At 48.9% G+C, this 72,089-nt stretch overlaps 2 protein-coding genes across 2 annotated transcripts; one reads left to right on the forward strand and one right to left on the reverse strand.

Moving 5' to 3' along the window:
- Positions 1-320: 320 nt before the first annotated feature.
- Positions 321-3,199, reverse strand: LOC119967446 (zona pellucida sperm-binding protein 3-like). Its single transcript, XM_038799998.1, has 9 exons — positions 2,901-3,199; positions 1,793-1,908; positions 1,602-1,705; positions 1,341-1,518; positions 1,127-1,253; positions 963-1,051; positions 771-889; positions 564-692; positions 321-485 (listed from the first exon to the last, which is right to left on the reverse strand). Exons 1-9 carry the CDS (start codon positions 3,084-3,086, stop codon positions 355-357), a joined length of 1,179 nt encoding a protein of 392 aa, XP_038655926.1. The 5' UTR covers positions 3,087-3,199; the 3' UTR covers positions 321-354.
- An 11,300-nt stretch (positions 3,200-14,499) lies between these two features.
- LOC119967448 (transcription factor Sox-7-like) lies at positions 14,500-22,514 on the forward strand. The gene is made up of 2 exons (XM_038799999.1): positions 14,500-14,840; positions 21,210-22,514. The coding sequence occupies exons 1-2, from the start codon at positions 14,612-14,614 to the stop codon at positions 22,073-22,075; spliced, it is 1,095 nt and encodes a 364-aa protein (XP_038655927.1). The 5' UTR covers positions 14,500-14,611; the 3' UTR covers positions 22,076-22,514.
- Positions 22,515-72,089: the final 49,575 nt, after the last annotated feature.

Raw genomic sequence — 72,089 nt, forward strand, 5'->3', positions numbered from 1 at the left:
AGAGAAGACAGCCCCACCAGCCAGGCTCAGCTCCTTAAACAGGTCCTAGACCTACTCACATCCCCTCCCCCACCAGCCCGGCTCAGCTCCTTTAAACAGGTCCTAGACCTACTCACATCCCCTCCCCCACACTGTGGCCAAACAGGGGTGGGAAGAGAAAGAGGGGGCCTGAAATAGACAGAAAATTAACAGCCCTCACAGAAACAACCCTTTCAAGTAAGAACCATTCAAAGAGATGTGGTTCTTGCAGCTTTTGGGTGCATAAACCCCAGTCATTATTTCCATGGACTCAGACTAATGAAATACAGAGACCAATTAGCTCCCAGACACAAGGAATCACTGCTTTATTGATAATTAATTTGATGACTGGGTGAACAGAGTTTGATTGCGTTTCCTGTACAGGAACAAGGTGATCAATGAAGCAGAGATCAGAGAGACAGCTGTCACAGTTAGGGTCACGATCAGGATCACCTCAGACTCCACACCTACAAACCAATGAGAAGCCAATGGTTAGTGAAGGAAACACTGAGTGGGAAATGGAAACCAGCAGTCAGCCAACTCACCACCTGGAGACCTCTCCTGCATCCTTCCCTCATTCACAGAGTCTGTTGCCAGGTTGGTCACATCAGTATCCAGAATGATCAGGGGTCCAAGTGAGGCCTCAGCCTCCCACTTCAATCCAACTTCACTCTCTGCAATATCAAAACATTCCAATCAGAGGTGGGGGAAAAAGAGGAAACCCCCAACATCCAAGATGATCAATGTCCTACCAGCTTCAGCTACAAGATCTCTCCTTCCTCTGGATCCAAATCGCAACTCCCTTGTGGCACAGTTACCCACATGGCAACAGGCACAAATGTCAATGCTCGATTCCTCCAATGGGGTCCAGCTAAGCAAGACAAAAATCAGTCAACCAACTGTATTGTGCATCACAACAAAAGCCCATTTGAGAGAGAGCTTACATATTCTGCATCTTCTGTAAAGTACAAGCTTTGTTCCTGGAATCTCTCCGATCCACTGGAGCTACTTTCAGGTGACAGGTGATGAAGATCTGAGGGAAACATCAACACGCCGTTATTTAATGACTCCCTCCCAACACAGACCCCAATGATCAGTTTCCTCTTACCAAGGAACGGTCATCTCCAAAGAAACGGAATGCATCCAGGTCAAACCGGAGCTTGTCCATCTCCCGATCGCCACTTGGCAACACAAAGGTTGAAAAGGAGTCCTCAGCTTGGCTGTCCAGGAGGCAACTGAAGATAGATTAAAAAGGGACATGAAGTGAATCAAGAGGAAGCCAGAGAGATGGGAGCAGCTGGAGAAAGCAGAGAGCTCCTTACCCATTGTAGTCAATGATGCTGTATCTCGGGGTGGAGTCCTTGTCTGGGCTCAATGTAGCTACACAGCGGTCCATGTAGAGCTTCAGGGGCATGTGGTTGCTCATTGAAACAGAGGCCTCAATGTGAATGAGGTCACCCAGGTAGTAGACAGTGGAAGTGCGCTCTGTAAGCCAGTCACCTGAAGAACAAGAGAACAAGGGTTGGAGACAGTGGGTGTCACTCCCAGTGAGTGAAGACAGGAAATCACTCCCCATCACATACCATTCATTAGGCGCAGAGAGAATGAAAGATGTCCTTCTCCAGACCTGGTGGAGCTGAATGGGATCCAGGTAGGCCTGATGGGGTTACTGCTCACATTGCCCTTCCTGGAAAGACAGCAGAGTCATTTTAGGACAACTTCAGAGAACATCAACAGCTGTGGATCTTATTGGGCATCCAATAAAGATTCTTACCTAAAGTAACGACACTCAATGGGAACGACAGCTCCATTTGTTCTCACAATGACAGATCCATGATACTCTGGGCTGTGGGTCAGGTGGGTGGTGTAGATCAGGAAATCTCCAGACATCTGAAAGACACCAGGTTAAGGAATGAAAAACTGATCTGAAATGAGAAAGTTCTACACAGGGGTTAACAATGAACTCACCCCATCCAATTGAAACAATTCACAGGGATTGGCAGGGTCAGCACAAAGAGGCTGCTGGGCCCCAGCTGGAATGGGGGGGGGGGTTATCTCAGGTCATGGGTCTTAATTTAGGATAAACATAGCAATGATTTTCTTCATTGAGTAGCTCATGAATCTTAGGAATTCTCTATCCCAGAGAGCTGGGAACACTGTCAGTGGATATTCAGGACAGATGGATTTTTGGACATCAAGGGAATCAAGTTGAGGACAAGGACATGAGGGGTTGTGGAAAGTCCAGCCCTGATCTTAATTAATGGGGTCCAGCCCTTATCTTAATGATCAGGGAAAAGGCTGGAGGGTCTCTGTGGCCTCATCTTCAAAGAGATTAGCACAAGACCAGGATCAATTAATAGGGAATTGATTCAATAAAAGGACAGCTTCAGTTAACAGGAAAAGGAGCCACAAGTTAACAATAATATAGAGCCCGGAAATAGAAGTTTTGGTCCAGGGCCCCATTGATTCCAATGACTGGGAAAGTGAAAGTGTGGAGTTCCTCTTTTTTCCAATCCATATGAATTCCCATTTCATCCTGTTCATTAACACCCAACCCAATTGGATTAAACTGGACTGAAACTGAACCCTCAGTTCAATTGATCTGAATGAGGGGGAAATAGAGCTGAAAATCAACAAGAGGAAAAGCTCAGAGGAACCAAAGAGAAGCTTCCAGACCAATGTGGTTGATGTCACAACAGTGAAGAGACTCAGACCAGTGGAAGCAAAGTACAATCCAGAAAAAAAAAGCTAGTATGGGGGGGTTGATGAATCAGACCACCAGTATTTCCTCTATATCAATGACATCTCACCAAGTGTTGGAATAAAGAGTGTGGAACAATCTCCAGCCTAAGCTTAGAGCCAGAGTTGAGGATTGACATTACCTGCAATTTGCTGCCACACTCATGGAGCCCATAGTCAAAGAGGACAGTGTGGTTCCGAGAGTAGATCCTGGTTGGCCGACAGCCTGCTGCCCCCAGGGTCAGGTCAGCAGCTTTAATCAGGTGCCTGGTTCCAAATAAATCCAGCTGGACCCTGACCAACAGCTTGTCCTCTGCACACTGCACCATCACAGTCCTCAGTGGAGACACACTTTGACCCTCAGACACACGGAAATGGGAACCAAAGGGAGGAAGAGGGACTCTCTGAGGCACAGAGGTGGCTTTGACTCTGCTCCATGGAAACCTCTGGCCTCGAAACTGTTGCCAAGTATCAGAGGAACAAACAGTTCCAACTAACATCAGCACTGGGAACAAAGCCCTCACTCCAAAATCCCCCATGATACCAAACAACTGAACCATCCTGTCCACCAGGGAGCAGCACCTTTTATACTCACAACCTGTACTCACCTGAATTCCTTTGCGGTCAATCAGCTAATTATACAAAAAGAAACAAACTCAGGGACAAATTAAAAGGGGCCGCTCCTGATAGGGGCACTGTCCAAATAATAATAATATTAATCTGTCTTATTTTCACAAGTAGGCTTACAGTAACCTACTTAATGTAAGTTAATGATGTCACCATGAAATCGCCACGCTCCGGTGCCTTTTTAGGTACACGGAGGAGGCGATTCAGAATGTCCAAAATACCTAACCGTACGTCTTTCAGGATATGTGGGGGGAAACCGGAGCACCCGGAGGAAACCCACGCAGGCATAGGGAGAACGTGCAGACTCCTAACAGACAGTGACCCAAGCCGGGAATCGAACCTGGGAACATGGTGCTGTGAAGCAACAGTGCTAACCATTGTGTTACCGTGCCGCTCCGAGACAAGACAATAGCTTACAATTACCCCTTAAACAATGATAATTAATATAGTGACATAATAACCCTTTACTGCTATCTTTATTTCCACTCAAACAACAAAATCATCTCAGGTCACAATCCATTTTTATATACAGTTAGCACTCAGGAATGCTTGCTATATAAAGTTGGCTTGGATATTCCATGATGTGGAAATGCCGGTGTTGGACTGGGGTGAGCACAGTAAGAAGTCTTACAACACCAGGTTAAAGTCCAACTAGCTTTCGGAGCGCGGCTTCTTCTCCTGACTTTAACCTGGTGTTGTAAGACTTCTTACTTGGATATCCCACTTTGTGAAAGAGAGATCTTTTGAGACTGTTTGAAAGAAAGAGACACGATATCCTGTCAGAGTAATGCAGAATCTCTGACTGTATTTCTTCAGAAGCCTTCTCAGCTCAACCTCCAGCCAAAAGCTAACACTGAAAACCTTAACAGCTGACTGCTTCAATTCCTGGCTCCCATTAACTACATCATCTCACTAAGCTGAACACAATGTCTCTTATTATCATAGAAGTTACAGTGCTGAAGGAGGCCATTCGGCCCATCGAGTCTGCACCGGCTCTTGGAAAGAGCACCCTACCTAAGCCCACACCTCATCACCCAGTAACCCCACCCAACACTAAGGGCAATTTTGGACACTAAGGGCAATTTAGCATGGCCAGTCCACCTAACCTGCACATCGTTGGACTGTGGGAGGAAACCGGAGCACCCGGAGGAAACCCACGCACACACGGGGAGAACATGCAGACTCCCCACAGTGTCCCAAGCCAGGAATCGAACCTGGGATCCTGGAGTTGTGAAGCAATTGTGCTAACCACTATGCTACCGTGGTGCCCCCACTATGCTACCGTGTTGCCCCCACTATGCTTCGTGCTTCCCAGGGAATTATCTACGCTCCAGGGAACCCTCTGAATATAAAATAACAGTCCATTAACCCAAACCTTTATGATGCTTTAATTGCACCTCTGGTTCTAAAAGCCCTAGCTGACTTTCAAATGGGGATTCTTAAAAACATAACTGCAGCAGTCACACACGATCCCAGGCTTTTAACCCTTACTGCACCAAACAGATATATCTGAAATTCCTACCTTCTTCACACTCCACACAACTGAGGTCCCCTATGTTCCTAAGTAGGGACAAAATGTATGTTAGCTAACTTTACTGATGGCACATCAGTAGGTATCATCCTGGTAAACTTACCAATGTCTTCATATCTGTCCAAACATGTGGTGACCACTGTGGTGACCAGAATTGCTTACAATACTCTTGAGGCCTAACCGGTAAATTGTGAAGGTTGAGCATGATTGCCTTGTTTTTGTACTCAATGCCCCTGTTTACAAAGTTCAGTATGTTTTCGGAGTCTTGTTGGGCTGGGATTGTTTTTCTTAGAGCAGAGAAGGCTGAGGGGGGACTTGGTTGATGCCTGCAATCCTGCAGCAATCTTGATGCCTTCCTTCAGCAGCAGGTCACTTAGACATCTGCATTTGAACTGCCACAACAAAGTCAGGGGTTACTGGGCAATGAGGACAACCGATGACTGATGACTCTACGGTGCAACCCATACATTTGTATGCAACATGCATGCAATGAAAACTATGCACCCACAAGAAGTGTAATAAAGAAAGCCAAACATGCTGAGACACGGAGTCTGCACATCCTCCCCGTGTGTGCGTGGGTTTCCTCCGGGTGCTCCGGTTTCCTCCCACAGTCCAAAGATGTGCGGGTTAGGTGGATTGGCCATGCTAAATTGCCCGTAGTGTCCTAAAAAGTAAGGTTAAGGGGGGGGGGGGGGTTGTTGGGTTACGGGTATAGGGTGGATACGTGGGTTTGAGTAGGGTGATCATTGCTCGGCACAACATCGAGGACTGAAGGGCCTGTTCTGTGCTGTACTGTTCTATATGTTCTATCCCGAATCTCTTGAGGAGTTTTCGAGTATTTAGTCAAGCATGTTTCAAGACTTTTGGTGGTTTGCTTTATGCTGGACAACTCCTCATCATGAGCCATCAGCCTTCGTAGCCAGTCGTAGGGCAAGCAGCTAAGAAGCTGAAGGAAGACGAGAGCAGGCAATCCAGAGAAACCCTTTCTGGGTTGTCTGTGAAAAACCTATTCAAGTGTCAGACCAATAATTGTGACCCCAAGGTCCCATACTTTACCTCCCATCTGTTACTGACAATCACCTTAGCCACAATGCAAAAATAAAAGCCATCTCAAAATAATTCCATATACAGATGTCATCATCCTTAAGCATTCCCTTAACTGCCTGTCTTCTGTGTGCTGCAGAATGGCTGTTGGAAGGCGCTGACTTTCAGTAAGAGAAGGTCTTGGAGGAGAACCTCAAGCAACTCCGGCTTAGAACATTTGGCTGCAGGCTTCAGCATGGCAGAGGCAGTCTGGACTGGTTAAATCCTGGGCAAAACAAGCACAGTGGCAGGACAAATGCTGACATCCTGAGGAACCTGCTCCATGCCATTCCCTGGGGCAGAGCCTCAGCAATCCTTGCAATCTGTTGGAGGAAAGATTGCTGTGGGACCCTGCAGGTCCTTTTGCAAGCTGTAATTCACAGCCATGGTGGCAGCAATCTGCATGTCGGCGAGGCTGCCATGTGCAATTGCAGTCGGAGCTGCTACTGCAGCACTGAGACTTTGGGGGGAATCTGATCAAGGATCAGATGCTGTGCTTAGATCCGCAAGGCTGATGGAGTTGGTCACAACTTCCATGCTAAAAAGGATGGGCTCTAAGCTCTTGTGCAAAGCTTGGTGCCAATTTGGTGCTGTACTCTTCCATTCTCCCTGAAATTGACCACAGGTGTTCTGGCAGAATTCCCTACAGTCCACTGCAGCAATCCACGTCTCACTGCAGAAAGACCTGGACAATATCCAGGCTCGGGCTGACAAGTGGCACTTCACATTTGCGCAGCACAAGTACCAGGCAATGACCATCACCTACAAAAGTCAATCTAACCACCTTCCCTTAACATTCAATGGCATTACCATTACTGAATTCCCCACTACCGACATCCTGGGAGTTACCACTGGCCAGAAACTGAACTAGCCTTATAAATACTGTGACTCCAAGAGCAGGTAAGGTGCTACGAATCCTGCACCAAGTATCTCACCTCCTGACTCCCCAAAGTCTGTCCACCATCTACAAGGCGCAAGCCAAGAGTCTGATGGAATACTCTCCACTTGCCTGAATGAGTGCAGCTCCAAAAACACTGAAGAAGCTCAAACCATCTCGGACAAAGCAGCCCGCTTGATTGTTACCCCTTCCACAAGCATGCACTCTCTCCACCACCGACGTGCAGTACCAGCAGCGTGCACCACCTAAAAGATGCACAGCAGAAGGCAGCTCACCATCACCTTCTCAAGGGCAATTAGTAGAAATCTTCTTATTAAAGATATTTATACATAGAAATATCAGAAAATCACACATACAGAAACATAAGCCACTGATGCCAAGCCCCACAAATCTCCCCGCCCCTTAGAGTTCCCCCCTTATCTCCCACCTCCCCCACCGAAGCAAAGAAAAGACAAATAAAATTCTAACCACCCTCCCCCTCAATTCACTGTAAATAGCTTCCACCTCTGGGTATACACAGTGGAAGACACAAATAACATGCCAGCGACTGATAGAAATGAGGCTATGACAGGTGAGGACCTTGAGAGGATTGTTATCACTAAGGAGGGAGTGATGGGCAAGCTAATGGGGCTAAAGGTAGACAAGTCTCCTGGCCCTGATGGAATGCATCCCAGAGTGCTAAAAGAGATGGCTAGGGAAATTGCAGATGCACTAGTGATAATTTACCGAAATTCACTAGACTCTGGGGTGGTCCCGGTGGATTGGAAATTAGCAAACGTGACGCCACTGTTTAAAAAAGGAGGTAGGCAGAAAGCAGGAAATTATAGGCCAGTGAGTTTAACTTCGGTAATAGGGAAGATGCTGGAATCTATCATCAAGGAAGAAATTGCGAGGCATCTGGATAGAAATTGTCCCATTGGGCAGACGCAGCATGGGTTCGTTAAAGGCAGGTCATGCCTAACTAATTTAGTGGAATTTTTTGAGGACATTACCAGTGCAGTAGATAACGGGGAGCCGATGGATGTGGTATATCTGGATTTCCAGAAAGCCTTTGACAAGGTGCCACACAAAAGGTTGCTGCATAAGATAAAGATGCATGGCATTAAGGGTAAAGTAGTAGCATGGATAGAGGATTGGTTAATTAATAGAAAGCAAAGAGTTGGGATAAATGGGTGTTTCTCTGGTTGGCAATCAGTAGCTAGTGGTGTCCCTCAGGGATCCGTGTTGGGCCCACAATTGTTCACAATTTACATTGATGATTTGGAGTTGGGGACCAAGGGCAATGTGTCCAAGTTTGCAGATGACACTAAGATGAGTGGTAAAGCGAAAAGTGCAGAGGATACTGGAAGTCTGCAGAGGGATTTGGATAGGTTAAGTGAATGGGCTCGGGTCTGGCAGATGGAATACAATGTTGACAAATGTGAGGTTATCCATTTTGGTAGGAATAACAGCAAACGGGATTATTATTTAAACAATAAAATATTAAAGCATGCCGCTGTTCAGAGAGACTTGGGTGTGCTAGTGCATGAGTCACAGAAGGTTCGTTTACAAGTGCAACAGGTGATTAAGAAGGCAAATGGAATTTTGTCCTTCATTGCTAGAGGGATGGAGTTTAAGACTAGGGAGGTTATGTTGCAATTGTATAAGGTGTTAGTGCGGCCACACCTGGAGTATTGTGTTCAGTTTTGGTCTCCTTACTTGAGAAAGGACGTACTGGCACTGGAGGGTGTGCAGAGGAGATTCACTAGGTTAATCCCAGAGCTGAAGGGGTTGGATTATGAGGAGAGGTTGAGTAGACTGGGACTGTACTCGTTGGAATTTAGAAGGATGAGGGGGGATCTTATAGAAACATTTAAAATTATGAAGGGAATAGATAGGATAGATGCGGGCAGGTTGTTTCCACTGGCGGGTGACAGCAGAACTAGGGGGCATAGCCTCAAAATAAGGGGAAGTAGATTTAGGACTGAGTTTAGGAGGAACTTCTTCACCCAAAGGGTTGTGAATCTATGGAATTCCTTGCCCAGTGAAGCAGTTGAGGCTCCTTCATTACATGTTTTTAAGGTAAAGATAGATAGTTTTTTGAAGAATAAAGGGATTAAGGGTTATGGTGTTCGGGCCGGAAAGTGGAGCTGAGTCCACAAAAGATCAGCCATGATCTAATTGAATGGCGGAGCAGGCTCGAGGGGCCAGATGGCCTACTCCTGCTCCTAGTTCTTATGTTCTTATGTTCTTATGTTCTTATACCCCCCCCTCCGCCACCCCCACCCCACCCCGATAAATGGCTTTGACATCTGGGTGAACACCTCCTCCGTGCCCCCCCCCCCCTTCCCCCCACCCCCGGTAAGGCAAACTTAACCTTCTCCAAGTGCAGCAATTCTGCCAAGTTGCTCACCCACACCCGTCCTCCCCTTTGGCGGCTCCGTGTGCCGCCAGGTCAACAGACACAGTCTCCGGGCTATCAGGGAGGCAAAGGCCAGGACACCAGCCTATCTCCCCACCTGACTCTCGGCTCTCCCGAATCTCCAAATATCCCCACCTCCGGACTTGGGGCCACCCCTACACCCAGAATGTCAGACATATTTTCCGAGAACCCCTGTCAGAACCCTTCAGCTTTGGACATGTCCAGAACATGCGAATGTGATTTGCGGGCAGCCCCTCACAAACTACCTACACCTATCCTCCACCCTTGCAAAGGACTGGTTCATCCTCACAACCGTCATGTGGGCCCCAAGCACCACTGTAAACTGGATGAGGCTTAACCTCGCATACGATGAGGATGCGTTCACCTTCCGCAGGGCTTCCTTCCACATCCCAGCCCTCTCCTCCCACCCAACCCCTCCCATTTATGCCTGATATCCTCTATGGGTGTGCCTCGCTCTCCTAAATATCTGCCAATCGCCCCTCCCCAATGTCATCCTCAGACAGCAACTTATCTTGTAGCACCGGAGGTGACAGCCCCGGGAAGAATGGCAGCTCTCTTCTCACAAAGACCCTCATCTGCAGGTACCCTAAACCATTCCCCTTAGGCAACAGTTATGTTTCCTGAAGTTCTTCCAGACCAACACGCTTATCCCCTACAAACAAGTCCCTGGAGTACTTTATCCCCCAGAACCTCGCATTCTGCCCTACGCATATCGGAGTCCACAGAGACATGACTTCCAACCTGAAATGTTGCCTGCACTGGTTCCAAACTGGCAATGCTGAGACTGGGCTCACGGAATACCGGGCTAGTGAGAACGGGAGGGACACCAACATCAGTGTCTTCAGACTCGACCCTCTCCATGATACTGCCTCCATCCACCCCTAAACTGACCCATCTTTCGCTGCCCATTTTGTGTCCATTGCGATGTTCGCAGTACAGTAGTAAGTCAGCAAGCTTGGCAATGCCAGCCCCTGCCCCCTTGCCCCCTCTCCAAAAACACCCTCCTCAACCGCAGGGTCTTCCTGCCCACGCAAACCTCAAAGTGATCCCATTCACCTTCCTAAAAAAGGACTTGGGAACAAAGGTGGGGGGGGGGGGGGTTCAGGAACACAACAGGAACTTGGGCAGCACCATCATTTTAATCATCTGCACGTGCCCAGAGAGTGACAGTGGCAACTCATCCCACCTCCACCAGTAGCACCAAATTCCATTTTGCAGCTGGACCCAGCTCTGCACCACCTGTATCCCGAGATATCGAAAACTCACGCCATCACTCGGAACGGCAGCTTCCCTAGCCTCCTCTCTTGTCCTCTGGCATTAATTGGGAACACCTCACTACATCTCACTTTTCCCCATGTTCAATTTATACCCTGAAAAATGACCAAATTCCTCAGGATCTCCATAATCCTATCAAAACTCCCTACCAGGTCCGAGATATATAACAAAAGATCACCTGCACACAATGAGACTGTATGCTCAAACCCTCCCCCCTCCATCCCTCTCCATCCCTCTCCAACACCTCGACACCCTGAGCGCCATTGCCAATGGCTCTATCGCTAGAGCAAAAAGCAATGGGGAGAGTGGGCAGCCCTGCCTTGTCCCCTGACTCAGCCCAAAATACCCCAAGCTCATCCTGTTCATCTGGACACTAGCCAGCAACACCCTATACAACAGCCAAACCCAATCCATGAGAGCCTGGCCGAATCCAAACCTGCCCAACACCTCCAACAAATAAACCCACTCAACCCTACTAAAAGCCTTCTCCTCATCCATTACCACCACAATTTCTACCTCCTGCCCCTCTGAACAACCTGCGCACATTTGCCGACAGCTGCTGCCCCTTCACAAACCCCATCTGGTCCTCTCCCATCATCCCCGGCACACAGTTCTCTATCTGCGACACAACACCTTCGCTAGCACCTTCGCATCCATATTTAACAGTGAAATCGGGCGGTACAACCCACACTGCTCTGGGAACTTAACCTTCTTTAAAATCAATGGAACAGGCATCTGCGACAGTGTGGGGGGAGCTCCCCCCCCCCCCCCTACCGCTCACCTCATTATAAATCCCCACAAGCGAGGGCCCCAGCTCCGCACCAAACCTCTTGTAAAACTCAGCTGGGAAACCATCCGACCCCGGGGCCACCCCCGCGCCTATACAATCCATCACCTCCCTCAGCCTAATAGGGGCCCACAACCCTTGAACCTTCTCCTCTTCCACTCTTCACAGCTCCAGACCATCTAAGAACTGCCTCATGCTTTCCTCCTGAGGCAGAGGCTCTAACTTCTGTAAAAAGGCTCAAATACTCCATTCATGCCTTCTGGGTCCAACACCACCTTGCCTCTCTCATCCCTCACCCTTCTGATCTCCCTCATCGCTGCCTGCTTCCTCAGTTCGTGTGCCAACACCCTGCTCAATTTTTCCTCATACTGGAAACCAACACAAACTCCATCGGGAGCCTCTGCCTCTCCTTTAATGGCCCCCTCCTCTGGCGCAACCGAGTACCTCCAGTCTAACCTCAAAATCTCATCCTCAAGCCTTGTTCTTTCCTCTCCTTCCACCCTCTCCCTATGCGCCCAAATCAAAATAAATTCACCCCTTAAGTGCCTCCCACAACATGGAAGCCAAGACCTCCCCAGTGTCATTCTGCTCCACACGCTGGTTTAGCACAGTGGGCCAAACAGCTGGCTTGTAATGAGGAACAAGGCGAGCAGCGCAGGTTCAATTCCCATACTGGCCTCCCCGAAAAGATGCCGGAATGTGGCGACTAGGGGCTTTTCACAGTAACTTTATTGAAGCCTGCTTGTGACAATAAGCTATTTTTATTATTATACGGTCCATAAACTCCCTCGCCATCGCCGAAACCTTCAACAACCTGGAACAATTTATTAAAATGGAATCTATATTTCACCATTCACCATGGTGGGATTTGAACCTGGGCCCCCAGAGCATTACCCTGGGTTTCTGGAATACTAGTCCAGCAACAACACCATGGGCATTGCCTCTCCATTAGCGTTTGCATCGGTGTTGGTGGCTGCAAGTGTAAAATTGCATGACGGTATAGCTTTCTCATTATTGCTTTCTTACTATTCCTCCAATACCTGGTCACATTGCAGTTCATAAGATATAGGAGCAGAATTAGGGCATTTGGCCCATCGAGTCTGCTTGGATATCTTAAAGACAAAAGGCACATGGGTAGAGTTAAGGTGCAGGAAGGTGGTGGAGGAAGGATAGTGGAAAGTAAGAGGTGCAAATAATATCTACAGCTTATAAATCAGCAGCATGTTAGACGAGAGGAAACTGGGATGTGAGAATGATTATGTATGAGGATACAATCATCATTGGTGGTTTCAGCCCCTCTGCTGGCGACGGCAATAGGTATCTGAATAATTATAGAATCATGGAATCCCCTACAGTGCAGAAGGAGACCATTAGGCTCATTGAGTCTGCTCCCACCCTCTGAAACAGCACCCCATCTAGGTTCATTCCCCTGCCCTATCTCCGTGACCCCACCTCACCTGGCAACTTTGGACATTCAGGGGCAATTATTTTTTAGAATGACCAATCCACCCAACCTGCAGTCTTTGTGGGGGTGGTTACTGGAGCAGCCGGAGGAAACCCACAGGAGACATGGGGAGAATGTTCAAACTCCACACAGTTTTTAAACCTGGGTCTCTGGGTGCTAATGACTGTGCCACCGAACCACTCCAGCTCGCACCGTCTTCTCAATGGGAGACATGAGGTACATGTGTGCCTGTTCCCTTCTGGTTAATTCCTTCTGTCTGTGTTTGTGTATTACCGTGTATTACCGGAGAGGGAAATATGTCAATGAGTATTAGACAATCCATTTATGTAATATATCTGTCATGGTTTAATGGCTGGCAGTTATTTACAAATTGTAATGTGGGAGTGAGTCTTGCAGCAGTGCTAAGTGTGTGAGGGTGCGGTAGAATCCTGATTGATGGAGATTGTTGGTATGTGAGTAATGAGGGTGTGGTGAATTAAGCTAGTGTTGCAGTTGCTAGGATATGGCATTCGAAGATACATTCACTGCTCGTGGCTTATATGAGGTAATTGAACTTGTTGCCGTACTGCATCCAAGTCCTTGGGATTTGACTCCTCTCATTCACCTCTACAGCTTTCTGCTCCTATTGCCATCAGAGCGTGTGTCTGGAGGACTTCCTGTACTCCTGTGGATATAGGGTATCTCTCTTCCTTTCCACCTCCACAACCAAAGCCTCCAGTGCAGTGCCCAAAAATCTTGAAGCCTGGGCCCTGCAGTGTTTGGCCCATTATTCAATCCTTTCCAGGTCAAATGTATGTCTTGCATGATTGTCAGGACTTGTTCCAGCCCCAGTGTACCTTCCCGTTAAGAATTGCAGGCAATTTTAAACCGTGCAGCTAGCTTTAACTGTTGCTAGCCATTCATGGTGTTGGCCCCTCTGCTGAGGCATTCAGCCAAGCAACAGCATAGTTGGTGCTACTTGGACACAGAAATCATTTAGAACAGAAGGAGGAGGCAATGGCATAGTGGTATTGTTGCTGGACTAGTAATTCAGTGACCAGGGTAATGGTCTGGGGGCCAAGGTACGAATCTCACCATAGTGCAATTTGAATTCAATAAAAACATTTGATGATAATGAATCCATTGTCAATTGTCATAAAGACCCATTTGGTTCACTTTAGGGAAGGAAATCTGTCGTCCTTACCTGGTCTGGCCTACATGTGACACCAGGTCTACAGCAATGTCCACATCCTGTTAATGAATTTTTGAAAAGATTGCAGTACGCACCACAATCCTCTCATATGTTTTTTGGAGGTGAATTTAGCCCTAAAGGTGTTCAGTTTGACAGTTATTTCTTCCTATTTCACTCAATGCAACAAGAGCAAATGCAGTTATTAGAAAATACAATGACAATATCCTATGATAATTCACATTTAATCAATCATACTCCAGTGTACGGTAGTTGAAACAACTTGATTTGTATAGGTGTTGAGAGATTTAAATGCAACACTCTTCATTGCTGCTCTGTTGTTTTAAGTTTTTTGCTTCAAGTCTGAGCTGTTTGATTGCAGAACCAGTCAAAGGGAGGAGCTTCTATTGAAAACAGACTCATGGTCATTGGTTAAAATTGCCATCAACTGACACTGAGGGAATAAATGAATCTGGGACTCTCTTCCTGATCTGGGAGTTGATCTCACCAGCTTTAAGCATCAACACCACTGTGATTTAATCCGACTGACTTTTATATACATTTCCAAAAGTTGTACGGATTATTTTGATCCACAGTGATGGCTACACTGATGAGCCCATACACATGGACAGAGGGTTTGGACTCTCCTGCTGGGGAAGGAAAGCCGAGGGCTGGGCTCCCAGCTCACGAATCTTCAGGCAGAAACAAAGCTGAGCCACGAATCCGGAGACCCATGAATGCCTTCATGGTCTGGGCTAAGGACGAGAGGAAACAACTAGCAATCCAAAACCCTGATCTACACAATGCAGAGCTCAGCAAAATGCTGGGTAAGTATGCACAAAGCATTTTTACAATATATTGTCAAAACATAATTTTAACAGAAGCATATTAGTCACAAGAGATACATGGATAGACTCAGGCTATATCTAAGACTTGCACCAATCTTAACCGGAAAACTGATTTTCCATAAGTACAGTGGTTTTTAAAAATCTATATTTAAAGTTATTTTGAAGATGGTTTCACAGTTTAATTTTTCTACTTTTTGGAAATGCGTAAATGAATATATTTAATCTATATAGAAGATGCAAATTACTGTAATTATTTATCTGGATCGAACATTACTTTAATTGAAAAGAACATTTGATAAGTACAACACACACATACAAACAGTCATTACACAAAGTTTTAATTATTATTGCTTCTTTCTAGTTTGTATTGGTTGCCGATTGTGAACAGTGAGCTGTAATTATCTGTTCTTTAAAGTTTACATGTAGTTTATGTAAAGTAATATTTTTCATTGTCTAGAAAAAAGTGGTAAACATATGAAAGGATCTGTATTTGTTCCAGAACCAAGATATGTCCCTTTAATGAAGTGTTTTCTGCTGGACTTTACTAAATTCTAGACCATATAATGGATTATATAAGTTTACCAATGTGCTTTGCCTGAAATTACACTTGTGACCAAAGCTCGCTTCTTCTCACAAGGGCTTAATTAGGACCAATTAAGTTTTTAATTATTGAATTTCTCTAAAATTATGCTGTTAATACATTTGCTTCCCCTTTGGAAAAAACATATTGGCATATTATGGTACATGAATAGTTTTAAATCTCAATGAACACAACTTAAAATATTAATTTCTTGTGTTAAATAAACTGTCCATTGATGTATGATTGTCTACCGTATTCAACCTTTGGGGATTATATTAAATTTTACCTTTGTCCTAACTACATAGGTACACAGATACTGAAATAATTCCATTGAATTGTTCCACCAATTGCGTTCAAACTGAAAAGCTGTGCTTTGCGTGTTTTTCTCAATTAGCAACAGCTAAGTTGGTAGCTGAGATACATGCCATAGTTTTACAATGGGTTTGAACAATTTTACTGTTCATTTATCATAAACTCCTTATTGTTCCTTCACATTGAACCAAATTCATCTCTTAGAATCCCTACAATGCAGAAGGAGACCATTCAGACCATCAAATCTGCACAGATCCCTTGAAAGAGCACCCTACCTATGCCCAGTGTCCCACCCTAACCCCGTAACCCCATCTAACCGTTGGACACTAAAAGGCAATTTAACATGGCCAATCCACCTAACCCGCATATCTTTGGACTGTGGGAGGAAACCGGAGCACCCGGAGGAAGTGCACGCAGACACGGGGAGAAAGTGCAAACTCCACAGAGACAGTTACCCGATGTCGGAATCGAACCCGGGTCCCTGACACTGAGGTAGCTTTGCTAGCCACCATGCTGCCCATCTCATGGCGTGAAAAAGTAAAAAAAAAAACAAGAGGCTTTGAATGCACCTGAGAATTAAATAGGTCCTGCTCCTCCAAGAGATTAATCCCATAAACTGAAATAAGACTGGGCTGGAGCTGATCAATTTTTAAATTTGAGACAATCAATTTCGAGACAAACTTGATGAAAAGAAAAAGATGTGATGCCTTCAGTTTTCACCAATCCTGAAATTGTTTTAAAATAATTTTAACATTCCATTTACAGTGTAGGATTTTGGTGTTTATGTCTGGATTTGATTTAAACTGGGTCTAATGTGTTAGTTTATAGAGGCCTCCCCATAAAACAATATAATCATCTAAGTGGGAAAGTTAAAATACATTTGAATAGAATACTGTTTGGCATAATTTTACTTGCACAGCATGTTAATCTCTTAGAGGAGCAGAACCTATTTAACATGTTTCTGCATTGATAACTTTCTAATGTATAAATTATTTTTTAATTCAGTATGCAATGTGATGACAAGATTTGATTTCAAATTATGCTTTAGGGTCATGCTATTTATTTGCGTGGATAAAAAGCCCACTAGGTGGCACCTGAACATCTCCTTCCACAAGGTCCAACATTTAATACATTCCTTGTAAAGGACAACATAATGAGAGGCTTGGACTGGATAGGATGTCTGGAGCTTATCTAAGGAATTACACCTAAAATGTCGTGGGAAAAGGAGGAAACAAGGGAGCTTGAGAAACAACTGAAAATAAAAATACACGAGAAAGCACTGAAAATCCATTTTCTCAATTTACTAGAATGCAGTGCCCCAGGATATATGGCCATTTCTAATTTACAAGTGAGGCTCAACTTCAATGCAAATTGGTCAAATTTGTATATTCTACTAATTTGGGGAATGGGTTGTGGATGATTCTTTCATCCAATAAGAGGGCGGCAGGGGCCCATAAAAGGTAAATAACCATTATATGCCTTCCGCACGGGCGGAACAGTGGCTCGCACTGCTGCCTCACAGTGCCAGGGACCCGGGTTCATTTCCAGCCTTGGGTGACTGTCTGTGTGGAGTTTCTCCCTGTGTCTGCATCGGTTTCCTCCGGATGCCCAAGTTTCCTCCCATAGTCCAAAGAAGTGCAGGTTAGATGGATTGGCCATGCTAAATTGCCCCTTAGTATCCAAAATGTTTGGTCGGGTTACTGGGTTTCCGAGGATAGGGTGGAGACGTGGACTTAAGTAGGGTGCTCTTTCCAAGGGTTGGTGCAGATTCGATGGGCCGAATGGCCTCCTTCTGCAGTGTAGGTTCTAAGATTAAAATGTGGACAGAATTATGGCAGATAAAATTATGAAGACATAATTGTGGGATAATGCACATTGGAAGGAAATAAAAGTGTTTTGCATTCCTACTTTGAGAATTGCATCAGCCTTTCTACTAGTAAAATTGAAATAAATCTAGGGCTTGATATTTAACAGCCAAGATTTTCCAATTGGTGTTTTTTAACCACTTGACCCACTTATTTTATACAGGTTAAAACCAGCGCAAAAATAAAGGTGATCAGAACATCTAGGCTAATGCATCCAGCCCTTGTGAAACAGCAACCAACAAAGCAAAAGAAAGTTGAGCTGTATTGTCAAATTAGCAGATAATAAGTTGAGCATGGTGTGATGAAATGGTATACGTCTGTGGTCTTTCTGAGAAACCGAACCTTGAAAGGAAGAACCAAGTATTTAAAGAAATGTAAGAAAATATTAAACAGTAGAGATGAGGTAAATCTAAAGTACGATCTCAAACTAAACTGGAAAAATAGGGCATGCATTCCAAATTAACAAAATACAAATATGGGACTGATGTCGAACATCAGTACCTGCAGTAGACTCCAAAGCAGGTAGAATCATTGGATAGAATGCTATTTGGACTGTTGGTTATTCAGGATAGATGAGTCAAGATCATCTTCAATATCTGCATTTACCATCTGACCTTCTAAATTAATAAATGTTTGAATTAGCGGTGGAGCAGAATTTTCCAACTTAAAATCTATATTATAGACAGGATAACGAACCATTCTAGTTTGAAAAGTAACAAAGTGCCACAACTCCAAACAGTTAGCAGAGGTATTAGTATTTTCATAAAATCTGGGCTGTGATTAACAATATGAAATGAATAATGAAATGAAAATCGCTTATTGTCACAAGTAGGCTTCAAATGAAATTACTGTGAAAAGCCCCTAGTCGCCACATTCCGGCTCCTGTTCGGGGAGGCTGGAACGGGAATTGAACCGTGCTGCTGGCCTGCCATGGTCTGCTTTCAAAGCAATTTCACCCAGTGTGCTAAACCAGCCCCTTTATATGCGGGGCAGCACGGTGAAGCAATGGTTAGCATTGCTGCCTCATGGCGCCAAGATCCAAGGTTCGATCCCGGCCCTGGTCACTGTCCGTGTGGAGTTTGCACATTCTCCCCGTGTTTGCGTGGGTTTCGCCCCCACAACCCAAAAATGTGCATGGTAGGTGGATTGGCCACGCTAAATTGCCCCTTAATTGGAAAAAATTAATTGGGCACTCTAAATTTATATATTAAAAAACCCAATATATTTGCTATCTTTCTGAACATTTATATATGACCAAATAGAGTCCATTAGAAGATTAATTAAGTTACCTCTTCCCTGGCATTACACTTGGAAAGAGAAAACATGAGAGCACACTCTCAGAAATCAAAAATATTTTTGTCCTGACTCACTTATACATAAAATAATTGTCAAAGCTAAATCGCCTACCTCAGACTTTTAAGTGGTCATGCAAAAGTGCTGCCCCTCTTACTGAAAATGTACACGATAAAATGTGAAGAGTCGTTACAAGATTCTGACTGCAAGTTATATATCTACCATCTCCTTCAACGCGGCTTCAGAATTTGACCCAAATATTAATCAACTGAGACGGTTCAGCTATTTTCTATTCACTTGAACTTTACAATAATTCCAGTTCTTGCAGATTTAGCATGTAGCCTGGATTCCAAACAGTTGCCTTGGATCTATTTTGGGCGCAAAAGTAACTTGATACAGACTTTTATTTGCCAAAGACTTCTACAATAGGAAAATAAAGTCAATCACCACTAATAATCAGGCATCTCACTACATTGAATGATATAACCAGTATGGTCTTTATCACCTCTTGTTGCCTTTTGAGTGGGAGCCACAACTGAAGCAATATGTTTACAAAGATATCAAAGAGTTTGTTGGAAACCTATATAAGCACAGGATGTTTGTCTGTGCAAATTATTTTTAGCCCTGGCCAACCCCTTCGTCCCACTATTCTTGAATATGGTGGTGCTATTACCTTAATCTTATGTCATCTAATTTACTAGCCAAAGAATGCCCTTAAATAAACTGCAAATTTTCCTTAATTTATTTGGGAGGGAAATTATATTAAACTCGACCTTGCAACCCAGCTGTTCTTAAAACATTATCTTAAGGAAATGGTGTTACAGACTGCAAAATGGTTGAGTAATTTATCACAATTGGCACTCAACCTGTGGGACATGATCGATTTCTGAAAAATGTAAAATGCAGGATTGATTGTATTCTAAATGTACCCCAGAGCAAACCTCATTTTATGCTTCTATAAATCAACAATAAAGTTTATAAAATGGCCTGGCAGCACAGGAAAAAATATTGACTTGAAAACTCTGATGCTTCTTTGTGGGCAAGAGAGTGTTTCCTTCTTAATGTCTATTTCGCTGTGTGTTCACCTTGGCAGGCAAATAATATACTGGCTAAAGCGGAGTGTTGATTACTCCTCTTCCTGTTTGACTGCACAAAGTGAAGCAATCTTTCCAGTATATGTACAAATACTTCTGTCTGGAAGAAACACTTGCCATTAGTGGACAGGCATTCCACGAGACTAAAAGGCCAGGCAAATATGTCCACTTTAAAAAGTTGACAAAGTATGCTTCATTTAGAAGCAGGGATTCTTTCCATTAACTTAAAGCAGACTAATATTTCAATAGTCAATCAAATAGAACTAGTTTCCTTCCCAACATATACCCCTTATACTCCTATGAAATGAAGAAAATTGAATTTGGAAATGATAACTAATGTTTTTTGAATATATTTAATTATTTCGAGTCCTTCACTCTCCTCAAGAGGATATTTGTTCTAAAAAAAAACAAATTTCAATAAGCCTTGCTTTCTTTAAAGGCCAAAGATTTCTAGCTTCTGCTGAAGTTGTTGATCTCAGCCAGAGGTCACCCCCTACAAGATGTCTGTTGGAAAGTGCATTTATGTGGACTTCTGCTGGCAGCAGGAGTGGATTTGGCTGGAGTGTTACATGTACTTGAGTGGCCTGCTAACACATGCATCCAAGAACCTCTTGTTCAGGAGACTGAAGGGCTCCTGATGCCAAGGGAACTGAACCTAACATGAGTTGGTACATTCAGAAGAGGGGGATGGACAAATTTGGGGGGCGACTCGGCAAATATTTTGTACAGACACGTTTAACAATTAACTGTTCGAAAGGCTCAATGTGTGAAACCTGTAGCATGGAAGCTGCAGAGATTTCAAAAGGAGCTGAAGATGAAGAATTTGACCTAATCTAATTATGTTATTTATCTGTCTACCAATTCCTTTAGGGAGAGTTGATTACTTATTATAATCCCTTCTATTTATTTTTGAAACTTTAAAAGTAAAGATTTTAGTCTTTCTCACCACATATTTCATTCACACCTCATGGGTAAACAAAAGCCAATAATCTCTCTATTTTAAAACAGTATTGCTTTTCTTTCATATTTGAACACTGAAAGTAGTTCATCTTCCTTACAATCTTATGTGACAGAATGTTGTCACATTAAGGAAAATACTGGTGTTTAAGCATAATGAAACTGTCAGTTTATATTTTACTGATTGAGTGTAGAAAGAACGATGTTTAACTATGAGTTGTAGATAAATATGTTGGATATATTTTAGGCAAATCATGGAAAGCACTCGCTCCTTCACAGAAGAGGCCTTTTGTGGAAGAAGCGGAAAGATTGCGAGTTCAGCATATGCAGGATCATCCTAATTACAAATACAGACCGCGGAGGAAAAAACAGATCAAACGTCTCTGCAAACGTGTAGACCCCAGCTTCCTGCTCAACAACTTCCCCCACAATCAGTCTCCTGTCCACGGTGGAAGAATGTGTCGGGGGCCTCTGGAGGAGGAAGAGGATAAAGGCTATCCACCAGCCTCAAGACTTCCTACAATCAGCAGATTTAGGAAAACGCACACAACAAACAACAGCTTCGACAACTATGGGCTACCCACTCCCGAGATGTCTCCTTTAGATGTGATTGATGCTGATCACAGTTTCTTTCCATCTCAGTGTACAGAGGATTCGCCTTCTCAGATGAATGGAGTAATGTATCGGTCAGACTACAGTCAAAGTCCCATCCAATGTGGACATCTCAGTCAGATTTCAATCCCCCAGAATAGATGTAGCACGATACACCCAGCAGCCAGCCATCCTCCTCCACCTCCTTATTATAACCGGATCCAGCATCCAGCGCCCCAGTCCATGAACTCAAGCACGTCTGTCCAACTTTCTCCCCCTCATGAGCACCATCATCTAGATAACCTGGAACATATCAGCCAGGCTGAGCTCTTAGGAGAAGTGGACCGCAATGAGTTTGATCAGTATTTGAACACCTCCAGTCATCTAAATCAAGCAGGAATGGCAATTAATTCACATCTATCTGACGTCAGCTCATCAGGAGGCACAAGTTCAGAGAGGAGCCTTATATCTGTGTTAGCAGATGCTACTGCAGCATATTACAATAGCTACAGTAGTTCCTAGACCAAACAAATAGACTTGAACTTTTCTGAGTAACAACAGTATTATTCACAAAGATCGCTGGACACTGAAATATCCTCAGGGTAGCAACTAAAGTAGTAATGCTTTTCATAAATGATGACCAAAATATTTATGTTGGCTTGAAATAATTTCTTTTTGCAACAATTCTAAAATAAAATATAAAACTGCTCGATACTTGGACTGCTTGCTTTCCAATCTTTAGGCTGAAATGTTTTGCTTGTAAAGAGCTTGCAAGATATATTTAAATATCCAGTGATTGCTTCATCTTTTTCTATTTGGTTATTGTAAGCTTTCTCATTTAAATGTTTGCATACTGTTCTATTGGGTTGAGAAAATTTAAGCGATCTGAACTAACTGATCTATTACTGAATGAATCGTGAATTATGTTTTCAATTTAATAAATGTTTCATGGAGCATTAATTGCAGTTTCATTTTTAAGTTGCAGAACATTCATATATACCTGCCATGTCTTTTAAATTCAATGAGATATGTTGCCACATTTGACCAGATTTAATTTTTAGTGAGAATTATCATACCATTAATGCCATTTTACAAATGACATCTGACTATCTTGAATTTGTGAAGTCAATTAGACAGTCATCCAGTGATTCAGCTCAATAATTCACTCAATGCAATGAGAGCTTGCATCAGCAGGCACACTGCGACAAGCAAGTTCCGCACTTCTCCACATAGCAAGTACTTCACTTCGCCAATATAGTGGCAAGGAAGAGAACGTGAAAGTTAGATTTAAATCCTTTAGCACTGCTTCCGCTGGCCTGACTTATGAAGGCCGCATCTTGACCCCAGGGATAGGGTTGAATGGGAGAATGAGGATACCCTAACAGTCAAAATTGCAAAACTAGATACTTTAAAACAGGGAGGGAATCTTACTTAATTTGTAAAAAAAAGTTCCCCTGTGTGTTTTTTGCTTTTAAATATTTAGTTTGATTCTTAAGACATAAGACTGTCCAACATTTCACTAGTAGGTCTTCATCAGAGCTGGATGATAAATGTCTTTTAGAGGGCTGAATAAAACTTGGGGGGGTGCGGGAGACTGGTGGCATAGAATGGCCAGGAAAATGTTCTTTTGGTAAAGTTTAGGTTGTGACCGGAGTCAGTGGGCTTATAATAGATGTCTAGAAAATGCAAAGTTGTGGAGTAAGATGGGAAGGATCAAAGGTTTCCTGAATTCGTGCCAAAGGAGCAACTCTACTTCAAGTAGATCACAAAGTTATTAATTGATGGACACTTGCACTGATTCACAATGAGCAGTATACCACCACACAATGCAACTATTGTACACAGTTGCATTCTCCTTGGGAAGTATTAGCCCTATGGTTGACAGGGAAATGCATTGAAATGAAATATATGAAAGTCTTATCAGCGATCTTGTAAATAGGTCCCAGCTATTTGTCCACCTTGCAAACTTGACACAAAAATAAAATGTATCAAAGCTAGCCTGTGGCCCATTGACTATCCTGATCAGATCATTGTTTACTGTGTATCATGCAAACTCACAAATAGGCAAAACATCTACTTTCAGAGCTGAAAAGTGCCTGGTCTGCCTCAAATTATCCTGGAAAGGCCAAGTATCACAAAAAATTGAACATCGGGTTAAGCAAGCCGTTTCACGCTGCTACTATGCTGTAGATATGCCAGTGGTATTTTCCACCAAGGGGGTGCTACAATCAATCCATAAAGGTTTTCTGCCTACCACACAACTGAGCAACATCATGTATAAATTTCAGTGCTGGTGCGCTATCAACAACATTGACCACACGTCCTGGAAATTGGCTGATTGAATCAAACAGCAGGTTCCTGCGGTTGCTCGTAATAGGCAGAGTATAGACTAGTCAACCAGCCCCTAGTCAACCAGCCCTGAGTTTCAAAACACAAAAACAAAATGTCTACTGTTAGATGTAATTCAGCAATTGGGCAGCACTTGCAGAAAAATCTTGAGTGCATGAAGAGCTACTCAACAAATCAAGCTCACAACATGGTTCATTTATAGTTGCTAGAAGCCTTGTGTATTTTTGAATTATCCAGGAGTTTGGGCAGCCGATAGTTCTTGTTTGCTTTCTCCATTGCAATGCCTCAGCCAATCAGAGTCGACTTGCCAACCAATCAGCACCGGGTTCTCCTATAGTACAAGCGGCTGTGAGCCTTTGAGATTTGGCATTTTAGCATTTGTCCTGATAAATGCAGGATGAAAAGCTTCAGCAACATGTCTCTCTTTTCAGCAATATTCAAGTTCTGTATACACAGCAGCTATTTATATGAAATTATTATGACAACAGGAAACTGCCTGATTAAGATGGTTTGGATAAAATAGAAAACAAGCTGCAAAGGATGGAATTCTGCAATACAGATAGAAATGAGTCAAACAAGGTGAGGGATGGGTGGGAAATGGCAGCACAGTCAATGAAATGCGCTAGGTCAGAGTGAGGACAGGAAGTAACACCAACACAATTAATGAAAAGGAAGAGTCCCAGTTTGGAACAAAGCATTCCACATATTCAACAAAAAAGACAGATAGTCATGTTGATACCTTTCATCTAGAGCAAGTGTGTGGAGTTAAAAGAGAAGTTTGTTCAAGGTGAAAACCAGTTCAGCCAGACAGACGGTGTGGTGGATGAGAAGTGTTAGGGAAAGAAGCAGAAGCTCTGGAGATCACCACGGTGAGGGATGGGGATAATTATATCCAAAGTTATTGACGTTGTTAAAATGGCGCTGAAGTGAGTTTATCAAACACACTGCTTCAAGGTGCAAATTTTGGGTTTTTGACCTACAGCTGTGGCAGGTATTTTGACTTTATCAGAGTGTTTGCTGAGAATATAACTTGCACAATGAGACACACCAAACCCAGAAATTGGATGCTGCTTTCTCTTTGTCACAATGTGCCCCTGTTGGAGTATTAGTTGGGTCTGCTTTCTTTTGCTGGTCCGAAATGATTCATTGCATTGCACAATGACAGCTTACCTCCCCATACAAAGTTGCTGATGTTTCCATGATGCCACAATGCTACACACCAGTTTAACAGATAACCAGTAAGGCGTAAAAAGTAAGTAAAAGTAAAGTCGCCATAATCGCAGGTGACAATAGGTTGCTTTCCCCTTTGACTGGGGGAGCTGACTGATGGTGATTTAACCCGAGGATCATCACAGCTCAGGCGAGGGGCAATGTTGAGAAGGCGGGGCCTTCATGCATAACCTCAGCTAGTACCAAAACCCACGCTTTTGGCCTCGCCCTGCACCACAAACCAGCTGTCTAGCCAAGTTGGCTAGTTAAGGTGTAAATAAGGAAGTAAAGCAGACATGATGAACAAAGAACACTCACACATTTTGCCTTTTGTCTTACCAACTTACCAACACAAATAGATCAAAGTAAACATGTTTGCACTGTACAAATATGAGTATTGAAATCACCGGCTGAATTTTCACAATTAACCCTGCTGACTGTGGGGGAGGGGGACAGTGCGTCAGAAACGTGGAGGTTTCAGCCGTGTATTTGTCAGTGGCGTTTCAACCCAGCCACTGCACTTGCATTTGTCTGCCCGGTTTTCCAATCAATTGGAGTGAGTATGCCTGATGATGACGGGTAGCAGCCTATCCTAGCTGAAGTATTTTTCTTGAAATCTTTTTATTCTCCTCATTTTCAACGCTTTCATCAATAAACAACCAAAGAAAAAACAAACAAAAACAAATAAAATAACTATCCCCCATGCACAAACCCAACCCCGCTCAATTTACAGACCAAAACGTCAACCCATACATTCCAGATTTAAAAAAATTAACAATCAACCCATAAACAGTAGAATCAAAAACAATAATGCCGCCGACCCCCCACTTCCCCTCCCCCTAATGTTCAATAGCAACCAATTCTCGGAAGTGCATAATAAGCAGCCCCCATGAATTGTGAAACCTTTCCTCCATCCCCTTCAGCTGGAACTTCACCTGCCTGAGAGTCAAATTAATTCAAGTAAGTCTCCCCGCCCGCCCCCACCCTGCCAAGCCGTGGCACAGTGCCCCCAGCCCCCGCTAAAGCCCCCTCTGACATTGGAACAGCTCCCCCCCCCCACCTCCGACTGTGGAGAAACTAACCTCTACCCCAACAGGACCCGACTCCAGGCAATCAGCGAGGCAAAGGCTAACATCTGGCCCGCATCCACCTGCCGCCCGAGCAGGTCCGACCCCCCGAACAAAGCTTCTAGGGGCCCTGGTTCCAAGTTCACAAGCACTACCCCCGGGATGACCCTGAAAAACCTCCCTCAAACAAACCCCACACATTCCACATGACTATCTGTGATGAATGATTACTGCACCTTTAATGCACCTTTAATGTAATGATCCCTTTAAGACCGGGTTTGGAACCCTGGGGGACTCCGCCTCCGGCTCCACCCCCCCCCAGGGAGCCATATATAAGGTAATGTTCAGTGGGCCGTGTGCAGTCAGCCCACTTCTCGGTAGCTGTCTGGTTCTCTGCTAATGAAAGCCTTTGTATTACCAATCATCTCTCTTGAGTTGTAATTGAGGGCATCTCACTATCCTAACCCGGGGGGGGGTTCTTCCCCTCCCCCCACCCCCCCCCCCGCCCCCTCCCCCACCTCTGCTCCTATCCACAATCCTCATAACTCCAGGCCCTGCCCACTGGGCTTGGCCCACCCCATCCCATTGTTACCATTGAGCCCCTTAATACAATGCCACACCTATTCCTTATAGTGACACCAAATAAATGTTGTCCCTCCATCCTCTTAAAACATTCCATTTCTCAAACTCGCAAACCTATTCTTGTACACCAGGAAGAGGCAGAGAACTGGCGGTGAGCTCCAGCCCATTCTCCACTTTGAGTAGTGTGGAGAAGGAGGTGCTGGAGAGAAACTGGGGGCTGGATTCTCCGATTTTGAGACTGAGTGCTGACATTGGCGTGGGAACGGTGGCGTTTTACGACTGACAAAATGGCGCAAAAAGGCCACCGATCCTTCGTCTGGTGGGGGGCTAGCAGGCAGGCAGCGTAGAGCCCCCGGCTGTAGCTGCGGATATGGCTGGAGAACTGCTGTATCTGTGACCGCACATGCGCACGGTGGTGGCCTGTGGCAGCCATGCCGTGCAACATGGTGCCGGCCGCACGTGGACCCGGCCTGCCAAATATTGCCCCCTTTGGTCAGGCTCATTATCCCCGGACCACTCTCAACCAGTGCCCCCAGCCCCCGCTAAAGCCCCCTCTGACATCGGAACAGCTCCCCCCCCCCCACCTCCGACTGTGGCGGCACTGGACCTATCCGCAGCAGCCACGCCGAGGTCCCCCCAAATAATTGCATGAGTGACCCATACCGTTGGGAAGCTGGCCCATCGTGGGCAGAGCATCGGGGGGGGAGGACCTCAGGTAACGTCCTGAGGCCATTCCGATGGCGCACGTCCTACTCTGCAAGTACGCCATTTTGGAGGGGGCGGAGCATTGCAAAAGCGGCGCCGCACCCGATGTCGGCGCCAACGTAGATTCTCCGCCGATTGCAGATGCGATTTTGGTGTCAAAGACCGGAGAATCTCACCCTGGGTCTCAGCATGCATTGCCAGTTGTCCTGAAGACATGGGGGTCTCCCAACTATATGGTAACAGAATTAAGTATCACACAGCCACATGGCACTCATGCTAGAGATGGATTCCTCTTATCTCTGCAGAGTGCACATTCTGGCTCGAAATGCCAACATTTTCTGCTGCTGTTCCAGAATTGGCACCAACTGAATAAAGCTTGGGTGGTCCTATGCTCTCTGATGGGGTCTCTCCACTGCTGTATCTGTATCCATCACCCACCCTTACCTCTGACTTGTCCATTCAGAATGCCGCATTGGGCAAAATTGAGGGCATACTGAGCACCCGATTGAAATGTAGCAAAGTCTTCTCTGGACCTTAGCTAGCAAGAGTTAGATAGGCCGTGAGAGGCAAGGTAGAGAAAGGGTGCATGGAAGTGGGGAATCTGCTCAAAGACTATATCTGATCCCCTGCCCTTCATGCTCACCCCCAACAGTCAGAACCCTATATTCTGTGTCCTGTCCCAATGGCTGTGTCTGCCCCTACAGAGGTACTGCTGTGCAGTCTTTAGCAGGGCAATGGCTGTGTCTGCCCCTACAGAGGTATTGCTGGGCAGTCTTTAGCAGGGCAATGGCCGTGTCTGCCTCTACAGAGGTACTGCTGGGCAGTCTTTAGCAGGGCAATGGCCGTGTCTGCCTCTACAGAGGTACTGCTGGGCAGTCTTTAGCAGGGCAATGGCCGTGTCTGCCTCTACAGAGGTATTGCTGGGCAGTCTTTAGCAGGGCAATGGCCGTGTCTGCCCCTTCAGAGGTACTGCTGGGCAGTCTTTAGCAGGGCAATGGCCGTGTCTGCCCCTACAGAGGTATTGCTGGGCAGTCTTTAGCAGGGCAATGGCCGTGTCTGCCCCTTCAGAGGTATTGCTGGGCAGTCTTTAGCAGGGCTCTCTCTGGCACAGTATTAGAATGTCACATTTATAATTCATGTTTAGCTACCATAAAATTTATTTTGCTGCTTCATGGTCCCATTTTTGTCCATTGCCAGCCAAGTATCTGTCTGCCTTGTGAAGAATGGTTCGAGTTGAAGACAATCAATGTGTGTCTGTAAAGGAATGGATTGTTGCTCGGGGGGTATTCAGCTGGTTTGGAATTTGTGTGTCAGATGGCTGCACTGCCCCAATCTTCATGAAACGTGTCGGAACAAGACTGTCCTGAGCATCCCTGGAGGCAATATTTGCCGTTAGTGATGCCCTCATTGCGTCACATTCCTCCTACTCTGGTTGTCCCTCCTCCTCCAAAGAAGCCGAGCGCTCAGCACTTCCCTCCTTCTGGAACTCCGGTCCTCACTGCTGCGCAACACATGCAAGGGGCAGCAGACCGCCACCATCTGGCTTCTGCTGCATCTTTCCTCAGGATTTTGTTTGGTCTCCTCTCGGGTATGATCAGCCATGCCTTCAGAGGGTAGCCCTTGTCTCTAAGGAATCACCCCTCTTCTCCAAAGCAGTTTTGCTTCAAGATGCGAATATCTTGGTGATACTGACTGAGTGGAGGATGAAAGCATCAGGCCAACTCCTTGAGAACCTTGCACAGACTTACATGTTACGGTGGTTGCAAACCAGCTGAACATTAATGGAGTGGAATCCCTTTTGAATGATAAGAAATCCCAAGAGGGCATCTGGAAGGGCATGGCAGAAGGTGGCACAGACATTGATACGAGCAGCACAGTGCACGGTACTTGTGAGCAGGAGAAAAAGTTGCTCAAAAGATCTCACCAGAAAAAGCAAGGTAGGTGAGCACAACTGTTATCAATAACCTGCAGAGTTATGCTCGAAACCTTGTCCTCATCTAGTTCTTGCAACATTCTTTACCTTCCATTGAGAGACCATCTAAATAGTGCACCATCCTTTGGATCTTTGAGCACATCTCTCTTCCTTCATCGTAGGCAAGTAATATTCTTTCGAGGTCCTTCCCAACAGATCTCCTCCACCTTCCAAACATTCACCCTCACAGTCTGTAGTCAACAGCACATATTAGATGGCAGCATGATTTTCTCACACAATAATATGACTGCGGAAGTTTATCAGAAGAAAAGGATGCACATTATCAGAGGCAGGATGTTGAAACTGGAGGAGGTTCAGCAGGAAAATTTAATCTTACCTGATTCAAAGAAAGGACACTGGGTATTCATGTCCTTCAGGAGGTTTGAGATGATGAAACTGGAAGACATCCTTGTGTAGAGATTGTATAAAACAGACAGCAGTTGCTCATTCCACATAAGCTGAGAATCATTTGCTGTAGCGTATCAGCTGTCTGTTATGGACAGTCATGTGAGCTCACCTTTAAGCCTTGCTTCTTTATTTATTCTCAGGTACAACTCATGAAGAATTACCTCAAAAAGGAGCTGCCCACAGACACCTCACCTGACAACACATCACTGTATCGTACACTCACAATTCCAAAAACTCACTCCCAGGGACCTTAAGACATCTGTTTAAGGGTATTTCGCGAGATGATGCACTGGAAACCAGTGTGTAGGAGCAAATGAAATTGGAAAAGCTGTAACAGAAATGCCCTTTCCTCAGGTTGCCTTAGCTGCTGAGGCCAGGGATCATGCTCAGAGGCTCAGCATTTTCAACAAGAATTCCCACTGAACACAAAATGTAACTGGAGCTTTTGTACAAAATACCTTTTGGCTTTTGACACATGGCAGATAGAACATAGAACATTACAGCGCAGTACAGGCCCTTCGGCCCACGATGTTGCGCCATCCTGTGAATCCCTTCTAAAGTCCCTCTACACTATTCCCTTATCGTCCATATGTCTATCCAATGACCATTTGAATGCGTTTAGTGTTGGCGAGTCCACTACTGTTGCAGGCAGGGCATTCCACACCCTTACTACTCTCTGAGTAAAGAACCTACTTCTGACATCTGTCCTATATCTATCTCCCCTCAATTTAAAGCTAAGTCCCCTCATGCTGGACATCACCATCCGAGGAAAAAGGCTCTCGATGTCCACCCTATCTAATCCTCTGATCATCTTGTATGCCTCCATTAAGTCCCCTCTTAGCCTTCTTCTCTCTAACGAAAACAGCCTCAAGTCCTTCAGCCTTTCCTCATATGATCTTCCCTCCATACCAGGCAACATTCTTGTAAATCTCTTCTGTACCCTTTCCAATGCTTCCACATCCTTCCTATAATGTGGTCCATCTCCATTCAGTGGAGGTTAGTAGACATTACTTTACTAGTCCCATACTTTACTAGTCTCTGCAGCACTCTTCAATGCTCAGACCAAAGTGATGAATACTTTGGGCAGAAATGTGAATCCCTCTTTGGGCAGATTATCAAATCAGCGTGGCTGAACAGAGAGAGATCTTATAGATTACATAGATTAGATAGAACATACAGTGCAGAAGGAGGCCACTCGGCCCATCGAGTCTGCACTGACCCACTTAAGCCCTTCACTCCCACCCTATCCCCGTAACCCAATAACCCCTCCTAACGTTTTTTTGGACACTAAGGGAATTTAGCATGGCCAGTCCACCTAACCTGCACGGCTTTGGACTGTGGGAGAAAACCGGAGCACCCGGAGGAAACCCATGCAGACACGGGGAGAACGTGCAGACTCCGCACAGACAGTGACCCAGTGGAGAATCGAACCTGGGACCCTGGCGCTGTGAAGCCACAGTGTTAACCACTGTGCTACCATGCTGCCCAGAACTTCAGAAGTACCAGAACTACCGTTAAACTCAGAACTTCAACAAATGCATTAGGGTCTGTACCCACATGTGTCACGATATACAGTAAACACAGGCTGCCAGTATGGGATCAACAAGATGAGGTTTGTGTCTCATAGAAACTCCAGCAATGCTTTCCTCTGCAACCTCCGATGGCTTCACCAGATCAAATTAGATTTAAATGGGTCCCATCAATAACCCCTTCACTAAATCCCAGCGGAATCCATGAGTTCTCACTGCAACTGACCTCTGTAGAGAGCTGAGTCTAGATGTTGGCGCATACAAACAGGCATCTGTTGCTCCAACACGGGTTCATTGGTAATTTTAGACACAAAGAGACATTGCTGCCAAGTATTGAAACATAATAATGTCATCCTCCAATAAAGTGCCCTTACCACCGTTCTGGTGAAATTAAGCTGTGAAAAGCATTGATTGGCCATGAGATGAAAGATTAAAACATGCTGTGCATGTCAGATAAATCCTAGGTTCAAGTGGCTGGGGGTTGGGCGGTGGTGGGGGGTGGGGGTGGGGGGGGGGGGTGGCAGGGGGGGGTAAAGGGTTAAAGGGGGTATGATCTTTGGAGGGGGTACCTCCGATATGTCCATGGGTGGCCCTGAAGGAGGTCCCCTCCCTTGTCTGATACTAGACTATGAAGTCTGACAATACCAGGTTAAAGTCCAATAGGTTTGTTTTGAACCAGTAGCTTTTGGAGCACAGCCCTTTCCTCAGGTGAAGGAGCAGTGCTCCAAAAGTTCGTGACTCGAAACAAACCAGTTGGACTTTAACCTGGTGTTGTAAGACTTCTTACTGTACTCACCCCAGTCCAACGCCGGCATTTCCACATCATGATACCAGACTGTGACCCTAAAGCTGCTGGGCTTCCCAAATGGCAGGGGACCCCCCCCCCCCCCCCCCGCCCCCTGCTGCTGAGGACCCTACGTGGCCATTAATCAACCACTTCTGGGCTTCAATTGGCCCAAGGGCCGGTGGACTGTCCAGCACTTCCTCAGCCCCATAGGTTTTTTTCAGAAAGGTCAGAGGTGGGTGACTAAGTGGTAGGAAGGCCACCCTCTGGGTAAGAGGGCTATTCACCCAGTGAAGCCTTGCTGGTTCCCTGTGGTGCAGTCAGTCCCACTCCCTTGCTCAGTCTCTGTAGTCTGTTGGTGTATTTCCTTGAAATGCCCATTCAATTTCCTTTTGGTATCATTGAGTTTTTCCACTTCCAGCAGCCTAGGTTCCAGGTCATTACCACTCACTGTATGCAAAGTTCTTCCTCACATTCCCTCTGCATCTCTTGCCCAAAGTCTTAAATCTGTCTCACCTAGTCCTTCTACCGTCAACTAATGGGAAGAATTTTCCCTCGTCGAACCTTCTCTAAGCCTGTCATAATCTTGCACACCAGTATCAAATCTCTCCTCAATCCTCTTTGCTCCAAGGATAACAATCTCGGTCATTCCAATGTGACCTTATAACTAAAACCCCCATCCCTGGAACAATTCTGGGAAATCTCCTCTGCACCTTCCCAGTTCCCAATACTTCCAAATCTTGCAACATCTTCAGACAGGCGCCGGAATGTGGCGACTAGGGGCTTTTCACAGTAACTTCATTGAAGCCTACTCGTGACAATAAGCGATTTTCATTTCATTTTCATGTTGAAATTGTGCCCTGTCTAGGTTCTAAATATAAGTGAAAAAAAGTGACTGCTCTGTGTACCATCGCCCAATCAGAAGTAAGTAACAGTTTCTGTAATTCGTGTTTTAATAGGCCTGAGTTAACCAATTAAACTGCTGCACAATAAAATTCGAGCTACTCGAAAGACTAATGATTCAAAATACCACGTAGTCGAAATAAAACACCCACTGCTGCTTATATTTTTCACTTAAAAAGCAAAGTTTTACTGACATTTGGGGACTCAAATGATTAATACAAAGGAAAACAACAGAATAGTCATTTTGAAAATGATATGGCCAACATATTTTCTTAGACTTTCTGCACAACAGTATTTGCCATGTTGGCCTGGGTGCCCTGCTGGGTCCCACTTGTTTCCGTCTCGAAGACAGTGGGCAGAATTTAATGCCCTCCTTTTGGTAAGTTTGGTGGCGTGGGGAGGACCCGACTGCCTTTCTGCTCTGTCCCAATTAGTCAGGTTCCCACCTTGCATCAAATGAGACCCTTAAGTGGGCAATTAATGTCCACTAGAGGACCTCATCCCATCACTGCTGTATTCACACATTGACAGCTGAGGGAACTGACCATGCAGGAAGCCCGAAAAGCAAACCTTGGAGAGGTTGTTTGCTGACTTCCAGGGCAGCCATCTTCCTGCCCTTGCTGCCGATCTCCCTCCCCATGCCCAGCGAGCCCCCATCTTGCCATCGCTCACCTGTGCCTGGGCTCATGGTGATCCGAGGCCTCGGGTGAGTGCCTTACTGGCAGCGCTCTGGCACTTTGGCCATCCCCTCAATATCATTGACCTTGTAAAGGTAGGATAGGATTTTAAACTTTGACAAGGAAGTACCAGAATTAGTAGACACTCAGTTCGACTTGGTCCTTGCCGTTTTCTCATGGGTTCTGCGCGATTGTCACTGAAGTCCTGAAAGAAGCTCCCAGAGAATCTGGGACCTCCATGTTTGTAAATTGGTGCCTCAATACACTGCCCCGCTGCACTACTCTTATTGCTAAGGAAACTGAATATGAAGAAATCATTAAAGCTGAACATATATTAATGCTCAAATCTGATAAAGGTTATGATATGTCTTACTTTATGATGTAACTGTGCATATAGTTATTTTCTGTTTCAGCTTAATATCAAACATTTAGATAATTTGATGAAATACTGACACTTTAAATTGTACCACTTCTAATACTGACATATTTGGCAGCTCCACAACCAGATTACTGATGAGGCCACCAATAATACACAGAAATTCACAACGTGGGGCTGGATTCTCTGTTTAAGTGCTGACGGTGGGACTGAATCAGTGGTATCTATGAACACAGAAGCTGAGCTGGTCCCGAGGAAATTCAGGGTCCGTTAATGGGCCAGCACCGGCACAACATGCAGCTAGAGCAATTCCAATGAAAACCGCTGTCTGATTCGCCTGGGTTGGGATTGGCACCCGCGAGGTTGACAAGCTGCAGCCGCAGATCAGCACTCCACTCCCCACACACACTCATTCCATATGGGCAGCACGGTGGCACGATGGGTTACGGGGATAGGGTGGAAGTGAGGGTTTAAGTGGGTGGGTGCAGACTCGATGGGCCGAATGGCCTCCTTCTGCACTGTATGTTCTATGTTCTATTCCAGCCAACAAGATGGCAGCGCAGAGAACAACATTTTGTTTTGAAAATGCAGAGCTCGAGATGCTGCTGGACTCTGTGGAGGAGAGGTGGGGAACCCTGTACCCTGGAGTGGGAAGGAAGCTGCCACCCACCACCGTACACCAGGCCTGGGTGCAGGTGGCAGAGGCTGTCAGTGCCATGGGCCCCACCGCCAGGACCAGCCAGCAGTGCCAGAAAAAGCTGCATGACCTGCTCAAGGCAGGCAGGGTGAGTAGCCAGCACCATGCCCCGGGCACCAACCCCCATCCCACACTTCGGTTAAACCCCCCCCCCCCCCCCCCGCTCCCCGCCAACTGGAGGGTAATCAATCGCCACACATCGGAGTCTGCTCACACCCCACCCTGCAACACATGTCAATACCCATACCGCCCACCATGCCAGGGTGCCCTGTCCACAAAGGACACCAGCTGTCCACCCCTATGTTCTGATACTGTGCATTTACTGCCCCCCCCCCCCCCCCCCGGCCAGGAGATGGCGGCGCACAACCGCAGGGAGAGAGAAAAGACTGGAGGGGGTCTGCCTGACCTGTGGCCACTCACTGTCATGGAGTGGCAGGCACTGGACCTGGTCGGTGGCTCTGGAGAGAGACCAGTCGAAAAGGCAAACGTCGGCATCGGGGAATGAATTGAGCCCCTGCTAACGTGCGGCACAATCCCCCCATCACCCCCACACATCCCCACCTCCCCACACCACGCCACCACACCCACACCGCCCAAACCCCACCACCCCCACACCACCCAAACCCCACAACACCCACAACACCCATACCCCACCACCCCACCACCCCCACACCACACAACCCCATCACCCCACCTCCCCACCCACCCTACCTCCCCACACCACCCCACCACCCCCACACCACCCATACCCCACCACCCCACCACCCCCACACCACCCATACCCCACCACCCCACCTCCCACACCACCCCACCACACCCAAACCGCCCAAACCCCACCACCCCCACACCACCCAAACCCCACAACACCCACAACACCCATACCCCACCACCCCACCACCCCCACACCACACAACCCCACCACCCCACCTCCCCACCCACCCTACCTCCCCACACCACCCCACCACCCCCACACCACCCATACCCCACCACCCCACCACCCCCACACCACCCATACCCCACCACCCCACCTCCCACACCACCCCACCACCCCCACACCACCCAAACCCCACCACCCCACCTCCCCACCCACCCCACCTCCCCACACCACCCCAACACCCCCACACCACCCATACCCCAGCACCTCACCACCCCCACACCACCCATACCCCAGCACCTCACCACCCCCACACCACCCATACCCCACCACCCTACCTCCCACACCACCCCAACACCCCCACACCACCCATACCCCAGCACCTCACCACCCCCACACCACCCATATCCCACCACCCCACCTCCCACACCACCCCACCACCTCCACACCACCCAAACCCTACCACCCCACCTCCCCACCCACCCCACCTCCCCACACCACCCCAACACCCCCACACCACCCATACCCCAGCACCTCACCACCCCACCTCCCCCACACCACCTCAATCCCAATACCCCACCATCTCCAAACCATCCCTTCTCCCCTACACCACTCCCACACCACCCACCACTCCCACTGCAGCATCCCAACCCATAATTCAACCATGTGTCATGTCTTGTGTCTTGCAGGATCACCTGGCAACAAGGTGGGCCCTTCCGGTAGCCCCCGTCCCAGCCCCAACCTCTGGACATGTCAAGTGATGAGGTGACACCAGACAACAATGCGAGCCCTCAAATGTCAGCCACAACATCCCGGAGCACTAGTCCGCCGATGACACTGGGCGCGATTCTCCGTTCCCCACGCCAGGTGGGAGAATCGTGGGAGGGCCGGGCGAATCACGACACGCCGCCCTGGCACCCCCCGCGATTCTCCCGACCGGTTCATGCCGGCGCCAACCACACCTGGTCGCTGCCGGCGTGAACATCGTGTGACAGGTAAGTGTGGGGCCTGTGGGGGGCGGAGGGAGGATCGAGCACCACGGGCGTGCTCAGGAGGTGACTGGCCAGCGATCGGTGCACACCGATCGTCGAGCCGGTGTCTCTAAGAGACGCACTCTTTCCCCTCCGCCGCCCCGCAAAATGAAGCCACCATGTCTTGCGGGGCAGCGGAGGGGAAGACGGCAACCGCGCATGCGCAGGATGGAGCCGGCCAACCTGCGCAAGCGCAGCTGACGTCACTTAGGCGCCGCCGGCCGCGTCATTCTCGGCGCGCTGCTTTGATGCAAGCGTCAAGGCCCGGCGGCCACGTTTCTCGCAACGCCGCTCCTAGTCCCTCGGGGGGGGGGGGGGGGAGAATAGGGGGTGAGGAGCGGCCTCCGACTCCGGAGTGAAACACTCCGGGTTTCACTCCGCCGTCGGCACTCAGTCTCCCTTTGGGAGAATCGCGCCCACTGACTTTCCGTCACAGCTGTCTCCACCACCCTCCACATCCCAGAGACACTCACCTCAGTTGGGCACTTTAGTGTACTCCACACATGTAGAGCGTTACATCAGGTGGAGGTAGGAACCCTGAGGGGATGGATGGTCGGAGGGCGGGCCAACGCAGGGACTTGCTGCCGTCCAGGCGCATCTCAGGCTTCTGGAAAGGGCGACGCCATCGATGTTGGAGAAGCAAACAGAGCCGGGGCTACATGAGGGCTGTCAGCAGCAATCCAGCACCTGAAGGTGCAGTTGGAGCCGACCATGTGTGCCACCCAGACCAACACAGCACGGGTGGTGTATGCGGTGGAGGTCTTGAGGGCGAAGGTATCGGCCATGGGTCAGGATGTCCAAGGCCTGGGGCACTCTGTGCAGGCGGTGGTCGAGGCCCAGGAGAGGGCGTCCCCATCACAGGCAGCTATGTACCAGGGTCACCTGGACATTACAATGGCACTCCAGAGCTTGGCCCAATCACAACGAGTCACAGCTGCAGACATTGATGGCACTGCCCGGGCGCTGGCTGACCTGAGCCCCACCCCCGACCCCACACCCCATCCCCACCTCCACCATCCCAAGCGTTTGGTGGGACCATGTGATGGAATGGCCAGCTCACATGCAGGGATTACTAAAGTGGATGGTGGAAAGTCCTATTGTGGACAGGAGTCAGATGTTGTCAAACGACGTGGAGCACCAGAGCTTATTGCAGAGCACGTCATCATCATCCTCATCCTAGAGACCCGGTGTTACTGCGAAGCCTGGGCCCGCACCCCACCTGTGCACAGAGGTCTGCGACATCGCTAACATGTCTCCACTCAGTGCCTGGAAGGACCCTATGGCGAAAAGGCTCAGGGCGACCGTCACCTTGATTGCCACCAGGCGCGGGTGTCCTCCCCTATAGTCCCATGGTTCCAAATGCTCCATGATCCAGCAGATATCCCGTATGGTCCCCCTGCTCAGCTGGAATCTTCAATGGCATTCCCTATCCGACAGGTCCTCGAATGACAGGTGCTGCCGGTACACACAAGGCCAAACGCAGCGCCTCCTTCCCACTTCCTGCTCGGCCTGTTGGATGGCTTGCTCTCCATCTTCACTTTCCTGTTTCTCTGGAGCTGACTCTGCTGCTGCAGGGTCCTCCCTGAGCAACACCTGCTCATACAGCCTCAATGCTCATCTGCCAGGGCTGCGGCGGTCAGGATGAAGGTCACCATTCCTGGTTGGATTCCAGATTCCCTTGCCTGCAGACAATTTTACATGGTGTGTACCCCCGTGCCCAGCCAGATACAAACAGCGACATGGTGGATCCTAGCCTGCACTGCAGCCCCTGGCAGAGAATGTCCCCCACCCCCCCCCTCCCCTTCCATCCCCACATCCGTTTCCCCTGGCATTCTGCACTCTGCACCCCATCCCTGGTCCCTGCGGAGGCCCCTGGCCCCAGCACCCATTTCTGCTGGCAGGGATGGCTGGCACTACCCATGCCAGCGGCACGCTCCAGCCCCTATCCGGTGTCCTCCTGTAGGGGCTACCATGGGCATTACCCTTGGGTGGGCCGCGTGATACCCCATCGGCGGGTGGCGTTCAGTTGTGGATAGGGGTTGTCGGGTGCTGGTGGGGTGGAGATGGGCTGGATGGAGGGGTTGGGGAAGGGGTTGGGGGAGGGGTTGGGGTGGCTACACCCATATGGCGGTGACGCTCTACTCAACCATGGGCCATGGTGGACGGTCTGTGGGGCGCACAACAAGGTGGCTGCCTTTCACGTCACGGTAATGGCAGTCCGTGCCTGGACACCCCGGTCTCGGGGGACACTCCAACCCCATGGCCTATCCCCTGGTCACCCCCCCACTACTCCCCCCGGCCCTGGCAGATGCACCCCCTCCCTCAGCCAGCCATGTCAGTGGAAGGACCGGCAGCCCAAGGGCACGCCTCTGGAAACATGTGCTACCCCCTTGATGGACCATCAATTCACATGAGTCGAGTTGTAGAAGTGAACAGTGGTTTTAATAAGCTAAGAAGTATGCCAGCCTGCTGCTTCTCCCACATTGAGAGCTGGCCACAGGTCTGCCAATTATATACCTCCCCCGAGGGGCGGAGCCACAGGCGGAGCCAACAGAAGCATCAACACAACAACAGTAAGTAACAGTGAATAAGAACAACAGTGAGCATATATACAGTGGTGGATAACAGTCGGACAAATAACAAATTACGGTAAATATATATATAGTAGCAATACGTGGTTCACCATGATCCTCTCTCTCCCTCAGCAGCTACAACACCTGTTTCCCAATTTTAAAACCACAATTGAACCTCGCCATCGGTAATTCCTTCTGGCAGATGCGGAGCATCATGGGAGCCCCAGAGAATACTGGGTCTGGTGCATTAATGATATGTCAGTGGCGTTTACTGTACGTGAGGTGTCAAATTCGAATGCATTCCCACCACTGTCAAGGCACAGGAACATGGCATTCCGTTGGTCACCCGGTGCTGGCCTTGATTTTTGGCTGGCGCACTATTCTCCGCCCAATTGTGTTTCCCGATTCTGACATCGGCCGACAGAGAATCCCGCCCATGATCTCTTGTTTAGTCAGTCTACATTTGTCAAGCATCGCAATTTAAAGTCTGTTCACAGAACCAGATTGTACTGAAATCTGTTTAACCGATTTTAGAATAAAAAGGAATGCAATCGACTAACCGTGGCCACTGTCTGTTTTCCTGAGTTTGGGAATGTGATTCTGAAACTGGCGGATATGGACAGAGCTCTGTTTCCTGTCTGATAACACTGCTTCTACTCTGCATTGCCTCTCCATCAGGATGTTTGTAGTTATTTCACTACAATCATCAGACTGAGGAATGAACACTTGGTGATGTCAATGTGGGGAAAAGGCTCACTGATTCACATCATCTGGGACCATGCAAGTGACTCCGCCAGAATACTTGGGCAGATTTTACTTTGGCAGACAAACAAGGTTAAACACAGTTGATGATAAGAGTGTAGAAAACATAGAACTGTTTTTCACGTGGCTCACACAGGTAAATTAGTGACACCATTCTTTCTGCCAATGTTTCGTTCAATAGTGCCATAGAAAATGTACTTAACAATTTTGTGCTGCGTTAGATGTGTGTAAAATTAATTAATTTGCATCCTCATAGGAGTGGGACTTGGGAATTCAGATACAAAGGAAAATATATACCATAATATTTTCTGACCGTTAAATTGCTCAAGAGTTCATTGGTTTAGATTTGAGATTGTGGACTGACTCATGCCCATGCTCACAGAGCATTCAACATTGATTGCCAGGAAGGCAAGCTCTGCTCATACCTGTAACTATACCGATATAGAACCATCTCCTGGATAGGAAACAGGCAGTGCGATGAAGGAACATAGATACACCGTGTAAACTCCTCAGGATGCCTTGCGGGGTTTGGAAGAGTGAAAAATGGTCTTGTTCAAACATGTATGATTCTGATGGGGCTAGACAGGGTAGGTATTGAGAAGCTGTCTTCACTGACTGGGGAATCTAAAACAAGGGGACAGAGTCTCAGCTGAGATGGGGAGAATTTTTTCACTTAGAGGGATGTGAACATTCAGAGTTTTTCTATTGTGGATTATTTTATATCCTTTTTATGCGCATTTGCTGCCCTAACCTCACTATTACAACTAAATGGTCGGCCATTTCAGAAACACCCACATCCCAGACCAGGCAGGAGCAGAAGATTCCTTTCAACCCCAGTTGAATTTATTAATTGAATTTAATTTCCGCCAGCTGCCATTGAGCGGGATTTTCCAGTCCTCCAGCTGTGCGTTTCCCGGTGGTGGCAATGGGATTTCCCGTTGAAGCCCCCACACTGCCGGGAAAACCGTGGGCAAGGGGTACACTGCCGGCAGGAACAGAGAATCCCCAGGGCTGGGGAGTTCCGGCCTTTATGACTCTCCACCTGCTGATCCCGAGTCTATACTAGCCTATAAGGCCTGTGCAATGCCAGGATCTGAACTGGTGGCTGTGAATGTCGGATCAACCGATGGGGCCTGTTCATCAGCGCTACGTTGTTGCTCTGCTCTTCCTCTGGGGACCTCTGTATGTGCAGCAGTTCCTTTGTGCCTGGTTGATGTGAGGGAAAGTGGGTGAGGTGGGGAGAAATGGCCCATTGTCAGACCAACTGCAGATGGGAGAGGTCAGTGTGAGGGACTGGGGGGTCAGTGTGAGAGTCGGGGGGGTCAGTGTGAGGGACTGGAGGGTCAGTGTGAGCGACTGGGGGGTCAGTGTGAGGGACTGAGGGGTCAGTGTGAAGGGCTGAGGGGTCAGTGTGAAGGACTGAGGGGTCAGTGTGACTGTCAGGGGTCAGTGTGAGGGACTGAGGGTCAGTGTGAGGGACTGGGGGGGTCAGTGTGAGAGTCGGGGAGTCAGTGTGAGGGACTGGGCCGTCAGTGTGAGGGACTGGGGGTCAGTGTGAGAGTCGGGGGGTCAGTGTGAGGGACTGGGGGGTCAGTGTGAAGGACTGAGGGATCAGTGTGACTGTCAGGGGTCAGTGTGAGGGACTGAGGGTCAGTGTGAGGGACTGGGGGGTCAGTGTGAGGGACTGGGGGGTCAGTGTGAAGGACTGAGGGATCAGTGTGACTGTCAGGGGTCAGTGTGAGGGACTGGGGGGTCAGTGTGAGGGACTGGGGGGTCAGTGTGAGGGACTGGGGGGTCAGTGTGAGGGACTGGGGGGTCAGTGTGAGGGACTGGGGGGTCAGTGTGAAGGACTGAGGGATCAGTGTGACTGTCAGGGGTCAGTGTGAGGGACTGGAGGGTCAGTGTGAGGGACTGGGGGGTCAGTGTGAGGGACTGGGGGGTCAGTGTGAAGGACTGAGGGGTCAGTGTGACTGTCAGGGGTCAGTGTGAGGGACTGAGGGTCAGTGTGAGGGACTGGGGGGTCAGTGTGAGAGTCGGGGGGTCAGTGTGAGGGACTGGGGGGTCAGTGTGAGGGACTGGGGGGTCAGTGTGAGGGACTGGGGGGTCAGTGTGAAGGACTGAGGGATCAGTGTGACTGTCAGGGGTCAGTGTGAGGGACTGGGGGTCAGTGTGAGGGACTGGAGGGTCAGTGTGAGAGTCGGGGGATCAGTGTGAGGGACTGGGGGGGTCAGTGTGAGGGGCTGGGGGGGTCAGTATGAGGGATTGGGGGGTCAGTGTGAGGGACTGGGGGTCAGTGGGAGGGACTGGGGGTCAGTGTGAGGGACTGGGGGGTCAGTGTGAGGGACTGGGGGGTCAGTGTGAAGGACTGAGGGATCAGTGTGACTGTCAGGGGTCAGTGTGAGGGACTGGGGGTCAGCGTGAGGGACTGGGGGTCAGTGTGAGAGTCGGGGGGTCAGTGTGAGGGACTAGGGGTCAGTGTGAGGGACTGGGGGTCAGTGTGAAGGACTGAGGGATCAGTGTGACTGTCAGGGGTCAGTGTGAGGGACTGAGGGTCAGTGTGAGGGACTGGGGGTCAGTGTGAGGGACTGGGGGGGTCAGTGTGAAGGACTGAGGGATGAGTGTGAGGGACTGGGGGGGTCAGTGTGAGAGTCGGGGGTCAGTGTGAGGGACTGGGGGGGTCAGTGTGAGGGACTGGGGGTCAGTGTGAGGGACTGGGGGGTCAGTGTGAAGAACTGAGGGATCAGAGTGACTGTCAGGGGTCAGTGTGAGGGACTGGGGGGTCAGTGTGAAGAACTGAGGGATCAGTGTGACTGTCAGGGGTCAGTGTGAGGGACTGAGGGTCAGTGTGAGGGACTGGGGGTCAGAGTGAGGGACTGGGGGGTCAGTGTGAGAGTCGGGGGGTCAGTGTGAGGGACTGGGGGGTCAGTGTGAGGGACTGGGGGTCAGTGTGAGGGACTGGGGGTCAGTGTGAGAGTCGGGGGGTTCAGTGTGAGGGACTGGGGGTCAGTGGGAGGGACTGAGGGGTCAGTGTGGGAGTCGGGGGGGTCAGTGTGAGGTTCGGGGGTGTGAGTGACTGGGGGGGGTCAGTGTGAGGGGCTGGGGGGGGTCAGTATGAGGGATTGGGGGGTCAGTGTGAGGGACTGGGGGGTCAGTGTGAGGGACTGGGGGGTCAGTGTGAAGGATTGAGGGATCAGTGTGACTGTCAGGGGTCAGTGTGAGGGACCGAGGGTCAGTGTGAGGGACTGGGGGTCAGTGGGAGGGACTGAGGGGTCAGTGTGAGGTTCGGGGGTGTGAGTGACTGGGGGGGGGGGGGTCAGTGTGAGTGACTGGGGCGGTCAGTGTGAGGGGCTGGGGGGGTCAGTGTGAGGGATTGGGGGAGTCAGTGTGAGGGACTGGGGGGTCAGTGTGAGGGACTGGGGGGTCAGTGTGAAGGACTGAGGGATCAGTGTGACTGTCAGGGGTCAGTGTGAGGGACTGAGGGTCAGTGTGAGGCATTGGGGGTCAGTGGGAGGGACTGAGGGGTCAGTGTGAGAGTCGGGGGGGTCAGTGTGAGGGACTGGGGGGTCAGTGTGAGGGACTGGGGGGTCAGTGTGAAGGACTGAGGGATCAGTGTGACTGTCAGGGGTCAGTGTGAGGGACTGAGGGTCAGTGTGAGGGACTGGGGGTCAGTGGGAGGGACTGAGGGGTCAGTGTGAGAGTCGGGGGGATCAGTGTGAGGTTCGGGGGTGTGTGACTGGGGGGGTCAGTGTGAGTGACTGGGGCGGTCAGTGTGAGGGGCTGGGGGGTCAGTGTGAGGGATTGGGGGGGTCAGTGTGAGGGATTGGGGGAGTCAGTGTGAGGGACTGGGGGAGTCAGTGTGAGGGACTGGGGGGTCAGTGTGAGGGACTGGGGGAGTCAGTGTGAGGGACTGGGGGGTCAGTGTGAGGGACTGGGGGGGTCAGTGTGAGGGACTGGGGGGTCAGTGTGAGGGTTGGGTGGGTCAGTGCGAGGGACTGGGGGGGTCAGTGTGAGGGTTGGGTGGGTCAGTGTAAGGGTTGGGTGGGTCAGTGCGAGTGATGCGCCATCAATTAACACAAGACGAGTAGTGAACAAAACTGTGGCTTTAATAAGCTAAACAGAAAGCCTCCTGGCCACTGATCCCGAACTGGAGGTCAGCCACCTTTATACCGAGCCTGAGGGGAGGCGGAGCCATCAGACAATGGTTTACCACAATACATGTAGTACAGTAACAGTTTACCACAATACATATAATACACGAACAGTGATTTGCCACATTCATCCCCTGTTAAAAAAGAGTCCAGCGGGGGTGAACTGGACTTAAAGGTCGAGTCTGTTGGAGGCTTTGATCTGCCACCGTGATCGCCTCAGTCCCGTCTGTGGTGTGTGCACTGGTGTTGAGACCTGCGCGTCCGGGAGCGTGTTGTCTTCTTCTTCGCCCAGTAGTTGAGTCAGTGGAGGGGGTGGTGGGCGGTGTAGGGGCGGGGTGGTGGTGATGTTCGCCGGTGGGCCTGCGGGTGCCAAATCTCGGAGTAGCCCTGTTGTGGTGGAGGAAGACGGTGCAGGGTCGGGGGTGGTGGTGATGGTCGCTGGGGAACCTGCAGGTGCCAAATCCTGGAGGGAGACTGTGTCCTGCCACCCGTCATGATGTGCCACGTAGACATATTGTGGGTTGGCATGGAGGAGCAGGACCTTCTCGACGAGGGGATCCAATTTATTACCTCTCGCATGCTTCCGGAGGAGAATGGGCCAGGACGGGAGCGAGACCCCTGAGGTGGACTTCCTAGGGAAGGCAGACACGGGAAGAACGTGCAGACTCAGCAATTTCCTCTCTCGCCTCCTTCAGTATTCTGGGGTAGATCCCATCAGGCCCTGGGGACTTATCCACCTTAATATTTTTCAAGACACCCAACACCTCTGCTTTTTGGATGTCAATGTGACCCAGGCTATCTACACACCCTTCTCCAGACTCAACATCCACCAATTCCTTCTCTTTGGTGAATACTGATGCAAAGTATTCATTTAGTACCTCACCCATTTCCTCTGGCTCCACACATAGATTTCCTCCCCTGTCCTTCAGTGGGCCAACCCTTTCATCGGCTACCCGCTTGCTTTTTATGTATGTAAAAAGCCTTGGGATTTTCCTTAACCCTATTTGCCAATGGCTTTCGTGACCCCTTTTAGCCCTCCTGACTCATCCAGGCCCAGGTCAGATGAGCCCCACGCACCATCTTGAACTGAATCAAGCACATGTGGAGATGGAGTTGAGTTGACCCTGTGTGTAGCCTCACTCCACACCCCCCATCAAAACCCTGACCCAAGGGTGGCACGGTGGCACAACGGTTAGCACTGCTGCCTCACGGCGCCGAGGACCCAGGTTCAATCTCGGCCCTGGGTTACTGTCCGTGTGGAGTTTGCACATTCTCCCCGTGCGTATGCGGGTCCCACCCCCACAACCCAAATATGTGCAGGGTAGGTGGATTGGCTACGCTAAATTGCCCCTTAATTGGAATTTTTTTCTAAAAACTGGACCCAGTTCCCTTTCCTAATTCCTTTTAATCTCATCCAATGGAGCCTGCTCCATCGACCCAAATCGACTATAAATATCCAATATTTTCTCCGCCCCTACCTCAACCTGCAAAAGGGCCCTATCCATCAAAGAGGGCGAGGGTACCAAGGGGAAGGAAAGAATCTCCTTACGCAAAATATTACGCACCTGATTATACCGAAACAGATTAGTTCTCGGAAGCTGGAATTTACACAACCACTCCTGAGAACTTTCAGACTTCCCTGCTATAAATATGTTCCCGCGCCACTCCAACCCCCCCCCCCCCCCCCCCCAATCCCCAAATGATGAGTCCAACACCGTTGGAACAAAGCAATGATTTCTGCAGATTGGGGCTAAGAACGACATGGCACCCAGCTTGAAATGTTGCCTAAACAATCTCCATGTTCTCAGTGTGGCCACCACCCAGGGGGTGTTGGCGGCGGGGCTGACCCCAACACCAAACTGCAAGATGTGAAGCATGATCCAAATTCACTATTGCCGAATACCCCGCCCCCACCACTCCCGGAAGCAGAGACCTACCCACCACAAAGAAGTTGATCAAAGAGTAGACCTTGAGAGCACCTGAGAGGAAAACGAAAAATCCTTCTCATTTGGATGTGAAAATCTCCACGGGCCTGCACCTCCCAGCTTTTCTACAAAGGCCAAAAATGCCTTTGCCACCCTGAAGGATTCAAAGATTTAGGCCTCGATCTATCCAGCTGAGTGTCCAGTACACAGACCTAGCTGGTGCTAGTCCAGATCAGGGTTAGTAGCCAGCAACTTGTTAATAAAATCTGTATGATCCAGTTTGGTGCATATAAATGAACTAAGACTGAGGTACCCGCCAACGACCCACTGACCACCACACACCTGCTGTTTGGATCTCACAGAATCTGGGCTGCTAAAAAAGATACTCTCTTATCAATAAAAATCGCAGCCCCCCTGGGCCCTACTGTCAAATCCCAAATGAAATAACTGCCTCACACAGCCCTTCTATAACCGTGTCTGATTTTTAACCACAAATGGGTCTCCTGCAACAGGCTTCGAACTCCTAAGGTGGGCAAACAGCCAAGATTTTTTAAAACAGGCCGTTTAACCCCTCACATTCCAAGTGGCCAGTTGAATTGGCGACGTCCTCCCCGCTCCGACCCAGAATCAGCCATTCCCATCCTGTGGGATAGTTAAGCTACTACTCAAAGAGAGCCAACACCAGCACCCCACCCCCCCAAGATGGCCACCAAATCTCCTATCAAAACAGAACAAAGAAAGGCTTATAGCCACCGTCAGAAAACTAACCCTCCCCCGTCCCACCCCACCTCCCATCAATACCACACCCAATAGCCCAGCAAACAACAAGGCCAACAAAGTCTCCCACCCTCCCCCCTCTTCCTCCCAAATCCTAACCAAAACAAAAACAAAACTCCTAAACTCATGTTTAAAACCACTCCTCCGCCCCCCCAGAGTATGAGCCTCAGACATCCCCATCCCTCCGCTCCCATTAACTAACTATTTAGCTAGCAAGATGGCCCCCGTACAGAGTAATCAATATAACCAAAAAAACCATAACGCCAACCAGCCCACCCGCCCAAATCCAATTTTAATCGTTCCCGGAAAAAAATAAGATACAAGAAGAGCAGGGGCTCTTTAGCTCACTGGGCTAAATCGCTGGCTTTGATAGCAGACGAAGGCAAGCCAGCAGCACGGTTCGATTCCCGTAACAGCCTCCCCGAACAGGTGCCGGAATGTGGCGATTAGGGGCTTTTCACAGTAACTTTGTTTGAAGCCTACTCGTGACAATAAGCGTTTTTAATCTTCATTTTCAACATCCAACCCACTAACCTCACAGTAAAAACCCAAATACAAAACTCCAAAATACCCAATAAACACCCCACCAAACCCCAAATATCACACTTCCATCCCAGACAGACATCTCCCAACCGATATAATTCACAATTATCTCGACCCCATGCTTCTGCTCAAATGCCTCAACCTCCTCCAGAGTCTCAAAGTAATAATCTTTCCATTCATAAGTCACTGGGAGGCGTGCAGAGAAAGCCACACCAAATTGAACATTGTTCCTATATAACACAGCTTGGCCGGGCAGCACGCAGGCACAGTGGTTAGCATTGCTGCCTACGGCGCTGAGGACCCGGGTTCGAGCCCTGGGTCACTGTCCGTGTGGAGTTTGCACATTCTCTGCGTGGGTTTCGCCCCCACAACCCAAAAAGATGTGCAGGATAGGTGGATTGGCCACGCTAAATTGCCCCTTAATTGGAAAAAATAATTGGGTACTCTAAATTTATATTAAAAAAAAAGATAACACAGCTTGGCCTTGTTGAATGCTGCACGCCTCTTGGCCAGCTCCGCTCCAATATCCTGGTAGATCCTCACAACGTGGCTCTCCCATCTGGAGTCTCAATTATCTTTTGTCCACTGCAGGACTCGTTCCTTTTCTTGATAACTGTGAAAGTGCACAATAATCACACGTGATGGCTCACCAGCACGGGGCTTTTGCCTCACTGACTGGTGGGCCCAAACCAATTCCCCCATCATCTTCCAAAACACCTGCAGCATTAACTGTGTTGCATTCGGACCCTCCAAGCACTCCATCAACACGACAGCCCTCAGGTTCTGCCTTCTGGAGTGATTTTCCAAATCGTTCAACTTGGCCCTCAATGCCTTGTTGTCACCGGCCACCCTCACCATCCCCACTTCCAGAGAGGTGATCTGGTCACTTTGCCTTGAAAGGGCACCTCCACCTCCTTCAGCTATGTGCCCTGCGCCTTTACCACTTCATTCATTTTTGCCAAGACTGCTCAAATAGTGGACATCACCCCCTCAATCACTCTGTTGTGGTGCTCAGAGGCCTCCCGCCATAGTTTCTTCAGTTCCCCCTCCAGAATGCCTGTAGGCCCCTCAGTGGTAGGAGCCTGTCATTTTCTTCACAGACAAAACTCTAGAAGCCTCTGAGTCCAATGCCGATTCCTTATTTTTCTGCTGCATAGTTTTGTATTTATTGGGCATTCCTTTGATGTGGGTTCTTAACCCATCAAGCTGACCAAATTCTAACCCAAGTCTCCTCCGAAAACAGTATGAAAAGGGCTTTAATCAAAGTTCTCTGGTGGGAGCCACCTCATATGTGACTGCTCTCTTCATGTCACCATTAGAAGACCCGAACATCTCCACATCTGATGAAGCAGCTGAAGATGGTGGGGCCTAGGACACTAACCTGAAGAACTCCTGCTAAGATGTTCTGGGACTAAGATAATTGACCTCCAACCACGTCAATCATCTTCCTTTGTGCCAGGTATGCCTCAAATCAGCGGAGAGTTTCCCCCGATTCCCATTGACTCCAGTTTAGCTACGGCTCCCCCATCATTGAGGTTGGGGATAGTTGTGGAGCCTCCTCTTCCAGTGAGTTGTATAAGTGTCCACCACCATTCACAGCCAGATGTGGCAGGACTGCCTGCAGAGCTTAGATCGTATCCATTAGTCGTGGAATAGCTTAACACTATCACTTGCTACTTATGCTGTTTGGCACACACATCTCATGTCACTCAGTATAGGGATGGGGGTGCAGTGCAGACGACAACATATTGAGGGAGTCAGGTGAGAGGTACATCACACAGTGTTGTAGCTTCACCAGGTTGACACATCATTTTTAGGAATGCATGGCATTTCTCTTGGCTGCCCTCCTACACTGAACCAGAGTTGATCCCCTGGCTTGGTAGTAATGGTAGAGTGGTGGATATGCCAGGCCACAAGGTTACAGATTGTAATTGAATACAATTCTGCTGCTGCTGATGGCCCACAACGCATCCAGTTGTCCAGTCTTGAGTTGCTAGATCTGTTCGAAGTGAATCCCATTGAGCACGGTGGCAGTGCTACACAACATAGTGGAGGGTATCCTCAATGTGAAGATGGGACTTTGTCTTCACAAGGACTGTGCGGTGGTCACTTATATCGATACTTTCATAGACAGATGCATCTGTGGCAGGCAGTTTCGTGAGGATGAGGTCTAAAATGTTTTTCTCTTTTGTTGGTTCCCTCACCACCTTCTGCAGTCCCAGTCTAGCAACAATGTCCTTTCGGACTTGCCAGCTGTCTCTGGTGGTACAACCGGGATACTCTTGGTGATGGACATTGAAACCCCCACGTAGAGTACATTCTGTGACCTCATTGCTTCACCCTAGTGGTGTTCAACATGGAGTACTGATTCATCAGCTGATGGTGGCCAGTACATGGTACTCAGCAGGAGGTTTCCTTGCCCTTGTTTGACCTGAAGCCATAAAACTTCATGGGGTCCAGAGTTGATGTTGAGGACTCTCAAGGCAACTCCCTCCTGACTGTATACCACTGTGCTGCCACCTCTGCTGGGTCTGTCTTGCCAGTGAGACAGTACATACCCAGGAATGGTGATAGTGGTGACTGGGATATTGTCTGTAAGGTATGATTCTGTGAGTATGAATGTCAGGCTGTTGCTTGACTAGTCTGTAAGACAGCTCTCCCAACTTTGGCACAAGCCCCCAGATGTTATTGAGTGATTGTGGGGGGTCAGTGTGGATGACAGTGTGGATAACTAGGGGCAGTCAGACTGACTGACTGCAGGGGGGCAGGTCAGTGAATTGATTGGGACGCGGAGGGGGTTAACATGAGTGACTGTGACAAGCTGTGTGTCACACCCAGGCCCCACATCACACTGTAGTTAAGCTCCTAGCAGATGCACACGTCCCTCCCTCACCCCCATCTATAGGACCTGCCCACATATAAGCCACTTAGCATGGAGGCGATTGTTAGCACGTCAGTAGTTGACCGTCTCCATTGGACAACTAGTTGCCATCCAGGTGGTGGTATAACAGACGGCCCATGCAGTGAGGAGACCCACAGAAGACCCCACTGGGAGAAATAGGACAGGAGCCGCAGAGCCCATCACTAACATGGGTTGCCGTAGCCAATAGTACCCCTGTTGACAGGAATGGGTGGTGAGGATAGAGGATCCCCACATCACAGATCCAGTGTCACTCAGTATGGGGATAGGGGTCCAGTGCGGACAACAACATATCGTGGGTTTGAGTAGGGTGATCATGGCTCGGCACAACATTGAGGGCCGAAGGGCCTGTTCTGTGCTGTACTGTTCTATGTTCTAAGTCAGGTGAGAGGTACTGGGTGAGGTGGGTTTGAGGGAAATGTTCAGCGTGGTGCAGCAGTACAACTCAGGGTCGTCATGTAATTGGTGGCTTTGGATAGTCAAGGGAATCCTCAATTTATTAACATTTCTGTCTCTTTTCACCCCATGCAGAGAATTAAATTCAGAGTACAGCAAGCTATGCTAGCTATCTACCTGGCCGCTGCTGCCATTGTGGATACATGGAGACTGGAGGACCAGGGTCAACTCAGGGAGGACTCTGCACAAATGGAGCCTACCCCAAAAGAGCAGGGGCCAGCGGTCAGACTGGAGAGCTGGTCATTCAACAGGTCGAGGAGGAGTTGTGATGGAGACGCCGTGTCAGGGCACATGTATATTGTCAGTGCCTGTCCTTCGAGGAGCTGCTGGACCGCCTATGCTGACTCCAGCTAATCAGAGAGATTGTGCACCATTTGTACCAGGTGACCTTGCACCGTCTGGGCTATAAAGGAGGACGCTCGCTCCCAGTGACCATCAAGGTGACAGTTGGCCTGAACTTTTATGCCTCTGGATCTTACCACGTCTAGAGCGCTGTTCCGAGTTTTACATGCGCCTGGGCATCGGGCTATATCAACTTCAATCTTTAACGGGCCCACTTGGGTTCCTGGGCAGCAGGATTCTCCACCACCGCTGGCATGCCCCAAGTCCAGGGGGTGATTGATGGATTCATGTCTCTCTCCGAGCACCGGCTCAATGGGGGGGGGGGTGCCCTTCATCAATAGGAAGGGCTTCCACTCCCTGAATGTGCAGTTGGTGTGTGACCCCCCCCCCAGCTGCACATCATGCACGTATGCACCCGATATCCAAGCAGCGTGCACGGTGCTTCCATCCCGGTGTACTCTGAGGCCCTGGTACCTTCGGGATGAGCGGTTGGCTCTTGACAAGAGTTACCTGCTGAAGTTATCACTAATGAAACCTGTCCAGAGGCACCAGACCAGCACAGATACCCGTTGTAACAGCACCCATGCAGCAACCAAGAGTGCCATCGAGCGGTGTATTGGCATCCTCAGGATGTGCTTCTGATGCCTGCACCGCTCCAGTGGGGCTCTCCAATATAGTCCCAGGACAGTCTCTAACATCGTGCTAGCCTGCTGTATCCTGCACAACATCGCGCAGCAGAGGAATGACATGCTCGAGGAGGAGGAAGAATAGCAGGTCTCACCTGACGAAGAGGATGAGGAGGGTGACGAGGAAGATTTGGGCATGGAGCCTGAGCTGGCACTGCAGGATGACCATGTGAGATCCAGTGCCACTGCACATGGGGCAACCCCATCACCACCTAATTTACCAACTAGGAAGCCAGGCCATTGGCAGCTCTGCCCACCTCTCTAGCCAACACCACCCCCCACCCCCACCTCCAGCCCCCCCCCCCCTTCCCCCACTTCACTTCCCCCCACAAACAGTATTCCCTTCCCCTGTCCCAGCTCTCCAGAACCCCTCCCCCCACTTCAAACAAAATCCCCCTTCCCCATAACCTCTCACCCCTTCCCTCTCATTCAGTCCTTCACTCCATCTTCTCTCCCTCTCAGTCATTCATCCGACCTTCCCCCTCGCCTTCCACTCCTTCCCACTACCACAGACCACAGATCCCTCTGCAAGGGTCATATCAGCATAACCGCAGGATGTTAGCCCTGGACATGGAGTATCAATAGGTCTTGTCCACGGGATAGAGGAGGATGAAGACTCGCTGTGAGATAAGCTCTGCTGCTTCTGATCCTCTGACAAAGTCTGACGCCTGCCTTCAGGATCACTTCCACTGTCTGCCCGGGTGATTCCTGCATGTCAGCTGGCAAATCCTTATCACAGGCCCATATATCATGTGGGGCTGGGGGTTTGCGGGAGATAGTGAGTGGTTAGGGCTTATTCACTGGAGATACTGTCATTGAAGGCAGGCTCACACTGCTGTCCACATGCCCTATCACGTCCCACGCGCAGCCAATGCCCTTGATGTCAGCTATAACCAATGGACCAAACCCTGGAGCGCCGCAGCATTTTCCATGTGGGTCAGGGACATGTCTGCCTTGACTGGGCTCCCCTGTTCTGAGCCTTAGCCATTGACTGCACAGATCCCTCTTGGGATCTTGGGATCAAGTCTTAGATGTTTTGACCCATGGCTCTGTCTTCTTGCCTCTAAAATTCCACTGCAGACACCATCCTTTTGGTGTTGGCCTGGGTACCATGCATTATTGGAACCATTTTGAGTGCCTGATGGCAGATGGACTCCTCCAGCTGTACCTGCTGCCACTTGAAAGTTGCTGACACCCCCTCCTGTAAGTCCTGGCTCTACACCTGCATCTCTGCCAGTGATGGGATCATACATTCCAGAAGCATAGCACTTGACCAGAAGAGAGCTGTTTCCTGGAATTGGGCAGAACTCTAACCCACCGCTCCCTCGGGAGACCCTGCCGTGCGCACCAGAAGGTGGCCCAGGAGCCTCTTCACTAAAATTTCCCACTGAGGTGATCATCTCTGCAATGGTGGAAGGTGCTGGTAACAGCAGTGATGTGGAGTTGGTGTCTTTCCCGGAGTGTTGGGAATGTGGCTGGGGGGGGGGGAGCAACCTTGGAAGACCCTCACTCGTCTGATGGTGCTATTATAAGACAAAAGACATGGGGCTGGATTCTTCATCAGCGGGATTCTCCGTTGCATTGGCAGCGCACCCACGCCTGCGGGTTTCCTGGCTGCGTGGGGTGGCCACAATGGGAAATCCCATTAATAAATGGCAGGGACGGAGATTCCCACTGTGGGCTAGAGTGCGCTGCTGAGGAAAATGCGCTGGAGGGCTGGAGAATCCCGTCCTTGGGGTGAGGCCTTGTGAAGGAGCGTCCTGTGGGAGAGAGGTGACTCAGTTGCTATTGGGACATCAGTGTGGCATTGGGCTCTTACTTGTTTGACTTATGCCGACCTCCATCTCAGCTACTGCCGTCTCCTTGGCCTTGCCCGCAAGTTGCATGGCCCTCTTCTCCTCTGGGCTTGGCTCTGACGGTCTGGGATGCCACCCTCCATCATTTGGCTCTCGTGCCAATTATGTGCCACCTTATCCCAGGGGACACAGAAAGGACATAGTGAGACATTGGGAAGCGAGTTCTACATTGGTAGCTGGTGGCATGTCTGTGCAAGGAGGACAATCCATGTGTTGGGGTTTGGTTGCGGGTAGGTTGTAAGGGAGGTGTAAGTGTGGTGTGGTTGGCCTCGAGGGGATTGGGGGCGGATGTGAGGAATGAGGGGTAGGAGTGATGCAGGCACACATTCATCCTCTTCCTACATTGTGTGCCGGTCTTTCTAGTGATGCTGGCAGCCCTAACTGCCTCTGCCACCTCCTCTCGGGTATAGTTCAGAAGGGCAGGCTTCAGTCTCCGCCCCACCCTGTGGAAGAGGATGCCATTCCTCTCCTCGACTTCATCAATCATTCTGTCCACCTTGGGCTCCAGAAATCCAGGGGCAGGTCTCCATTGAGCCACTTTCTTGACTGGAATGCAAGTGTGTGATGAGTGTACTGCTTATGAGCAGCTCCAGCTTGTCAGGCTTTTTAACGCAACGCACCACCATAGTTGGGGGAGGGCCGACTCGCGGGCAGGGGCAGACACTATTCGGGGCTGGGCACCGTGGGGGATGGTCCGGGGCGCACAAGCCGGCCAAAGGGAAGGACTATTTTGTGTGCCATGTCCATGAGCGGTGGTGCCATGTAGCACATCGCGGCCGCTGCAGGCCGCCGCTGTGTGCATGCGTGGCCACGGACCCAGCAACTCTCCGGGGCATATCAGCAGCTTGAGCCGGGTTCTCTACGCTGTATTCCTGTTAGCCCCCAGCAAAACGGGGAGTCAGTGGTCGTTTTGAGCCATTTTGTCTGGGATAAAACGCCACTGTTGCTACGCCAGCCTGGGGACATTGCCTCAGATTCGGAGAATCTAGCCCACAGTCTCCCAAACGGAGAATCCAGCCCTGGGTTTGTATAAAGAATGCTTATTTAGGCCACACACCCTAACCTGTCCTTCCACTCTCAATTTGACTCATCTGTTTTTTATATTTCTCTCACCTGGTTTAATTATTTTGCATGTTTTATTTTTTCCTTTACCTGTGGGGCCTAAAGCGCAATTGTCAAAACCTCCTCCCTTTCTTTTTGCTTGCTTTGGAGCTATTATTTACACTACCTTTCCATCAGGCGCTACCTCCATGTGCTAGTTTAAAGTCCTAGTGATTGCTCTATTTGTCTTTTCCTCTAGGACCTCGATCCATGCCCCTTTTAGGTTGAGCCCACCCCAATGATATACTTCCTTCCATGCCCAAGTATCCTGCGAGATGGAATCCTCGCTCACATATCACTCCTTAAGTTATGTGTTCGCTTCTCCAATCTGTTGTTGTGCCTAAACTACAGTGTGTCTTTAACCCGAATACTATAGACAAATGACCACAAGTTGTTTCAAACGATAATATAATTTATTTGCTAGCACACAATGTTAAGGTTATCTCAATAACACACATACATCATTTGAACTACAAAGCTATTACATGCAAGACCTTAACTTAACTTTCTAGTGACTGGCAAGTACTGGGCAGATATGGCCTTATCTGGTGTCCTTAGTCTGGCAGTGTCGATAGTCTGTTGCTGGTCTTCGTTGTCCTTGACTCTGGTCCTTCCGCAATGGCATGGATGGTCTTCCGCTTCTGCGACCAGTGAATGGTAACCGTTGTTGGTTACTGTCGAGAGGGCAAATGGTGGACTGTGCAGCACCTTTTATCTCTGGGAGTTTCGTGCCCTTTTGGGCGGTCCCAGGTGAATGTCCAATCAATCAATCAGGGCTCGATGACCCTGATCAATTAGACCCAATCAAGACCTGCCACCTTGATGGCGGGGTGCGTCCTTACTGGCCATGTCCATTGGTGTCTGAGGCATGTAGGCCTTTCCAAATAAGGAAACAGACACCATTGAGTCTGCTACATTATACTGATTTGCATTTCAAGCCCTTTGTCCCAGGATGGCCTCTCAATTATCTTTTTCCTGTGCTATTCGCAAAGTCTGGGTTGCAGCTCTTTTATTGGAGCTGCAGCCTGTTTGTCCCTGGACTTGGCCACTTTTCCCAGCGTCCTCTGCCGGATGCCATTTTAGGTGGCCATTTAGGTGGCAAAACTGTTTACCCCCTAAGCCAATTTACATGTAATAAACCAAAGACTGTAACCTTCACTTTAGTTCCTAGTTCCTGGTATTCTCTGTCATAATATACACCAGTATATCATGGTGCAGGCACACACACTGCTGGACATACAATCAGGGCCGGCTCAAGGTACCGGCAACTCAGGCAGTCGCCCGGGGCGCCATGTGCTAGGGGGCGCCATCAAGGAGTGCGTGACAAATTATTTCATAATTTTTATGAAGTATTTATCTGACTATTTAAAATTTATTTTACAACGCATTGTCTATTTTTACGTGACCGTAAATCATTTTCTGTTGGCTATTTTTACTTGAATTCCGGTCAAGTCAAGCGCGGGACCCACATAAAAATACAGCCCCTGGGCTAGGAAGCTATTTTTTATGTACCACAGACGATTTTACAAACAGATGTGATCTCGATGTGAATATAGCTATTAGGTACACTTCTAAGTTCAATTTCTTAGATTCTTCTGACATATTTTCTGGATAAAACAACAGTATAAATCGACATTTATGAACAAGGTTCATTCCTGGGTGTGATTAACAATAAAATATAATCACTAATTATTTGCAAACACGCTGGTGACTTGTCAGGATGGACATCCGAGTGAATCTCTTCCCACACACGAAGCAGGGGAACGGTCTCTCCCCAGTGTTAAGTCGATGTTAGTAAGAAATAATATTTCAGAAAAACCAAATGCTGGTGTAAACCGTGTAATATAGACGAAACTGGGAATATTTAGTTATTAGATTAAAAGAACATAAACGTGACATGCCTAACTGCAACACAAATAATGCTAACTTTGTTCATGCTTATGATAATGATTAATGACCATCAAACTTACCGAAACTCTAGTGAAATGATTGTCAAATGTAATGATTACAAAATACGAAGAATTTTAGAGTATGTATAAGGGCGCCGAAGTTCAGCTTGCCCGTGGCGCCAGCAACCCTAGGGCCGTTTCTGCATACAATAGAACCAATCAACATGCATAAACACCGCAGCCAATCACCAGTTGGAGCACACTCACTATAAAGACAGAGGGCATCACTTTTCCCGCTCATTCGGGATGCGGCCTTTCAGAAGCACAAGAGCTTATAGTTTACAGCACAGATTCTCACAACGTGCTGAGTGATTCAACTGGTTCGGACAGGCACTGGTCTTTAGTTAATCTAACATCGTGTAACCCACAGTAATAGTATGTTCAGCAGTTTATAGTTTAATAAAATAGTGTACTATTTTAAGTGTTGGTGGCCTGTATGTGTTTCACGGATCCAAAGCACCCAACACGTCACTCCCCATACAGGTCCTCTTGCCTAGTCTTCCCTACGTTTTTTTGTCCCAACAAAAATACCAACAATGATTCACCCCTCCCCAAATAGCCAACAAACCAATTTGAAGAATTCCCTTACTCTGATGCCAGGGATTCTTGATGTTGCTTACAAAGGAGGCTATGTATTCCCCTTGATGATTCTCCTACAACTACCACCTTATACTACATCCACATCCCTCCCACCATTACACTCCAACTTCCTCCTCCACCTCCTCTTCCTCCCCTTTGGACAACATTCTGTTTCAAAGTTCCTATTCTGGCTGTCCTTCCAACGGCCTTGATCCTTCTCCTAACAGGTTGCAAATACTTTGTTCCTGTTGGATCAGAGTTTCTGCAGGTCTTGGTTCTGCAGCTCACCTGTACACCCCAACACCATTCTGTACTAGCAGCTCTATACGAGGTGTGGCCCAGGTTTAGAGCTAATTGCTCAGATCCTTCTCGCCCTCTCAAACATGTTGGATTGCCTCCAACTTACATTCCAGATCATTGACACTGAGTCCGAGAGAATCATGACAGAGATACAAATTTCAGACCTGTTCACTGGCGATAGTCTTACTGTCTATTAAGTCCCCCATAAACTGCAAACCAGTGGCACAACCTGCAATATCTTTGCCTGGATAATTTCTATTTATATCTACTTTTAGTTTTATAGTTTAAAAACATTTTCTACTCATTAAGTTACATTGAGCACTGAAATGCCAGACAAAAATTTGAGATACATATTTTCTCCAGCTCACGAAAACAATTACAAATGCCAAAGGTAAAAAGAGCAACACCTCCTTCCCTTTCTGCACCAAGTTCCCACTCTCTGAATTCTCAAGAGAGTTCTAACTTGCACCAAATTCCCAACCTTTTCTCTCTATTTACAGTGCTCTTCCTCGACGACCACTCTGTGCATCACCAGACCCTGTTTGTTTTACACGTCTTTGCACCGACACAAAATTAGAAGCATTCTCAGGTTCCTGCACATATTAATTAGCACCTCTTCACCCAGTCAAGCTGATTGACAATGTCTGTTAACTAACTTGCAGTATCTTCTCCAATTTTAAAGTTCAAATTGAAATTATAGACCAAGAAAGCACAACAGCGCCTATACTTCTTCAGGAAACTAAGGGAGTTCACTTGTCCACATTGATTCTTACCAACTTTTACAGGTGCACCATAGAAAGCATCACAGCCTGGTATGGCAAGTGCTCAGTCCAAGACCATAAGAAACTACAGAGAGTCGTGAACATAGCCCAGTCCATCACACAAATTGCCTCCCATCCATTGACTCTGTCTACACCCACTGCTGCTTTGGGAAAGTGGGTGGCATAATCAAAGACCCCTCCCATCCGGTTTACTCTTCCAACTTCTTCCATCGGGCAGGAGATTGGGGCTTACCTGCCTGCACTTTGGAAAAATTCTTTCCCCACCCTTCGAAGTCAGCTCAGCTTGGAGACACCTTCTTCCCTCTCCCTACAGCCTCAGCAGTGACAATCTCTCAGTGGAACTGCCAAGGCTGCCTAGGCAACTCTGAGAGGCAGGCCGCCAGTGGTAAACTCATCCCCGTGGTAGCACCATCCACCCATGTGTGCTCTGGGCCTACTTTAGGTTTGAAGCAAAATTCACCTCATACTCCCCAACACTTATCAAAGCGTTTCCACCCTCACCAAATTCTCAACCTTTGCACAATACTTACGGCCACTCCATGTGACCACTCTTATCCCTTTACACCAGGGAGTTTCAGTGAAAAGTATGTATTTGAAACACTGTTCGGATTTCAGAAAAGTACAAGCAATAAACAGTTTTTTTTAAATGGGCACATCGGCACCTGCACCTGGAATTTCTGCGACGGGTCCCGGGTGAGAGGTTTGTAATTTACGCTGTTTCTCCAGGGTTCCACTGATTTCTCATGATGGTTGCCAATAGAATGTGGGAGGACCCTGTGGAAATTGACGACTGGACCAAATATTGGGAATAAGGATAGCTGGATGAGAATTATGGATCAAATTAATTTCAGAAATGATTTTGAAACTCATCACCACCTCACCTTGTTTGAAAGGGTTAGTTGTATCAGACAGTGTTACAATATGATCAAAAAGGACCCTATTCCTATGTAGAGATGTACTAAGCGCGCGCAAATGAGAACATTCTATTTGCACAATAAAGGAAAGAGTTGTAAGCAAATCATTAATAAATAGTATATGTTATAATGCTTAGAGGGCAGATGGGTGTGGGTGCAAATGAGTGGGCTGATGGACTTTGTTGTATACCTGACTTCCAGCCAGGATGTTGGGTGATGTACTCCACGTGCAGCAGAATGATTTTGATGATATTGGCAAACAGACATTCAGGTGTGTGACATTGCACAGCTTCCCCTTCAGCACCAGCAGCAAAGGGCAGCACCGCAAAACCTAAATCTGTTCACCAAAGTAGATTTTTTTTTGTCGATAATTTCAAGGATCAGACACTCCATGAGGACATATAGGTCACCCTGTGTTAATTTATAAGGCAGTGGTTTTGTTTTGGAATTGCAATCTTATACTTGAAACTAAAGCCTTGAAACAAGACATTAAATCAGGAAAAGGAATATCAGGTGGAGTGGAAAATGGGCTACCTGTCCAAGAAAAATTTATACCCTATTAATTTTGGTACTGCATTCCACAGCTTCACATTCCTCTGTGTAAAGATAGTTTCACAAGCTCTCTGTCTTAACTCTCTGTCTCACTTTCTGTCTGTAGAATCTTAATCGCTGCAAACAATCTGTTTCTAACCACTCTGTCCCATGCCCAGATAATTTGAAACATCCATCTCACATCAGCCTTTAAACTCCTCTATTTGAATGATTTTTTTTTTTCAAGTTTCAAGTCTTTCTTTGTGTTTGTCAAGAAAACATTAATAGAAATGGTGGAACAGGCTGGAGGAGCCAAGTGACCTACTCTTGTCCCTGTGTTCCTCCTACACTTGCAGAATGGGCACATAATTGGCAAATGAATTGCAACACAAAATGTATTGCATTTTGATATAAAAATCAGGAGATCACATATTACTCGTAAAATAAAAATCTAAAGGGATCTGGGTGTACAAATACAAAAATCAATAAAACTAATTACACGGGTTAATAAGACTATTAAAAAAACACAAGCTCTAGGGTTTATTTCTTGAGAAAAAGAATTGAAAAGTTGAGATGTTATGCCAAACTTGTAACTAACCTAATTTGGAATCACATTTGGAGTTCCATGTATGGTTTTGGTTGCCATATTAGAGACAGGATTTTGAGACATTGAGAGAGTGCAGAGAGTACTTACAAGGATGATACCAGGAATGGGCGGTTATATTTATCAGGACAGAATGAACAGGCTGTATCCCTTTTCTCTTGAAATCTAAAAGAGGCCTTTCAGTTTATGAAAGGTTTTGGCATCATAGACACAAAGAGGGTATTTCCACTTGTTGCGGAGAACAAGATGAGAGGCCATCAGGAGAGGATAATCACCAAGGAATTAGCCAACATTCAGAGGAAACTTTTTTTACCCAGAGTGTGTGAATTCACTACCATAGGGAGTGGTCGAGATGAATCGAAGTACTGAAGTCGAAAATAGACAAGCAGATGAGGAAGAAAGGAATAGAGGGTTGTGAAGGACATTAGTAAACCAGATGGGTTTTTACGGCAATCGGCAATGACTTCATGATCGTCATTAGACTTTTAATTGCAGATTTTTAAAAAATTGAATTCAAATTCCAACATCTGCCCTGGCGGGATTCTAACCCATGTCCATTACCCTGGGTCTCTGGATTACTAGTCCACTGACCATACCACTATGCCACTGCCTCACCTATCGACTTTCATCTGCTATGTTTATGCCCATTCCACCATATTTTAATTATCCCCGCAGCCTCTTTCAATTCTCAGAATTCCATTCCTTCTATTTTAATAGTATCATCTGCAAATTTGAACACTACTCGAATCATTGGTAGTTGGCAATGGCAAAGGAAATCTGATTTTTTTTATAGAATCATAGAATTTACAGTGCAGAAGGAGGCCATTCGGCCCATTGAGTCTGCACCGGCCCTTTGAAAGAGCATCCCTACCTAAGCCCTCCACCCCATCCCCGGAACCCAGTAACCCCACCCAACCTTTTTGGACACTAAGGGCAATTTATCATGGCCAATCCACCTAACCTGCACATCTTTAGACTGAGGGAGGAAACAGGAGCATCCGGAGGAAACCCAGGCAGACACGGAAGAAAGTGCAAACTTCGCTCGGACAGTGACCCAAGCTGGGAATCGAACTGTGACCCTGGAGCTGTGAAGCAACTGTGCTAACCACTGTGCTAATATGCCCCCCCCCCCCCTCCCCCGCAACTCTTGAACACTGATTGAAAAATAAGGGGCTGGATTCTCTATTCCTGAGACTAAGTGTTGACGCCATCGTGAAACTCCACAACCACGAAAATGGTGCTACAGGTTAAGGTATCCAGACACTCCAAAGGGGCTAGCATGGGTGTCACACGAAACACTATATTTTGGAAGTGGAATGGCGGCGAATTCGCCGGTTCCATGATTGCCGCACAGCTGCAGTACGTAAGGGACACTACCCCTCCCACACACAAGCGTTGCAGCCAACATGGCCGCAAAGAGAGCAGCGGCGCGCTTCCGTGATGCAGAACTAGAGACCCTCCTTGACTCCGTGGAGGAGAGGCGGCTAGTGCTGTACCCCGGCCCAGGACGGAGGTCCTCAGGTGCCACCGTTTGCCATGCCTAGGCAGAGGCGGGAGCCGCCATCAGCAAAGTTGTCTGGACTGGCAACCAGTAGGCAGCACTGTGCCCCGGCACCAACCCCCACACACATGTGACCCAGACATCTCCCCCTACTCCGGCTGAACGGCCAGATCCCCATCCCGCCCCGCATGCCAGCACCTATGCCAACCGCAATGGCTGTGTGCCCTGGCCACTGATGCCATCAGCTATCCAATCCCTGGGCTGCATGAACCGGACTGTCTAAGAGTGCCGTTGTTTGTGTTTGCGTGCCCCCCAGGACAAGATGGCGCACAACATCCGGGAGCGGGAGAAGACAGGAGGGGACCACCAGACCTGTGTCCCCTCACTGCGCCCTAACAGAGGTCACTGAATGTGGTCGGTGGCCGGCAGTGTGCGATAGAGCGAGACCCCCTGCCTAGTTGCGGATCTGCATGACTCAAGTGTTCCCCCCCACCTCACCCCCCTCGCCCCACGCCAACCCCCCTAACCCCACCCCAACCCCCCCTCCCCACCCCAACCCTCCCTCACCCCACCCCTCACTCCTTTAACTCAGTCCTCACCACATCCCGCCACCCCTCACCTCAACCCTCACACCTCACCACCATTGGGCTGTCTAACCATACATGCTGTCTTGTGTCTCACAAGATCTGCCGGAGATGAACGCGGCCCAGCCGCCCCCCCCCCCCCCCCCAACCGCAGAAAGAACACCCAGTGTCCGACCCGGAAGCCCCTAGTTACCCCACACCATCTCCTACCTCCTCTCTCAGCTGCCTCAGCCAGCACGCCAGGTTCACGATTTTCCATACCACATTTGAAACATGGCGCCAAGTGCACGAGTTTGGGGCTGATACAGCTGAAGGTGGTGTACAGAGCACACCACACAAGGGCGAGGATGGTCCGGCTCTTTGATGGGGTAGAAGATGTGTGCGAACGTTGCGGGATGGGGGGGCCGCTAATCACGTTCATATGTTTTGGTCCTGTCCAAAGCTGGAGGATTACTGGAAGGAGGTTTTTAGGGTAATCTCTAGTGGTGCACGTGAAACTGGACCCGGGCCCTCGGGAGACCATGGCCGGGATTCTCCGGTATCCGGCAGACAGGCCGTGCCAGCGCCAAAGAGTGGTGTGAACCACTCCGGCGTCGGGCCACCCGGAAGGTGCGGAATCCTCCGCATTTCCGGAGGCTAGGCCGATGCTGGAGTGGTTGGCGCCATGCAAACTGGCGCTGAAGGGCTTCCGCCGCCTGGCACGAGTTGGCGCATGCGCAGGAGCGCCATCCCAGAACCGCTGGTGTGATTCCTGTGCATGCGCAGGAGGTATCTTCTCCGTGCCAGCCATGGCGGAGCTTTACATAGGCCGGCGTGGAGAGAAAGAGTGCCCCCATGGCACAGGCCCGCCCGCAGATCAGTGGGCCCCGATCGCGGGCCAGGCCACTGTGGGGGGTTTCCCCCCCGGGGCCAGATCCCCCCGAGGATTCTGCAGGCCGCCCTCAGAGCCAGGTCCCGCCGGTACAGACCTTGTGTAATTCGGACCCGGCGGGGGGGGGTCAGAGAATTCCGCCCCATATTCGGGGTGTCGGACCAGCCAGGGTTGGAAAAGGGCGCGGAGGCAGATGTTGTAGCCTTCGCTTCATTGATCGCCCGAAGGCGGATCCTGTTGGGATGGAGATCAACCTCTCCAACCTGTGCCCTGGGGTGAACTAAGGGGAAGGATGGAGGGGTTCTACAATTCATGGGCGTTATTCATTGTGCCCTTTCGAGAATTGAATTAGAGTGGGTGGGGGGTGTCGGGGGGGGGGGGGGGGGGGAGGGGGGGGGGGATGGGATGGACTGTATGTGTTAATGGTAACTATGGGTGATTCCTGATTCCTTTTTGTTATTTATTTATGTTAACATGCGGGTTTGGTGGGAGGATGGGATTGGTGTTGTCGATATGGGGATTGACATTCCATTTTTTACTGATTATTGTTTATTGTTGTTGGGTGTAAATTTGGGACAAAATCTGAAAAAGGAGGAGAAACACACCGTTGGGAAATCGGCCCGTCCGAAGTGCTGAATCGCTGAGGCCCCGGAGAATCGGTCGAATGCGATTTTGTTGTTTTTGGCAGGCCGTGGAATGCCGAATTGGCGTGAAACCGGCATCAGCCTCGATTTTGGCGTCGCAGCCGATTCTCCGGCTGATCGCATTTTGCGATTTTGCCGTTACCTAACGGAGGAGAATCCAGCCCAACGGATCTACAAAATTTCCAAATATGTTTGCTGAGCTCTTTAAAGAGACATGTGCCCTTTCTGCAGTGGCTGTTAATACTGGCCAATTTTTTTTCATGGGCGGTGTTGTCTGACCATTCCTGCTGGAAGGATCTACTGCTTCCGCTGAAGACAATCCCTGCGGCGGGTTCCCGGCGTCAGGACAGTCTAGTTACCCAAAACACTGTAGATTTCGGCAAGGCCGGAAAACTCCACCAATTGACAATGGTGAGCGGAGATCGCTGCCGAAAAGCAGGCTGCGGGGGGAGGTCGTAAAATCCCACCCCATGTGTGGGAACAGGCCTGGGCACTCGTACGATGGAGATATATGATGGCACAATGTTATTGCTGCCCTATTCCTGTAGAATCACCCAAAAATGATCAAGTGTTTTGCCAAACTGACAGCAGTGGAAACAGAAAATGTATGCGTGCAAAAGTGGGTGCAATTCCTTTTGAGTGGGGCACCTACTGTTTTCTCATTCTTGGATTTAATTTTCTATTGATACAATGGGTAAGCGGGAGCAGGAAATCTCAGCTATGAATTTTATCCAGGTCAGAATCATTGGCCTATATTTCCCCAGATTTTCCCTCTCAACTTTCTTGAACATTAGTCATCCTTGTTTGACACTATTTCCAAATATGGAATTTTGAAAATTATGGATATTGCCTCTACTATTTCTTCCCTACTCTCTCTCAGAATTCTGTGATGTATTTGGGCTTGGTCATTTTCTACTTTTAGTTCCATTAACTTATTTTTGAACACAGTACTTTGTTTGAATATTTATCCAGAGTAGTGGCTTTACCAACTCACAAGCCTAGATTTTAGCCCTCAGGTTGCGAGTACGGAGATGGGAGAATTCCTAACTCTGTGAATCCCACCTTCAATATAGCTCAGCAGTGGGATTCTCCGTTCCTGAGATTATGGGCAGGATTCTTCACTTGCTGACGGCAAAATCATATTCGGCAATCGGGTGGAGAATTCTTTTTAACGGCGAAATCGGGGGCGGTGCCTGTTTTCGGATGCTCCGCCCCGTCTAAAACGGCGTCATCGGGGAGTACGCAGCACGCCTTTGGGACAACCTCAGGACATCACCTGAAGGCCCTCCCCCGATGCTCCACCCTCGATGGGCTGACTTCCCAACGACATGGATCACCTTTGCTCTGAGTTTTCATCAACCTCGAGTGGTGGGTGAGGACTTTGTCCAGCGCCACCACAGTCGGGTGGGGGCGGGGGGGGGGGGGGGGGGGGGGGGGGGCGGAGAGCCATTCTGCTGGCCGGGGGGGGCTTCGGCGAGGGATAGGGAGACTGGTGGGGGTGGTCCGGGGGGTGGCGAATGGGCATTCAGGGGGGCACTATCTGGAAGGCTGAGCCATGTTGTACGGAGCGACCGCTGTAGGTCGTCGGCGTGCACATGCGCGGTCACGGACTCGCCAATTTTCCGACCGCTTCTGTTGGGAACATCGGGGATTTTACGTGGCGCGGCTGCTAGCCCCCCACCAGGCCATGGTTGGGAACATCAACGACATTGCCCAGATGCTGACCGACGTGGCGCAGTCACAGACAGAGGTGGTCCATGGCCAGGTGCATGCAGGCCCTGGTCGAGACCAGAGCGGGCCTCCAGGACCGGCAGCGCCAGGTGGCGGGAAGCCTTTGAGGATAGCCCTGCTCACACCTCCATCCTGTGGAGAAGTCTGGGAGCCATCAGGCACCCAAAGGGAAGAGGGGCAATGTGACTCGCGCCCACGACCCCGCAGGGGAGGTGCCGGAACAGCGCAGCACTTTGGACTCACACCCCCTGACCCGGGCCTCCTTGACAGCGAGGATGCACCTGTGCACCGATGTCTGTGAGATCCATGGTGTAAAGCTTTAGGGCGACCGTCACCTTGATGGTCACCTCATACCCCCACAGTGCCAGGTGTGCCATTAACTAGCAGATAGGTCGCACAATCTCCTTGCATCTGGTGAACAAAGGGCAGAACAGTGAAGCATGACGCCACCTGAGTAACCCCTGTCGCCCAGGAACCGGGCCGGCGTGGGGGGTGGGGGAGGGTCTCGGACATGTCAGGAATCGTCGAGTGTGCCAGGATGAAGGTGTCGTGTACACTTCCTGGGTATCGGATGCAGACGTGCATGATGCGCATCTGATGGTCACATATGTGCTGCACGTCCATCAAATGGAATCCGTTTCGATTTGTGTAGAGCGGCCTACCATGTGCAGGTGCTCTTAGGGGAACATGCATCCCGTCGATCACACCCTGGACCCGGGGCATGTCGGCGATGGCGGCTCAGTCATCTTGGTGGGTTCGGTTCATATTGAAGTAGATATATTGCGCCGCTGGACATATAGGGCCTCCTTGACAGCGAGAATGCACCTGTGCACCGAGGTCTGTGAGATCCATGGTGTAAAGCTTTAGGGCGACCGTCACCTTGATGGTCACCTCATACCCCCACAGTGCCAGGTGTGCCATTAACTAGCAGATAGGTCGCACAATCTCCTGGCTCAGCCAGAGTCTTCAACGGCATGCCCGGTCTGGCAAGCCCTCGAATGACAGGGGCTGCCAGTACACACGAGGCCTCATGCGGTGCCTCCTTGGCACCTCCTCCTTCTCGGCCTGTTGGGAAACTCGCCCTCCATTCTGGCAGTTGCCTCTTGTTCCTCTGGTGCGCTCTCCGCTGCTGCAGCTTCCTCCTCCTCGAGCAGCGCCAGCTCGTACAGCCACAGGGCATCCCCAGGGCTGTGGCGACTAGCAGGAAGGCCACCATTGCTGATTGAATTCCAAAATCCATTATCAGCAGGGGCTGAAAGGCTGACATGTTAGCATGGTGCATACCCCCTGTGCCCAACCAGGTCCAATGGGCTAGATGGTCGTAACGGTTGACACTGCAGCCCCTGCATGACCCCACCATCTCCATACCCCTTGCCCCGGCGTTGCCCAGCACCATGGGGACTCTTGCCCTGGCATCTGTCCCTGCTGCTAGGGATACCATTGGATGGCGCTGTCCTTGCCAATGATATGTTCCACGGTCCCCGCTCGACGCTCCCTGTTGGGGCTGCAGTGGACGTTGCCCTTGAGTGGGCCGTGTGATAGCCTGCCGGTGAGTGGCGGCCAGGTGGGGGGTGGTGGCTGGCTGGGGGGGGGGGGGGGGGGGGTTTATGTCAGAAGGTGGGGTGAGGGGGGGGGGAGGGCTGTGGGGATACCCATACGCTGGTGTCACTGCAGAACCAGGGATCAAGGTTGGTGGCCAGTGGGGTGTTCAGCAAATGGCTGCCTTTCAGGGCGCGGACCATGACTGGAAATCACTCAGTCCCATTGTGGGGGGGGCGGGGTCAACCCGGTCACTCGCTCTGTTCTCCTGTAACCCCCTCCCCCCTGGCCCTGGCAGGGCCCCCCTACTCCAGCCAGCCCGGCCTGTGTCCAGCCCAGCAGCCCACAGTCACTCCTCTCTGTGTCCAACCTCCTCTCTCTCCCTCATCAGCCACGACGCCGGTTTCACATTTTATAAAAGCACAAGTGAATAGCGGCGTCGGCAACGCGCCCATTCAGAGGCGGAGAATTGTGGAGGTCCCAGAGAATACCGGGTCAGGCCTGCTAATGATATGCAAAAGGTGTTTACTGTACAAAGGTGTGCTGAACTAGACCACTGAGTGGATTCCCAAGACACAGATACTGTCTTGCCACCACTGCTTAATGCAGATAATATTCAGTAATTTAGTAAGCTGGCTCGACTCCGTGATAAATGAACAACATTACCATACTTTTGGCTTTGAATAAGTGTGGTAATACCATTGTATATATATGTGTGTGCCTCTATTAGGGGATGTACAATAGTACCGGCTATTACAGGTTTGGCGGTAAGCCCCTGCATAGTTTGTCGGTAAGCCCCTGCCGGCTAGCTCCGCCCACAGGAGCAGTATAAATATCAATGAGGTCTCCTGAGCCTCCATTTTACAGCTCCACTTGACGTAATAAGATCTCACGGTAATAAAGCCTCTTTTGTACCGTTTTGTGTTTCTGTGTGCAATTGTTAGCGCAACAATAAGGTCCCAGATGGCAGACTGATAGCAAAGTTAAGAGGACATGGGATCCAAGGACATTTGGCAAATTGGATCTAGAATTTACTGAGTGTGAAGAAGCAGAGGGTGATGGTTGAGACGTGCTTTTCTGACTGGAAGCCTGTGTTCAGTAGTGTCCTGCAGGGATCAGTGTTGGGGCCCTTGCTGTTTGTGATTTATTTAAATAATTTAGACATGAATGTAGGAGGGTTGATCAGTAAGTTTGCGGATGATACAAACATTGGTGGGATGGTAAATAGTGAGGAGGGTAGCCTTAGATTACAGCAGGATATAGACGGGCTGGTCAGATGGGCTGGCCAGTGGCAAATGGAATTCAATCTGCCAGATAAGTGTGAGGTGATGCAATTGGGCAGGACAAACAAGGCAAGGGAGCACATGATAAATGGCAAGACCCTGGGAAGCACTATGGGTCAGAGTGATTTTGGTGTGCATGTACATCAGTCCATTAAGGTAGCATATCAGGTGGATACAGTGGTTAAGAAGGCATATGGTATACTTGCCTTTATTAGCCGAGGCATAGAGTTTAAGAGTAGAGAGGTTATGCTAGAACTGTATAAAATGTTGGTTCGGCCACTGTATTGTGTGCAGTTCTGGAAGGTTGTGATGGCATTGGAAAGGATGCAGAGAAGATTTACCAGGATGTTGCCTGGGCTGGAGAGTATTAGTTATGAAGAGAGATTGGATAGATTGGGGTTGTTTTCCTTGGAGCAGAGGGTGTTGAGGGGTGGCCATGATTAAGGTATGTAAAATTTTGAGGGACATAGATAGAGGAGACAGGAAGAAACCTTTCCCCTTGGTGGAGAGATCAATGATCAGGGGCAGGAGGTTTATTGGGGATGTGAGGATAACCTTTTTCACCCAGAGGGTGGAGGGAGTGTGGAAGTCAGTGTCTGTAAGAGTAGTGGAGGCAGAGACCCTCATAACATTTAAAAGTATTTAGATGTGCATTTGCGATGCCAAGGCATTCAAGATCAAGTGCTGGAAAATGGGATTTGAATATTGAGGCGATTATTTCTGACCAGCACAGATGCTATGGGCTGAAGAGCCTTTTCTGTGATGTAGACCTCTGACTCTATGACTGATTATCCCATCCACTTTCCCTATTAGCTCTCGTCCCTCTGGGTGTTTTCACACGATGGACCCTTGTCCAGGTCCCTCACATTTGCACTATGTAGCGACATAATAGTTTGAATAAAATGGAAGCTGGAATTCTCTGGGCGTTGGGATTCTCTATTCCCGCTGGCAGCGCCTCCCCATCCATGGGTTTCCGGGTGGCGTGGGGTGGCTCCAATGAGGAATCCCATTGACAAGCAGTGGGAGTAGAGAATCCCGCCGCCAGCGAACCACACGCTGCCGAGGAACACATGGCTGGGGACCGGAGAATCCCCCCCGGAGACAGCCAGTAGGGCTGTGAGTTGTTGTTGAGCACAGCTTGTCACCTTTGAGTGACAGCCACAACATGCACACCAGCAAGGCTATGTGCAGAGGCCTCCCCTCTACCATACATAAATGAAATCATTTAAATTGCTAGTGCACGGAAACATACAAAAATGAATTATAGCAACGTACTGAGATATTCATGATCCTAGGCAGCACGGTAGCATGGTGGTTAGCATAAATGCTTCACAGCTCCAGGGTCCCAGGTTCGGTTCCCGGCTGGGTCACTGTCTGTGCGGAGTCTGCACGTCCTCCCTGTGTGTGCGTGGGTTTCCTCCGGGTGCTCCGGTTTCCTCCCACAGTCCAAAGATGTGCGGGTTAGGTGGATTGGCCATGCTAAATTGCCCGTAGTGTCCTTAAAAGTAAGGTTAGGGGGGGGGGGGGGGGGGGTTGTTGGGTTATGGGTATAGGGTGGATACGTGGGTTTGAGTAGGATGATCATTGCTCGGCACAACATCAAGGGCCGAAGGGCCTGTTCTGTGCTGTACTGTTCTATGTTCTTCTCACCTCACATGTTAATTAATTAATACAATGCCACTTAGAGGAGCCACTTTGTAAGGGATGGGGCCAGCTGTCCCATGCTTCCAGACCAGGACCTGCAGGTGTTAGGAGAGGAGGTCCAAAGGGCAAGAGAGATCATATGGATGAAAATGAAAGTCACTATAGTCCCCGAGGACCAAAGGCTGCTCTCCCTTTTTGAGAGAGAGGTGACTGATGGTGATTTAACCCGAGGGTCACCACACCTCAGGCGAGGGCCAAAGTTGGGAAGTGGCAGCCTTCATGGATAACCTCAGCCGGTACAGGAATTGAACCCACACTGTTGGCATTGCACCACATCACAAACCAGCCGTCCAGCCAACTGAGCTAACCAACCCCCAAGATCATATACCTAGCTGGCTATTGCAAACTGCCTGCTCCTTTCAAGGAGCCATGGGTTCAGATTGTGGCAATGATGAGCACCAATGGAGACCGCTGGGGATCAGGGATCAAGTGTCGCAAGTGGCTCAGTGACCTGTTGTGCCCTGGCAAGGTGACTCATAAACATAGGGAAGGGTCACACCTCCATGCTGTAGATAAAATGCGAGGTCAGTTACATATCTCTGCTCCACCATTGAAGCTGGTGTGTGTAAACAGCTTATTTAGTTGCACACAAAACAGACTGCTCACATAGACTGGCTTCTATTGCCTCTGTGTGAGGGGTGCTCTGCCCAACCTCATGTCTCCTCGGACAAAACGCCATGCACACAAGCATTCACTTCTTCCTTGTAGCTGGGTGGAACAGTCAGTGGAGGCAGCGAATAATTAGCCTGGCATACGAGCAGCCCCACCTTCCTACTCCCTTGGGGCAAGAGAAGACAGTGGGAGGTAAGTTCTCGACACTTCTGGGCCTTTAATTGCAAACTAATCTATAATTCTACAGGGTGTTACGGTCCGAGGCCGGACTCCGGGAGATGGGGGATGATCCAGTAAGAGACCAGTAACATTTTATTTCAAGTGGATTGACGTTGAGATTCAAGACATCATAAAGCCACAAGATTCCACAGGTTTTGAACAAAAAAATCTAAATTTATTATACATGTTCAGAAAGATAAAACAATTTACAAAATGTATCTTGTACTCTAACTTTCAGGTTAACTATGAGGTACATTTTGCACATTCTCCCCATGTCTGCGTGGGTTTCACCCCCACAACACAATGCAGGTTAGGTGGATTGGCCAAGCTAAATTGCCCCTTAATTGGAAACAAATAATAGTAATTGGGTACTCTAAATTTATATAAAAAAACAAAAAAAAACCTATGAGGTACAAGTGAATTAACAGACAAACTGTGGTTGAACACACCACACTGCAGAGTAACTAAATGATAGGCACGACCAAGACCAAAGGGTGGGATTCTCCGTTGCTCGACGCCGACATCGTAATCAGCGATCAGGCAGAGAATCTCTTCCGACGCCCAAATCGGGGGCGGTGCCATTTTGACGCCGGTTTTATATTCTCCGTCCCCTCCAAAATGGCATCATCACATCGGGCACCGCCATCGGAAAAGCGTTGCCGCATCTTCAGAAGGCCTTCCTCCGATGTCCCGCTCCCAATGGGCCGAGTTCTCAACCATATGGGAAACATGTGTTCTGAGAGGTCGGGAACCCGCTGTAGCAGCCACGGACTGGGTCCAGCACCGCCACAGTCGGCCTGGAGCTGCTGGCTAGGGGGGATTCCACGAGGGCTGGGGGGAACTGGTGGACGGTGATCAGGGGGTAGCCAGGGGGGCAGCATTTGGCAGGTCGGGTCTGCGCACAGCCGGTGCCATATTGTACAGCGCGACTGCTGCT

The sequence above is a fragment of the Scyliorhinus canicula genome, chromosome 6 (genome assembly GCF_902713615.1).
Source record: "Scyliorhinus canicula chromosome 6, sScyCan1.1, whole genome shotgun sequence".
Taxonomy (NCBI): Eukaryota; Metazoa; Chordata; class Chondrichthyes; order Carcharhiniformes; family Scyliorhinidae; genus Scyliorhinus; species Scyliorhinus canicula.

What these genes read in the sequence shown, in the direction of transcription:
- LOC119967446 (XM_038799998.1), bottom strand. Translation starts at nt 3,086, where the DNA reads ATGGTGCAGTGTGCAGAGGACAAGCTGTTGGTCAGGGTCCAGCTGGAT. An exon ending in TTACAGAAGATGCAGAATAT is followed by an intron (nt 890 to 962) that starts GTAAGCTCTCTC and finishes TGTCTTGCTTAG; the next exon opens with CTGGACCCCATTGGAGGAAT. An exon ending in AGATCTTGTAGCTGAAGCTG is followed by an intron (nt 693 to 770) that starts GTAGGACATTGA and finishes TTGATATTGCAG; the next exon opens with AGAGTGAAGTTGGATTGAAG.
- LOC119967448 (XM_038799999.1), top strand. Translation starts at nt 14,612, where the DNA reads ATGGCTACACTGATGAGCCCATACACATGGACAGAGGGTTTGGACTCT. An exon ending in AGAGCTCAGCAAAATGCTGG is followed by an intron (nt 14,841 to 21,209) that starts GTAAGTATGCAC and finishes GATATATTTTAG; the next exon opens with GCAAATCATGGAAAGCACTC.